The 56,837-nt window shown below is 32.9% G+C and overlaps 1 protein-coding gene across 1 annotated transcript; it reads right to left on the reverse strand.

Annotated features, from left to right (window-relative positions):
- Nucleotides 1-4,381: 4,381 nt before the first annotated feature.
- Nucleotides 4,382-48,859, reverse strand: LOC139530001 (multidrug resistance-associated protein 1-like). The gene is made up of 30 exons (XM_071326016.1): nucleotides 48,779-48,859; nucleotides 40,699-40,875; nucleotides 38,946-39,065; nucleotides 38,123-38,251; nucleotides 36,622-36,729; nucleotides 36,183-36,244; nucleotides 33,867-33,995; nucleotides 33,299-33,523; nucleotides 32,297-32,495; nucleotides 31,766-32,086; nucleotides 30,685-30,822; nucleotides 30,158-30,304; nucleotides 29,283-29,367; nucleotides 28,897-28,963; nucleotides 28,013-28,139; nucleotides 27,363-27,539; nucleotides 24,114-24,281; nucleotides 22,029-22,212; nucleotides 21,361-21,427; nucleotides 20,056-20,212; nucleotides 17,079-17,316; nucleotides 15,607-15,917; nucleotides 14,834-15,033; nucleotides 14,172-14,298; nucleotides 13,499-13,600; nucleotides 11,256-11,399; nucleotides 8,313-8,471; nucleotides 7,074-7,240; nucleotides 5,749-5,943; nucleotides 4,382-4,917 (listed from the first exon to the last, which is right to left on the reverse strand). Exons 1-30 carry the CDS (start codon nucleotides 48,809-48,811, stop codon nucleotides 4,806-4,808), a joined length of 4,575 nt encoding a protein of 1,524 aa, XP_071182117.1. The 5' UTR covers nucleotides 48,812-48,859; the 3' UTR covers nucleotides 4,382-4,805.
- Nucleotides 48,860-56,837: the final 7,978 nt, after the last annotated feature.

Genomic DNA, 56,837 nt, shown 5'->3' on the forward strand with positions numbered 1-56,837 from the left:
TGTAGAAAATGGTGGATTATACCTGGTTTTATAGCTAGCTAGACCTCTCAATGTATGACAGTCGCATAAAATTTCACTATATTGACAACAATGTGTGAACAAAACAAATAGACATAATTGGTAAAAATGTCAAAAATAGGGATACAGCAGTCAACATTGTATTATAATCTTAATCACTATAAAAGCAAACAAACGGGTCAACAAAGAAAACCAAAAAGGCATATAGACAAGGCACATAAGCAAAAACGAAAGACAAGAATACAAAAATTTACCATAGAACAATAACGCAATGATGGGAAAAGCTAGGTCAATTTGGATAATTACCAAAAAGAAACTAAATCGCAAAAGTGATGATTTACAAAGACAAAATTAAGAACACTGTAATACGTAATTAAGATGACAAACAACGTCAGTACCTAGAATATTTACTTCAAGACCATCATGTATTATTTGTGAAGTTGATCCGGAACATTTATCAACAAGATGGTCTAGGTATTTCCGATGAACATTTGACATAACCCTGGTTCATCAACTATCTGCTCAGGCACCGGAGCCGTTTTACAAAGTCGGAGTAGCAGCTGGAAGCTCTTGAATACCGAATGTTTTTCTCATATGCAGGTGAAGTTGGTATATTGCTACTCAGGTGGTGGTGGGGGGGGGGGGGGGGGTTGAATTGATAATTCCAAAATTAAAATCGTCTTGTTTGTCATGGACTCTGTTAGTGAGATGACCGCGTATGTCAAATTCGATGTATAAGTCTAAAGATGATGCGTAGGGAGCCGTGTCTGCATAAAGGAGTTTTAAATGGTTAAATTACACTCAAGAAGCCATGTCCCATGATTTAGTTTTCTTGTCTCTCTATAGTTTACGTATAGAATCAAGAGAGACTGCTAATATATTGTGTAATAAAATATTTTACACGTTTTATTACGGATATTAAGAATAAATATCTACATACACATGTATATTTACTTGAATTTTTCTGTGTCTTAGACTGGTATCTAAAAGTCATCAGACATGAAAAAAAGTTAAAACGACATGTCATGCTGAGTGTTTGTTTTCTTCATATTTTTTTTCACATTTTCATTTGGCAGTTCCTATGTTATATGTCGCAATAAGATGTAACACTAAAAACATCTTTTTCTCAATAAACTCTTGTAAAACTCAGGATACTTTGTTTGAGCATCACACATGCTATCTAAAAACCACCATCTATTCTTTTCATGATATAGAAAAGTTTCTTTACCTTATTTAGTGGTTTTTTTTTGTTATAATTATTGGTCAACAAAAGTTGTCTGATAACGTGTTCGCAATAAACATTTCTAAAATATAGCTTACATTATTCACATGGCTACCAATTATCAGAATAGTATAACATAAAAGTCATTGACTATTTCTATAATGAAGACATAATTTTGTAATAGCGTATTCAATTCCATCCTCTATATTTAAATAGATATAAGAAGATGTGGTATGAATGCCAATGAAACACCTCTCCATCCAAGTCACAATTTGTAAAAGTAAACCATTATAGGTCAGAGTACGGCAATACATTTCAAAAACAAATTACCTACTGAGGTAGATGTTAACCTTGTTTCCTTTCTTTTGTTGATAAAGGATTGTATTACCCAGGTATAAAGAAGACAACTGTAGGATACCGCTGTTCAAAAGTCATAAATCGATTGAGAGATAACCGGGTAACAAATTAAATCGTGGGGAAAAACATCGACTATAAGAAGAAAACAACGAAACAACAGAAACACTCAAGTGCAACAAATACAAACGCGAACATGCATAGAAACGGAATATTTGATAACCACTGCCATAAAGGTCAGACTGTTCTGAAACTCAGCATTTGACATGACCTTCCAAATGTTTTGCTCCGAGCACCAATGATGAACAGTATCTATACAAAACGCATTCCTGACTTTTTATATTATAAGTCAGTTGTCTTTGAGGACCAAGTCTACATTTACTACTTGTATTGCTGGTGGAAGTCACTGAAAGTATCATCAATCCGATAAAAACAATCTTTAGCTGATGCTTAATATGATATATTTCTGTTCATGAAAAAGTCATTCGATCAGAGAGGTTTTTGTAAACGCATAACTTGATAGCCTAAACCAGATATGACAAAAGCCTTTTTTTTTTAATTTTGAGTGATAATTTGGAAATTAATAATAGAGTAAATAATACGTCCATTTCTTGGATAGAAATACACTTCCTAGTACTCACAAAGCGTTTTGTATTCGTACTAACAGATAAAGCAGACAGTACTGTGGTAGTATAAAAGTAAATACTACACGGAAGTTCTTGTGATTTCAATTATACATTCATCTACATTCATAGCTTTAATGTGCACTCAACAGAGTGTCAAATAGAGAGCAAGCACGTTATCATAACATCTCAGCTTGAGGCATCCTCTGAACTACAGTTAAAGTATTGGCTACGTAAACTGTCAAATATAGTTCATCTTGACTTTTAGTAAGGGTTCTGTAACTAATCTATGTATCCTTTTAACTAGTTCCATTACTTATAATTAATAATTATTATTAACTTTGATAATAATGTTATATGATACTATTATTTTTTAGTGTAAAAAAGTCTTTGGACGATTAAGATGAAAAACGTGCTTTTATATGGTTCTTATAATTCAGTTGATAGTTATGACTTTTCGACTCTACATTAAACTTCTACACAATCTTATTAAACGATCTTTCGATTTTTCTGAGTGCGATTTTATTTGCTGCAACTCCTGAAAGGCTTCATCTGTACTCAAAAATCTAAAAATGGTAGATATCCTTGCTGGAACTGTGGTAAGATGGTAAAAGCTGTAAATGTTCTACTTGACAACCACTGTGTACGTTTCTGTAATTTCTACAATAAGGTTTATCAACAGGTTGCTGATATTGATAAAGGAATCAATTTCCATCATTTAATGACAGACTTGTTCCTGTATTGATATAATTCACAGTTTATGGTCTAACTAAATAAATATTCTTCTAAATTGCATTTACTTGATAAATTCAATAAATAAATGCAACAATAGTATACCGCTTTCTATTAAGCGAAAACAAATCCGGGTCACAAACCAAAACCTAGGAAAACACATCTACTTTAAGAGGAAAACAACGGAACAACAGAAACACTGAACTGCTACAAAAACAAACTCAAACATACATAGAAACGGACTATTTGGCATATTCCTCACTTGGTACAGGACATTTTAAGAAAAGAATGGTGGGTTAAACCTGGCTATATGGCTAGGCAAACCTCACGTTTATATATATATGGCAACGTTAAAAGTCCGCTAAAATGGCAACAGTACGTGACAGGAATACAATACAAATAAACACAAGAACACTCAGGACAGAGAAATACATAAATGAATAATAAAGTAGTACATTGCAACATGTAAACAACAGAATGACAACGGATACCTGTAAACCACAATAGAATTATGAACTGTGTGTCACCCGAATATATCAACGTCAAAAAAAGTGACGTGTGTGTGATGATGTAATTATACATATTTTCTAACCATGTCGGTTTTTCTTCTTAATCAAATCTATATAAAAACAAATAAATCCTGTACATATAGATGCTTTAAACAAAAATTCATATCAATGAACTAGTTGATTAATCATCTTAACTTTTTCATACATATAGAAAATAAAATTTGAATTCAAACCACAAACGATAAGACATAACACTAAATCAAGCCAGACTTACAAAAGAAACGTCATAACTAAATACATACATATTGGATATTACACGTCTAATTGCAATTCGAATTCACACGTGGCAAAATAGTCGTAATCGGGAAAAGGTCACGTTAAGTACTTAGCAGACCAGACGACGTAGATTGTAAACCACAATTAAAGACGTGGTAAAAATGTCGTTAGTTAGTTTAGACGCAGAAACATCGTATAGATCAATACATTCTTGATGGTGCCCATACAATTTACCCATTATAAATATTTCCTCCTCATTACTCTATTGAAGCAATTTCTGCGAAAGGTCCACACTCTCGTATATGAAGTCCGTATAGTGTGAACATGCACAAGCATAACGTATCAACTGAAAATACCAAACGATGGAGCAGAGGGTATGTTACTGCTGATAATTGGAAATTGATAATTGGGAAATTGAAATCGTCACGTTTGTCATAGATTTTAGTGAAGTCTTCAATATTGAGGAAAAGATCAAGGTATGAAGCAGTCCTTCTAGTATCAGTAGTATCCTTAATTTTAAGTTACCCTTACCTACATGGATAATATTTATTAGCTAGAAAACAGCCAATTCTCTAGTTATAATGCGAACACTTGCCCTGAGGGAATGACTTTAAATGAAGCAATCAAACAATAACAACAATGATTAATATTTCTAGATTTGGATATTTCAGATTCACAAGGGAAACTCTATACAAAAATGTACGACAGAAACAAACGATATCTTTTCCATGTTTTTATTTTTATGTTTTGGACAGTGTTGTTCCTTGTGTCCTAATTGTATGTAGATTTTCTAAATTTAAACGTATGTGAAGTGACGTTATAGATTTCGATTTACATAATCTATGTACAACTGATAAGTTATTAAGTCCTTCATTGTTTCCACATATTAAGAATGTTTACCAAATTGTTTGTTTAGGTACAAAAATTTCGTTTGGAAGTTTGGCTATACATTTTTAATCTTTTATAGAACTCGCATTACAAGCGGGATATTGCATCCTAATTTATATGAAGATTTTGATTATATAGCACAGCAATTTAAACATAATCAAGTGATTGGTGCTCATATGATAATTAGATGATTCCGGAGTCCTTTGCAAGTTGATAAAACAATCCACCAGGATGTCGTAACAAATTTTCTGGGGTATCAAACTGAATTATCTTTCCGTTGTCGAGTACCATAATTCTGTAAAACACAAAATTTGAATAATAAAAACACATTCGTTTGATACATTCATTTTATTTGAAAATATCGCGTTGATAGATAAAAACCCTTTATGAAGCATTATAAGCGACCACGAATTTCAAGAGACGTCTTCATTATAAGGGTACTTGTTGTTCTCATGTTTTCTGTGTAGTATTTTATGGGTTGTTATTATCTCGGCGCAACTATTCTTTCGGCCACGATGATTTATGTTCTTCGATGTATCAATTGACTCCATGGACCATATAACGTACATTTCATAATATAAACAAATAACTTTCAATCAGATGAACTTTCTTAAATAATTCATGTTAAGGACGCTAAAGACGATTAAGATTAAGAGATACGACAGCCTTAGCTATGAATAGGCGAATTGTGTTCTGTATTTGACATTTCATTGTATTTGATATTTCATTGTAATTAACATAACATTGTATTTGACATTTCAATGTGATCAAACAATTTGACAACTTATGATTCAAAGAATCTGAAGTGCAGCTGGTATGTTCATTTTATCCGGAAAGATAAGCTGCCGACGAACGTAGAACGTAAACATCACGCATTCATGATTTCCGCATCAAATGCATGTCTGTATTGCTCACAGGTCATGTATTGAACATATTGGATCGCCCTGATGTCATTAACACCAATAAAATGTGTTAGTTTATATCAAATAATTTTTCATCAAACTAATCTAAATTTAACAGTTTTATAAGCTTCAAGGTATTGGAAGGTGACGATTAAGTATTGCACTGTAACTGAATAAGGATTTGCAATTAAACTTATGAACCCGTGTTCATATGCCATAATAACCTGTTATAGTCCATAACTGTATTAAGGCGATGGGCAATAGTAAGAACAGTACATTCTGAAAATTCCTCTCTTATTGTTTGTTGTATTAATGCATCCTTTTCCATATCAACCGCAGCAGTAGCTTCATCTAATATCAGTATCTTTGATTTCCGGAGAATACTTCTAGCAAGAGATATAAGCTGACGTTGTCCAATGCTAAAATTATAGAATATGAGAACAAAATATTGTGTCCATACCAATGTAAACAAAACACCTTGCATTTGTTGTCTTCCTCTTTTTCTATATTTCAAAACATGACAGATATCAAGTAACTCTTTATTTGAAAATAAATTATTCTAAATGCCTCTAAGAATATAAAACTTCGATGTGAAAAAGGGGCATATAATCCATTTGAATGAAATTGTGGTTTTGAAAAATCCTTTGAAAATAGTGCGACGGAAGACACCAATGGGATTATCAAACTCATTAATAGGAAACGAACTGACAATGTGATGGCAACAAAAAAGAAAAACACCCAAAAGATAAACAACAGACTTCAAAACAAAACATACGTTATGGGTTTTTCTCATTGTTGAAAGCCAAACGGTTGCCTATAATTGCTTACATCCACTTTAATGGAACTTTGGTGGATAGTTTCATTTGCAATCACACCACATCTCTTTATTATCATATAGAAAACTAAAAGGTGAGATATACGACAAAACCCCGGGGCGACCACGGGTGCTCCGGCTATGTAGTCACATCCTGCTGCTCATGTGGCACTCGTCGTGCTACTCATTGTACAAAGTACAAACCCGGTGATAAGTCAAATGCGGTAGGTCACATTCGAGGAAAAGAGGGTCTGCTCCAATATTTTCTTTTCTCCTTCTCGAAGGTCAACTTGTGAAGCAGCTTGTTTTTATAAAAGTAGTAGATGTTCTCTTATAGTTGATAGTACTATAGTAACATAAGATGTTATGCATATACCTATTTTCTCATGTTATTTTGCTTTCTGTCTTCTAGTATATTTGTATGAAATTTTCTCATTCACGATCTTCTTTTTTCTTCAGTTTTTGCATTTATTTGTATTGTATTCCTGTCATGTAATGTTGTCATTTTAGCGATATTTTAAACATAGCCATACAAGCGGGGGTATTCCTAGCAATCCCAGGGCTTGTAACAGCTTGTAAATTCGTCATAGATACAAGGAATAAAATAATCAGCAATTTGTATTCGTTGGGAAATAGTCGCTCATCTTTTGTTTAAAGAGTGTTCTCAGAACAATCCGTTAGGTCTTCCGAACACTCATGTTGAAACAAAATAGGAAGCGCTGTGTTAAAAAGTACCTGAGATTTTGGCCTCCCTCTCCACAATCATAATCGAGTTTAGAAGGTAAATGTTGTATAAAATCCTTTATATGTGCATGTTCTAATGCTCGCCATATTTGATCATCTGTGTGGTGTTCCATTGGATCTATGTTCATGCGGAGACTTCCAGAAAATAGCACTGGATCCTAAATGTATTTAAAACGTTTTCACATTAATATCTTTATTTTAGTGTTTTATCAGTTTAATCGTACAAATTTATGATTCCTGAATGTATAAGATATTCGAATCTGATGACCTAAGTGCAAATAAATAACATAGTCAATAATGGTCTTTCACTCTGAACTAGATATCATTGTCTTCGAAATCAGAGGCCAAAAAAAATACATATATTAGCCATATGTCCCATTTTGATACTGTTTTTATTTCCGTTAACGTAATTGTAAAAACGTGTTATATATCCATAAAAAATTGATGCCAAAATATGTTTCTGTGAAACCTGTGCCTTTCCAAAGAAATGGATAACAAGATTCACTTAAAATCAATTAGGCTCATCTCCATTTTAAAACAGTTTAGTTCGTGATCCAAATTTTCATTAAATCAAGGAAAAAACAAGTTTTTTCCATCCATATAACTTATTAATTCTTATCTAGATATCACTCTTTTTTTTATTTTCTATGAGTAACCAAATAGAAATGTCAAGACAACCTGGAATGTGCCCTTCAACGATAAATTAAGTATAGTTATTCCCCATGTGTCGCCCAGTTATAACTTTATGGGAAAACGGTAGTATTTTTTCTTCATAGGCGACAATACTAACATTCATAAATATAACACTTATGGACAAAACAGTTATCTGTGATATTAGTCTTTATCTGTTTTGCAAATGAAGTAAAAAAGAGACAAGACCATCTGCAAACGGAGCTTGTTTGTTGTACCCATGCCCACCGTTATTTAACCTTAAATTTATGAACATTTGAAAGTTTATCGAATAAATCTAAAGAAAGTATGTTAATGTGTTTCTAATTTTTTGTTGTAAGTATAAAAACACTGGCGTTATTCAAAAATAAATACAAAATATATATCATACCCTTAAATCCAATCCTTCCGCTCCTAAGTTGAATTCCTTCACCTGTTTTGGGTATAAAAAAAAGGCTAACCTAAAGCCGGGAAAATGTAATACTATGTAGGTGGGGCATAAAAACACTGTTAAGTATTTTGAAATTGGTGTCGATAGGAAATACATAAAAGTATACAAACTTGAGGTAGAACGGTGACTTTAGATCTACAGTCATGTAGGCCCATCATGGATATATCTTCCCCGTCAACAATTATTCTTCCGGTTGTAGGTTCTATTAACCTAAAAATAGCTTGTGATAAAGATGTCTTTCCCGCACCAGTTCTTCCAACAATTCCAACCTTCAAACAAGCAAGATATGTAAGTTTACGGATGAACTCAACTCACGTTGTGTACAAAAAAAAGGTAACATTCGGTTATCGCTGTTTACCTCTCTTAAATCGATTGGGAGGAGACTAATCAAGGTACCAAACAAAAAACCCAGGGAATCGAAAACTCAAAAAAGACCGAATGCGTCGACATAATAAGTGTCTACTGTTTAGTATTCTTCAACCGTCAAGATAATTCACACTCAGTCAAAATGTCGCAATGTTCTCTAATACAAACACCGCGAAAAACATGTAGCTTCTGAGTTACCGCACATATCGCATAGGTAAACGTATAAATTGAGATATGAAAATTCATATGATGGTGCAGATGTTTTGATTCTGAGAATTGGGAAATTAACTATTGAAAAGATGGTCAAATCACAATGTCGAGAAAAATATCAGGATATGAAGCAAACTATCCTAATTGCTAATATCCTTATCCTCGAGTTCGTTCACTTGGAAATATAATTGGTTGATTTTCTTTTGCTTGCCTTACCTCTTGTTGCAAATATTTCAGCAAAGTATTTTCTAGGCGAGTCAAATTAATAATTTAAACAAAATATAGAGTTGGGGCTGACTGGGATGAAGACAGGGAATTTGACTGCCACTTAAGGTAGTACAATACAAAGATTTTTTTACTTCCAATCACTAACCTTTGAAATGCTGTAACTTTCTTATGAATGCATAGAAAATAATAAAAGAGGTATATATAGATAGATAAAACATTAATCTTTTAAATGAATGCATATTTTTATTATGCAATCATTATGTAATCAATTATTATGTACTTAGTGGCAAAATCTGGGTAAGTTCACTTGAATGAATTTAGCTCTATCATCTCTTTAACTATACAGAAAGTTTTAACGAAATCTTAATCAACACATCATGGGCTTCAAAAGAGTGTCTCAGATTGTCTCTATGGTATTCCATTCTCTCAAAAATCTCTAATTAGTGTAAACATCCTAACCACATAAAAGAAGATAATGCTTAATTAGGTGTTAAATTTGTTCTATACATTCTATCTGAAATCTGAGACACTCTTTTGTAGATAATGGCCATAGGAACAACATATAATAAAATCAACCCTCTAGGGATACCTATGCAGAAGTTAATTTCATTTGAAAGTGGAAATTTGGTGAAAAATATTTTAGACACAGCTAACATTATAATTGGCTACATAATTGTTGCATAATACTAACATTGCATTTATTTAAAAGAGTAATCTGTTAGCTATCCAAACTACCACTTTTATAAATTTTCAAGCATTATGAAGAAAGTTACAGAATTTTAAAATTTGGGAGTTCGAGTTATAAAATCTTTGTATTGTGCTACCTTGAAATAACATTAACGGTACCATTTTTCTGCACCAGATGCGCATTTCAACAATAAATGTCTCGTCAGTAGTACTCGAGGTCAAAACATTTGAAAATCGAAAGCGTATCAAAAATACGAAAATCTAATTAACCATTGAAAATGATAGTATGTTGAATAAGGTCAGAACTATTCTTTGCAACAAACCACGGACTATAGATTTGTTTCTAAGACTTATCGTCGTACATAGAGCTTAACAATTATTTCTACAAAGAAAACATAGGAATTGGCGTTCCCATTATGACAGGACGTAACTCCGCATTTATAAATCCAGCACAACCAATCGGACGCTCAAAAGCAAGGTAAGAGTTTAATTTATAGCTCGCGAGAAATTCTAGATATGACCATATTTCTCTACCCCCAGTAAACCCTTAATATCTGGAATGTATGAGATACACAAACACACATGGAAACGTGAGTTATTAAGTTACATGACATCATCACTATATCTGAAAAGATTTGTCTTTGAGAAATTATGTGTGATTTCTGCTGCATATAAGTTCGGCTAGTCGAATTTTACAACTAGTAGCTACTGGAATAACTCATATCTGTTGAAAAAGCAATCCATCATCTGTAGATGTCGATCACTGCCCACACCAGCCATAGATGGTTATGCTCAATAACATTGACGATGTCATTTTTTCTGCACCAGATGCACATTTCAACAATAAATTTCTTGGTTTTTTTTGTGTATTAAGTGAAATCTTAGACACGTGTATTTTCTTTCTATACGTAGTTAATAAACATTAGTTTGGCCCTCACACTCATTCTATATAATAACGTTATAAACAGAACAACTGAAATTGGCAAATACAAGTTCATGATTCTGACAGTATCTCTTGAGAGATAGTACAATTTTTTGCCATTTTTTATACTCAAGACCGTGACTAGAAATCTATCTCAATGTATACGATAGACGAGTGTATTTTTACAATACACAGACTTTATTAACAGGAGTTGCCCCTTACACTCCTACAAAATTGTAATGAAAAGAACAACTGTAATCGGCAAACACACGTCTACGAATTTAATGACTATGTCATTGATATTTCTGTCTGAGTGTCTTAAGAGAGATACGTATTCTCGATTTTAGACATACGAAATCTTGTTTAGACGGGTAGTTTACCGATTTTATTCTGTCTTGGTAATTATTTCTAATAAATGTACGCGTTTTGAACATCAGTAAACCATAGTTGCCTGCTATTCGTTCATGCTTGTCAAGTTCTATTACTTCTGTGCTCTGTTTTGAAAGATGGCGACTAAATTTACATTGAACATTTATCAAACTCATTGACCAAGAAGCACCTATTTAAAACATTACTCAAGATCAATTCCATCATTTTCGAAACTAACATTCATTTATTTTTTTTCAATTATCAATTATACCTTTTCTCCTGGTTCTATTTTAAAGGTGATATTTTTCAAAACCAGACTTAGTCCATCTCTGTACCTTGTGGAGTATTGTTGAAACTCTATAACGCCTTGTTGGTTTGTATTTACAGGAAGTTTATAATCATTATAAAGTTCGGCCTGTTAGAAAGAAAAAAACACTTGTTAAGATTCGTGATGAAAAAGAAGGTCAACCTAATTGCTGTCTTTACAGAAACTTTGTTTTGTTCATTTTTTTTTATTATTATTATTATTAAGTACAATAGAGTGAACCGTCAATGAATAAAAACAAGAAGGTGTCCAAAGTACACGAATGCCCCACTCGCACTATCATTTTCCATGTTCAATGGACCGTGAAATTGGATAAAAAATATAATTAGGCATTAAAATTAGAAAGATAGTATCATAGGGAACATGTGTACTAAGTTTCAAGTTGATTGGACTTCAACTTCATCAAAAACTACCTTGACCAAAAACTTTAACCTGAAGCGGGACAGACGGACGAACGAACAGACGGACGAACGAACGGACAGACGGACGAACGGACGCACAGACCAGAAAACATAATGCCCCTCTACTATCGTAGATTTGGCCTAAAAATGGCCAGTACTTATTTCCTTTTAACATTCCAATTACACGCTATTTGACTACATATATCAATTTCAATTTAAAATCAACAAATGATAGAAAAACATAACATTGAAAAATTAACTCAGACGATTGTAATAACTTTCAAAAAAGACATTACAGTAAGTAAATTTTGTAAAGGAAAAGGCTATTTTAATCGATGTTACGTTGCAATACAGTGAGAATATATCAAATTTTATAGTTTTAAAGTAGTCAATTAAAAACTTTAATGTCTGGATTTTGATATTGAAATAATCTTCTCAGATATCTTTTACTATCTGTTGTGCTGTCCTAGGTTGTTTTACGTGTTCTTTTTTATTCTGTGGTTAGTCAGCACTTAGGTCTTGACATGAATATCAATTATATGGTCATCTTTATAAATTTACTGTTTAAAAAGGTATGAATTATTCTAAATACAAAGGATTTTCTTATCCCACGCATAGATAACCTTAGCCGTATTTAGCACAACTTTTTGGAATTTTGGGTCATCAATGCTCTTCAACTTTGTACTTGTTTTGCTTTCTAACTATTTTGATCTGAGCGTCACTGATGAGTATTAAATTATTATCCTAATACCTTTGATAACTATTACCATGTTGAAATGTACTATTGTATTGTTTCTTTGTGTATTTCTCTATCCTGAATGTTCTTGCATTTATTTGTACTGTAGTCCAGTCATGTAAAGTTGTCATTTTAGTGTTATATTTAACATTGCCATAAAAGCGTGAGGTTTGGCTAGCCACAAAACCCATAATTTTTTCTAAAAATATCCTGTACCAAATCAGGAAAATGGCAGTTGTTATCTTATCGTTCGTTTCTGTGTGTGTTGCATTGTCGTTTGTTTTTTTTTGTTGCAATTCAGTGTTTCTGTTGTTTCGTTGTTTTCCTCTTATAACTGATGTGTTTCCCTCTGTTTTAGTTTGTAACCAGGATTTGTTTTCTCTCAATCGATTTATGACTTTGAAACAGCGTATACTACTAATGCCTTTATTTACTAAATAAACGCACATTATTTACTTGGCAAAAAAACGATGAAAGTATATCTGATTATTCTGACTGGTGAAACATAATGCGAAATAAAAGTGGAGGACATTTGTAGCAAAATAACGCGATAAACTGCCATTGCCCGGCATTCGAAGATTGCTGTTTGAGTGTAATATTGCACTAGTTTGGTTGCAATAAAGGTGTTTGCAAAAATTAATTTATTTGTAGAATTTGTTGAAACACATAATAATAAAATTTTATACCGATTGTGACATTTTGACAGAGTGCTGATTCACATGGCGGAAGTTGCATGCATAATAGGAGACGCTTATTGTGTCGAATCACTCGGTATCGCTTCTATGAAGTTCAGTTGATTCCCTCTGTTTTTGTCAGTAGCATCGTTGTCTTAATCAAATTATTGGAATTAAACATCGGTACATGACTGTTTTGATTTATTTGATTGTCTCATTTACAACAATATCCATGTTCTTTCTTCTCCAATTTTACAAAATTCTTTTTCATTTATTTATCAGAGAGCCGTTTATTTCCGACAAAAGGAGAATAATCCGTAACATTCAATATGATTTATAAATTAAAGAAAAATGTTAATTGTATCTAAATTACGATACCTCTGCAGGAATATCAGTGTATTCCTTTACTCTTTCAACCGATACAATATTTGTTTCGAGATCACTTGTCATTCTAACAAACCAGTTCAAGTTGTCAGTCATCTATATACAAGTAAAACAATTCCCTCCTTAAAATTATACATATGCATCATGCAAGTACCACATTTACAATGGCGAGATCAGAAAATAATCAGTATTTAACATTATTAAAATATTATTATTTTGTTCTAAAAAAAAAAAACTCCTATGTTCCCAAAGTCAAGATTAAGGACATTTACGCTCATAAAATAATAAATAATGGTGACAAAAAAACAGCAAACAGTAGAAAATTATATCAGATATCTTTTGTAAAACTTAATATTTTAATCTAGATGTTAAGGATGAAAAGCTACTGTAGGAATATCACGTGTGATAGCAGCTTTTTACAATTGCTTTGCCATGTATTTTTTTGCACCAGACTGTTAGTTTTCTTCAAATAAATAGGCTTTTCAAGATGCTTACTATCGAAAAATATTCTCACAAGTTATCTTTTCTACAAATGGACGATTTTCATTTTAATATTTCGTCTTTCCCTTAAGAGCAATGTACCGTGATCTCCTTCTTATTGAGTTTTCATCATAAAATTTTTTCCATATGTTAGATTTGCAGAGACGTTAATCCTATATATATCTACCTGTAAAGCGTAGGAAATCGACAATCCGACGATTGCTCCTTCTATGCTTCCTCTTGACAGTACAGCCAACAATGCAGCAGAACATATAATTATATTTCCAAAGAATTCAAGTCGGATTCCAAGCCACCTACATGATAAAAGTGTAAATGTCATTTCTAGGGAACACATGCTTTAACAATAGACAGATACAATATTTACTGATTTAAATGGTCCCGAGTCTTAAAAGGTTTGACATAAATAATACACCAAACATAAACTTAGATCTATCTTGAAAACAAAACTATGAAAATAAGATATATATATGCCAACAACTGATAACTTTGGATAGGGAAATTGATTATTTGGAGGTGTAAGAATGTTTTGTTAAGATCGAAAACCGCCTTTCAATCTCAATTGGTGGACTCACAAAGAGTACATAAAACAATGTACAATAACCTAGAGTACACGCAAATAACCCTAATAACAAATAACGGTAAAACAGTAGACATAAACATTAATATGCGCAAACTTTTTTATCAACCTTTCTTCTCTTGTATTAATTTCTGTTGACATGCCGTTCCACACATTGATGTCCCACCTTGCTCAAACATTTAAACAAACAAATGGACACCTTTAATCTCTTCTATTATTACTTTGCAATCAAAATAAAAATAATTATTTACCTATTAGCACTTATAATTGCATATTGAAATCTTTGATTTAGATTTATTCTGTCATTTGATGTTTTGATGAATGATTTTTCAGCACAATAAGCACGTATTACAGTGGCACCTGAAATAGTTTCGCTGAAATGGCTGTAAATTGGGGAACGCGTCTTCGACTGAAGTCTTTTTAACTGACGTGAAGTGGCTACATAAAATCTCTGAAATAAATTACTTGCAATGCATAATTTTATTAGTTAATTATAAAAATGTAATAAGAATAGAGATTTTATGAACTCTTTTGTAACCAGAGCCACGATTTTCATAATTAATCCATAAAACTAATATATACAATATCATATGAACTTTTCGTATTCAACATATTTGATTATTACCATCATCCCTATTACTTTCAATATGGACTATTGGAGAATACCTCTTAATCATTTCCTTTGTTTGTTTGTTTTAAAACCACAAAATCGTTAAAAAAAAAGTGGGCAAAGACACCAGAAGGACATTCAAACTCATAAATCGAAAATAAACTGACAACGCTATGGCTAAAAAAGAAAAAGACAAACAGGCAAATAATAATACACACGACACAACATAGAAAACTAAAGACTAAGAAACACGAACCCCATCAAAAACTGGAGGTGATCTCAGGTGCTCCGGAAGGGTAAGCAGATCCAGCTCCACGTGTGTCGCCCATCGTGTTGCTCGTGTTAAGCTAGATTATTATATCAATTAAATCAGAAAAACAATCGGTCGAAAAAGATATCATGTTTAAAACGTACCTGCAAAAAGAAGTATGCAACTCCAAACGGGACAATCACAGCGCAAAATAAAGGTGTGCTGTATGAAATGACGACAAGTGTTGAAATCACTCGAAAAACACATTCCAACCACTTCTGAACAGTAGTTGGTAAATCGTTATCTATTGTATCTGTATCGGCAGAAAATCTATTCACAATTCTACCAATAGGAGTGGTGTCAAAAAATGACATTGGTGACCTGATAACACTGTGAAGAAGCCTTTCGTGTAGTAACTTTGTAGCTGTGATTGATCGCACCATAAATATACCAATAAAAACGAGAACAAATACAGCTGAAAATACAAATGCAATAGTAATAATAACATTTACGGTACCAATTGTACTCCTATTGATGTGTATACTACACTTAAGGGAACCACCATTGAACTTCAATTGGATGCGTTATGGTTTTTTTCCAAAAAGATTTTTGATCCCCAATTTGACAAAAAATACTGTTGTCTAACAGATCCTGAATTCAGATTTTCCCGTATATAAATGTTTCTGATTAAGACAAAAAAATTATAACGGCCTTGAAATTGATTGCTCCCTAACGTATCTATAGTGCTGCTAGAATCAAATCAAACCCTTAGACAAATGTTGACTAGCAGAAGATCTAACGACAAAGGATTACAACTATATCTATTTGTCTTATGCTTTTTATTTCTCCCTTTGAATCTTTATGCTTTGTGTGCGCCAATTTGCAAATTCGTTTTGTATATATCTAACTTCAAATTCGATTGCCATTCAACTCATTCCTTTTCACTGTTTGAATTTCACACAATTCCGAATATTTTAATCCTCGTGTTCAAATTTTTTTAATAAATGTAATTGAAGTTCCTTCATATTTTATAAACCAATAAGGTATGAAAAAACATGGAAAAAAACTGAACTTTACATTTTCAAAGATTATACCAAATAATGCTTATGTGGCGAGGTCAATTTCATCAAAAATTTAATGATCAATACTTAATCAGTTTAATGATCTTTGATTTTGATTAATTGACAGTTTACACTGTACATTGGTTGCACAGTAGAGTTGCAATAACATTGCATTGGTCAGTCATAATACATAGCTAGATGAGAATGAAGTAACTCGTTGTCTTATTGAATATGGGGTTAAATTGGAAATTATAATTGTGAACCTATATATTTATACTATACATGTCCTGTTATAAGAATATCTATACGAGTAAAAGATGTAAACATTAAAAAGACTTATTTTGAGCTTACAGAGACGTTACAAAATAGATGGTCTCCTATGCTAACGGGCTGCATAGATTACGATCCCGGATACACAGATCCAAAATAATGACTAGGTCCAAAATACACAGAAGAAAGCCCCATTACACTTATTTATTTCAACTGCTTCATTATTCCCAACTATACAAATATATAGAATGTATTTCAATTCAGGAAGAAGAAAACACTTATAATAAAATAAGATACAAACAAACCTTGAGCAATTCCAAATCCTCCATAGACAAGGAGGTAATAATTGTTCTTCGCCATATATGTATGGCTATCAGGTTTTCCAATTGTTCTGTTTGTAAGCACCGAATCGGAGGTCCATTGACTTAACCATATATTCGCTAATACTGATGATATTTGATATAGTGCATACACCAATAGAATAATCCCCACTATAACTAGTCCGATGGCTTTTGCATAGGTTATAAAAATGCTTAAACGTACCTAAAAAAGAGAAAATAAACTCATCATAAATACCAGGATTGAAATTGTATATTTGCACCAGACGAAGAGCCTTGCAGACCAAAAATTCCTTTTGCCAAAGATTACACTTTTTTTTTCAAATGTTTGATGCGTTTGTACAAACAAAGAATTTAACACTCTCCATATAAGACTGGTGCGTTTAAATATTTTTAATTGATGTCGAAAAAAGCGTTACACGTTTATTAAGCCTCGGTCACACCTAACCGGATAGCTCGAACGGACGCCTAACGGATAACTTTTTTTCAATCCAATCATGTCCGTTACATGTAGACCTCCGTTCTTATCCGTTAGACGTCCGTCCATATCCGTTGCATGTCCGTTAAGCGTACGTTTTATCCGTCGACGTCCGTTCTGTCCGGTGGAAAATTTTGAGCATGTTCAAAACTTTGAACGGACGTCCAACGGATAAAATGTCCGTTGAACGTCCGTTGGGCGTCCGTTTTGTACGGTACTCGTCCGTTTCGTTTCCGTTTTGTATCCGTTACGTGTCCGTTATACATCCGTTGGAGGTCTGGAAGATAAATTCACCAACGGACTTCTACCGGACGTTTAACGGATAAAACGGATGTTGAACGGATGAAAAACGGACTTCTACCGGACGTATAACGGATAAAACGGATGATGAACGGATCTGAAACGGATAAAAGCCAATTGAAAATTTCGCGTCAGAAATGCCAATTATTGGTATTTCAGATTTCTTAAGGTTCATGAATTCTTATTATTCATAATCGATCTTAGAGTAAAGGCACGTCTTCACAATCAAGCAGTTCTTATTCAGGCCAGACACTGCCCTTTGGCGGAATTTTGAAGAACAAACCAAAACCAGTTACACAGAAACATTTTGAATACTTATGCGATTTACATGTATTATTATTGTCGCCTTTGATTTTTCCGTATATCTTGTTCATCCGTTTTATCCGGTACGCTTCCGTTAGTTGTCGGTTTTATCCGGTACTCGTCCGTAAGATGTACGTTCAACATCCGTTCTGTCCGGTACGTGTACTTTTCTCGTACGTTGCATATCCGGTGTGTGTCCGTTATGCATCCCTTACACGCTCCGTTTTATTCGGTCAGTACCAACGGATACCAGTTTTGTCAACGGACAACTTTTATTTTCATCCGTTAGGCATCAATTCGTGCTATCCGGTAAGGTGTGACCGCGGCTTAAATAAAACATGGTTCGGATAAATAAACGAATAAGTATAAAAACACCAAACTACCTTAAATAAAAATTATGGCTTAAGTTTAATTGAAATATAATAACCAAATGCGACGGAATGTTCTATAACAAGCACTTTGAAATACCAAAAATGAGAAACGTACAAAAGACCCCATTATCCTTCAACAACTGGGAAAATGGATTGAAAACAAACTGACAACGCCATGGCTAAAAATATAAAGACAAACAGACAAACCATTATTAAGAAGACACAACATAGAAAACTAAAGACTAAGCAACATGAACCCCATCAAAAACTTGGGGTGATCTCAGGTGCTCCGGAAGGGTAAGCAGATCCTGCTCCCCATGTGGCACCCGTCCTGTTGCTTATGTTATTACAAATCCGGTAGATAGTCTAATTCGGTAGGTCACATTTTGAAATTACGACATAAGGAGCATATTCGATATTATCTGTGAAATGGTTATTCCATAACGTTCAACCAACTATTGATGGCGTCCTTAACATTTAGGAAGGGATGATTTCAACTTTACCATTAGAAACTCTTGGTTTAATAGCTTTCCTGTGAGCAGCAATCCTCTATCATGGAAGTCATGAAAGGCAATACTAGTACAGGCCCGGGAATGTATCAATTGGAATATATATACTCCGTATGCAGGCGCTGCTGGAATGTTGCTACATAAAAATGGAAAGTTCACAATTGGGAAGCTGAAATCATTTCTTTGTCGTAAAGTTTTATTTTCAACCTACCCTTATTACCAATTTCTAGATGTAAGTCGAGATATGAGGCAGACTTAATTGTTTCTTTAGTATCCTTTATCTCTAGCTCAATCCGATAGATTCGTTCAACATAGTCACCAAATTTTGTATTATTTAGTATATATAGCGGAATGTAAAGTTAAAGGATATTGCTAACATATAATTTTTCTTCTTAGAAGTTCCTGTATGAAGTCAGCCTCATAATAATAAAGAAACAATTCGAAAAGAAGAGGGGCACAATTGGTTCTCATTGGAATTACGACAGTCTGTTGAAAAACACGTGCTCCAAACGTAACAAATATGTTGTCAATCAAGAAATCAAAGATCTTGATAATGTCAGTTTCAGAAAAATTTTTGTTTGAATCAAAGAGATTCTTTATAAAGTAGGATGTATCCGTCCCCAAGACAAGGTACTTGTATCTACGTTCTTCATTCTTTTTAATGAAACAAAATAATACCAACTCTTTCAATTTGTCTTTTAGTTTGGAACAGGGAATACTTGTGTAAACTGTAGAAAAGTCAAATGTTTTAATATTATTTGTTTTAAGTTGAGAGAGTCCTAGATTGTATGTAGTACTCGAAAAGATCTTTGGAATTTTTACACATGTTTCAGATAGCCTGGCCTGTCACAAGCAAATAATATGATACGATTGATGCGGCTTTTTCAACGAGTCCCCTTTCAAAGCAATATTCAAAATGTTAATTGAATTGTCTTCCTTTGATAACGAATACAAAAAAAGATGGATATAGACAAGATATTTACATGTCCTTCCTCTGTTGTTTCATCCGTTGTGAGTTTACTTTTCTGTACAGGAACTTCTACAAAGCTTTCCTGACTTAGTTTGCTTCCGTTTCTCAGGCGTTTGGACTCGCATATCTTCATAAGAAGTTTTACATCATCTGTTTGAGTTTCTAATAATCTATAACAAAACATTATACATAGACAAAAGTAAGGCTTTAAACAAAGGACAATTTGGAATATTTGAAAATGTCAGATATTCTACGGATATAATTTAGAGATGATAATCTTGTATAAAACATCTTTTCGCACAAATAACTGTTTCCTTTATTTTGAAATTGTATTTTGGGTGTAAAATTTGCAATTTGGGTTTTCGGTGCAATTTGGGTACTGTAAAATTAACTTGTTTAAATTTATAAATTTATAAACAGATATTTAAAGAAAGGATTGTTATAAATCAGCACAGTACCAACGCACTGACTACTGCACTGATGATATCTTCAAAGACTAGCAGTCCACAATCAGCGGTATTGAAAAAGTGCTCTTACTAGAAAATAACATCTTATAAAGGTGCGTTAAAATTTCTAAGACAAAGAAAATTGACAACGTGATGCTAAAGAGGAAACAACGACGAAAAGCCAAACACAAGTCAACAAAAAAAGTTTTAAAAAATCATAACACAAAAAATAGAGAGTGAACAATACGAGTCAAACAACGAAAATCGGGTGTGATCTCAAGCGCTACGGAAGCTTAAGGGTAACTATATCAAGATTGACATGTGGCGTTCGTCATTTTGCTAATGTTAAGAATAAATTCGATGATAACTCTTTTTTCCTGATGTCACAATCCACGAAAAGAGAACAGGAGTGTGGTTTCTCAAATTATATACAATGTATGCAGACATGGTAACAAGAGTATTCAATAACGCTCAACTAACACATGAAAGTGTTGGTAAATCTTTGAAAGACATTAAGAATCCCTCTCTGGGTCCTTTCTTTGATAGCTCCCTTGTGGCAACAGCAATCCGCAATCAAGAAAATCATGCTAGAAAAAGTAAGCTTCAATAGCGCATAAAATTGAGTTTTCCTTTTGTAGTCGCTGTAAAGATTCGAAGCTGTTAACCCCATGAGGGATCTGTAAGGTACAACATATATAGCATACCAATATCTGTACTTAAATACTATTTTGTAGAGAAATGAATTTTAAGATAATATTTAAAACAAATATTTTGGTATTTTTTTTACATTATCATTTCGTTATTTACGTTTTCATAAAGCAAAAATAAATATTGACAAAAAAGGATATCTTTATCGTATATTGTAAACATACCTATCATAGTTATCACCAGATCCGACAGAAATAAATCTTTGTGATATATCAGTTTTTATTTTCTCCTCTGAAACATATCTAATAGTATAATAAAACTTGAATGTAATTGTTTCCTCCCCTTGTACTCTTAGCTTGTTGTGTAATTCCTATTAATGGATCTTAGTCCTGTTTAAACTTTATTATTTGATATTGTTACTTACAATATATTTTCAGTGTATTATAAACAAAACTATTTAGTGTTTATTAATTTTTACTCGAAGTGTTCATGTTTTTAAGTAATCTATTTATATAAGTCTCATTTTTCGTTCCAAAAACATACTTAACTAATCTGCACTAATAGCAGGGGTCTAAAAAGTAAAATCACAAAAATACTAAACTCCGAAGGAAATTTAAAAAATCGTTTATTGCATATCATATTTTTTTATCGTTTAATGCTTTTTACATATAAATTATGTCGTTAGATATTTCGTTTGAATTGTTTAAAATTTATCGTTGCGGGGCCTTTTGCAGTTTTCTATGCGATATACATGTAGGCTTTATCATTGTTGAAGGCCATACACTGCCCTATAGTTGTTAAATTAAATGTCATTTGGTCTCTTGTGGAGAGTTCGTCTCCTTTGCAATCATAACCCATCTTCTTATTCTTATATTAATTAAAAAGAACAAACCTTCCGGGTCGTCCTCGTCTTCTGCTGTTTCTATGATATACATTTTCAAAAACTGTGCAAAAGCCCCGTCATGTGACAGGAGTTCTTCGTAAGTTCCTATTTCTGATATAGATCCATCAACCATTACAATAATCTTGTCTACAAATGGCAGCCATCTTAAGCCATGGGTTACCAAAACCCGCGTCTGAAAACATTAAAGTCATATGAAACGAGTGACCGGTAAAAAATAATGTTATTCCAATTCTTGAACCAATGCATACAAACATCATAACTTAGTCTTCTGTGCATGATTTTATCCTTTTTTCGCATAAATTTCGTAGAATGGTCAATTTTTTTTCGATCGGTATGTGTTGTGAAAATATGGCAGGTAATTAAAGTCCGTGTTTTGAAGCCGAAGATTAACGATTTTCACCTGTTTGTCAACAATCAACAATAAAAGCATGGATATTGAGCACGTGTTTAACATGTACAATCAGATAATAGTTTATTTTAAGGACAAAAAGTCATCCATGCGTATTGAGATCACCGGATTTTTACGAGATGGGTCACACTGAGGTCACTTTGCATACGGAAAATATGTCGGGGAATTGCTTCCTGGAATGTTGATACATAAAAATGGAAAGTTCACAATTGTACCTTACTAAACTAAAAGACAAATAGAAAGAGTTAGTATTATTTTGTTTCATTAAATAGAATGGACAACGTAGATACAAGTATCTTGTCTTGGGGACGGATACATCCTACTTTGTAAAGTTCCTGGAAGGAAGCAATTAAAATAAAGTAAACTTCTTCTAAATATGAACAAATTAAAGAATTTTCTTCAGAAAAAAAGTATATGTACATAAGTTTTATAATGAAAACTATCCATTGAGTTATAAAAAAAAATATGCATTATTTTTTTAATTTGAGGTTTCTTATGACTTTAAATACTGATAAATGTGTGCACTCTGATCAGAATGAACGGGGTTTGTTTTATTTGTGTCTAAACCCTTCAAGAACAAACTCTAAGGAAAGGAAAATTTTAATGAATCTCACTGCTGCCTTCGTCTGAAAGTAACTTGCGATATTTGCCATGTATCAACCCCTTTGTAGACCCACACTGGTGTTTCTATTATATTGGTTTTTAAAGCATGTGATCTAATTGCATTGATTCTGTGATTTCGTGTAGTATTGGCTGTATAAAATTAAGTAGTATGATATAGATGTTGGAAGTTTGAACACCTTCTCAAAACAAATGTTTTAACGTTTTAATATTATTTCTGATCCATTCCTATGCGGTGTGTATCGCGAAGATTCGCATCATTCTTTTTTGAATGTATATTATATTCAGAAGAAGAGAGCTTTAAGAAAATCTTAGCTGGTTCCTAAATAACTGTCAATTAAATGTAGAACTTTTAACATCGGGTAGTAATCTACTTACTCAAGAGCAAATTTTTTCACAAATTTGTTTACATGCATTACGTGTAAACAACACTTCAAAGATGCCAGCTGCCTCATAGATTTTTTTTTATTGCATATGGCTCTATATGTATGTAAGTGCTGTTGGACGAAGTATGAATTATATAATAATTTATAATCTGTTTAAATATCCACTGTTTGTCCATGTATGTAAGTGCGAATAGACGAAGTATGGATTGTATATTATTATATTTTAATTTTTTTCCGCTAAATTCGTTTTATGTATTAGATGTAAAACACATTAACCATGGCAGCATGCTTATAGTATGTTATTGCATATGTATTTAAATTATATTTCATATGATCGAATGCATTGCTTTGGCAAAAAACGTGTTACAAATCCAATATCAAATAAAGTACTTTAAAACGAAAAGATTTTTATCACAATATTAGTTATACACAGCTTGAATCTGCTTCTGTTATATACAATGTCGGTAATTCACTCCGGGCTCCTCTGTTCTTTTAAACTGACCACCACGAAATAGCCAAAAGTATTGAAGGTTTACACACACACAAAAACTTCAATGTACATATACGGTCAGCCTTATAGCTAGTTAATGAGACGTGCATGTTTGATAAGCTAGGCTACTTATGAATTCCTTATAGTTACAACCTAGACTACATTACCTTATCCGATAATAGTCCGGTGTTACCAATAACTTTCTCAAAGATATGTTTACCAACATTAGAATCTACTGAACTAAGGGGGTCATCGAGGAGATAGATGTCCGTGTCATGGTATACAGCTCGGGCTAAACTAATTCTCTGTTTCTGGCCTCCACTTAAATTAATACCCTTGTGTAAAAGAAAAATAGAGATTAAAGTTTTCTTGAACCACTTATAAACAAAGTTACATTTGGAAACGAAGATGAGGTTTCACGTATATAATAAAGTAAACAATTAAATCCTAGTGCAAAACAAACTCCAAATTGAACTAATTATAGTTATTTTTATTTGTCATTTGTGAGGTTGTGTTGTCGTCTCATCAACGTTTGTTCAAAGATAAAGATAAAAAAAAAAAAAAAAAAAATAATAATTGTATGAACTCAGCTTAGTAAGCATATTTTTTAATGCATTTAATGAGATAACAAAACATTTTGTAATGAAAAATCCAACTTAATTTCTTGTTAAACTGACGTTAAAGATTATTCACTTTTTTGTATAAATATTTAAAGTGGCCTATTGTTGTTGAATCATGTAGTAACGACCGCTAATTAAGGTCTTTCCTCTACGCATGTTTTTTTTTTTTTTTTCATCCAGCATTTGTTTGACATGGCCTCCCCTCGTTTCTATTGAAATTATCCTGACCAAATATAGACCATCGGTAGACCTGACATGCCCCCCCCCCCCCTCGTTGATTTTGAAGATATCATGACCTTAGGACAATAGTTAGATCTCATCATGATGTGTTACCATATTAGGCTGCTCAGGATTTCATCATTCCCTATGAGAGTTATGTCCCCTTGAAGCAATTTCTTTCTTTTGCCTTTTTCTCAAAAAGTATTCAAGATAGAATCGATTTGAAAACGGTAACATGTACAAGACCAGATGGCAATGTTAATAAACATATACCATCATTTTGTTGTTAACCCTTATAAGGAGTTATTTCCCTTGACAAAATATACACAATTTTTGAAAAATTGCATCTCGAGAACCAGAAGTCGTAAAGACGTGGGACCTACACCAATAATCTTAAGTTTATGTGACCTTCAATTTGCCCTCAAGGTCAAAGGTCACCGAGTGCAAAAAAAAATTACGCTGCAATTTCAATCTTGCATATTAAGAAAACGATAAGAGTTTGCTGCATACTTACAGCGTATAAAATGTTCCTCTCTACATTTTATACACTGAGCTCAAAAGTGTCCGACTGTCTGTTCAAAAGTTACGACGGGATGATTCTTAAAAGTATAACATTGTGTGTATATCTTTTTAATGGTAACAGATATCAACCTACTATAAACTGCAAAAATGATCAGTAGTTTAAGACCTTCAATTTTAGGTCAATGTCAGGTCATGATGAAATTTAACCTTGACCTTCAGAGTGTAATATGACCTTGACCTTGAAACAGTTAAAAGGTCAAGTGGTCCTGAGTTAAATGGTGGTAGTCTCATGTCTCTACGACTTCCGGTTCTCAAGTTTTGTATTGCATCATATATGCGATGATTCATTGTGACCTTGATGAACCTTGGATCGTCTAATTTTTTCTTTACAATGTTTTCCTTCAACTGCAGATCATTTATCACTTAGCAGATTTGAGATATCTGCTAGAGTTTCAGAGATAATTCAGTTTGAAGTTTTGCCAGCGGAGGCATGTATTTCTGAATCAACAACAGCTCACCACCTAAAATTTTAGGAAACTAAAGAGTTTAACATGGTTATATGTTTGACCAAATACCATTAACATTCAATGAAAAAAATACCCAAAAAATTAATTTGAAATTTTCATGTTTTGCATTGACTTTGTAAAGTCTATTTATATAATTGATATTATATCATTTTTGGCACTTTGCAATATGTGGTCATTATGTATATCAAATTGAACGTCTAAATGAGCTCTACTCAAAAATCAAAATTTCAAACTCCTTTTTCATCCCAGTGGGAAGGGTGGGTCTTTTAGTGCAAAAAAAATCAAACTTCTCAGATGGCTAGGTTGTTGCATATCAAATGAAAGTCCGTAAAGCGTACATTTCAAATATCAAAATGACGTCCTCAAAAAATGGGTTGGGTGGGGTCATTGAGTGCAAAACATAAATTTTCTTTTAAGATAAGGTTGTTGCATATCAAATGAAAGGTCTTCACGTGTACATTTCAAATATCCAATTCCTGTAATCCAAAAATAAGTTGGATGGGGTTATTAAGTGCAAAAATCAAACTTTCTACAACATGGCGTTGTCACATATCAAATGAAAAATCATCAAGTCTACATTACATATATCATACTTCCGATCTCGAAAATTTAGGCGGTGGGGTCATTAAGTGTGAAAAGCGAAAAGGTTCAGAAGGTATGCTTGTCGTATATCAAATGAAAGGTCGTAACAAGTACATTACGAAAACATCACTTTTACAGGAAAGACCTTTCAATTGTTTTACAAACAATTGAGATACTAGTTGGTGTAATTGTTTTTAAAATATTATAAAACACATGCCGATATAATAAACAATTTGGTATAAATGAGCTCTGTTTAGATTTTTATCAAATCTAAAATACTAGAACGAAATAGATTGTTCTTGACAGACAACATATAAGGTTAGATATGATCGCCCTCATAATCAATTAAAAGTGTTAGACAACTTTATTAACTTTGTTTAATTGATAATATAACATGATAAAGGTACTTATTAATGCAGCTGTTACCGAATTTATAGATTAGTGTAATATACTGAAAAAGACAAAATCGTTTTCATCAATAATATGAGTTTAATATAGTTTGTTATCATATCATTTTTTTTTAAAAGTCGTATCGAATAGTTTATGTGAGGGTATGGATGAAGTTTACAGAATTATAGAAAAATAGTGCAGAAAAAAGGCAAAACTGTAAGGAATAGAGAAAAAAATAGAAATAAAAAAGAATGCTGAAATATAAAAAATAGAGGATGATGACTTACAAAATATAATGAATAGTTTGAAAAATAAAATATAAGTGAATACAGAAATGAAGGACATCACCGCTCCCCTTTCTCTCTAAAAACACCATCCAGACTCTGGTACATCCACCGCTCCCCTTCCTCTCTAAAAACACCATCCAGACTCTGATACATCCACCGCTCCCCTTCCTCTCTAAAAACACCATCCAGACTCTGATACATCTGATTACGTGGATTAACAATACACTTCAATTAATAGAAAGACTGAATATTTGTAGACCAGAAATTACCTTTTCTCCTAACTCAGTACGATCAGACGCTGGTAATATATCTAAATCTGTTCGCAGGGCGCACGCATCGATAACGTCTTTATACTTCTTCTGATCCATTTCACAACCAAATAAAATATTGTCTTCCACACTTGCATTCTGTATCCATGCTTGCTGGGGCACATAACTGATTTTACCCTGTCGTATTTGAAAGTCAAATTTTATTTAGATCCTAGGAAAATGTAAAATAAGGCAAAAGAGAAATGTCCTCAGGTCTTTAGTATTTGTTTTCCTTTTTAACTAAATTTTGAATTTATAAATTACTCTTTTAGGCACAGTTGACCACGTATGGATTTCCCTGTTCTCGTTCTCACTGTTTTTATACCATGAATTGCAATGTTTCACCTTAATTTCATTACTGAAGATTATAGTAAACGTGTTTTCTTCTTTTCATATTGTCATTTTTCTTTTCCTTAATTTGTTTGGTTCTTCTTAATAACTGTACATGTTTCATTGGTCCTACATGCTCATATTAACAGTAACATTTCAGATAATTTAATTACTCTACATTTCAAAACGTTTACTACAGATCTGCAGATGTCAATAATACCTGTGTTTATGTCATAAATGGTCAATTGAGAACGGAAGAGCGTAGGTTATGATATATTCACCTTTACTCTCACACTGCCCTTGACTTTAGTCATATCTCCCAATATTGAAGACAGCAAGCTTGATTTTCCACACCCTACATGACCAACTACAGCTACTAACTTTTTCTCGGGTATAGTAATGTTGATGCTGAAAAAAACATGTTAATACAAATAACTTAAATTACACTGATGCCAATATCTGCATGAAAATGGGTAAAACAACAGAAAAGTAGCTCTTCAACAAATTAAGGTGGTAAAGTCAATAACCGGTTAGGCAATGCTATAAAAAAAAATCTGGCTAAGTGCAGCACCACACTGATTCCCACAACAAATACCCCGTAGATAAAACCTTCCAAAATGCTAGACTTCCAATACATCAATGTCATAGAGTTAAACCAAGTCGAAGTTGTGAAACAATTTCCTGAAATCTACCGATTTTCCACACATACTTTTTAAGATGATGCAAAATTGTCAATGAGACAACTAGCTATAGGTCACGAGGAAATTTTTGTTTTACATAACAACACCTTCTGATCCTATCTTTGTTATATTGAACAGGAAATAAGTATGACTGTTCTTATTCTTATTTTTTTCAATTATTATAATATACCAAATCGTTTTCTAACAAACATATCACCCATAGTCTCCTTCCTACGGACGTACCTGGAGAATTCCATTCGAAAGCAATGGCGTTATTATTTTTCCCAAACCTTTCCACTTTGATAGGTAAAACATGCAGATATATATGATAATGCACGACTTCAACTTTTTGAAGATTTGATATCACTAGAGTTTTTAATTGAAGTTCATGTTCAAGAAAGCTTTATTTTGTAGATGTTAATTTCTTGGAATACATAACACATAATAGCATAGACAAATATACGAATATACGACTGCAAACATACTTTCTGAAGCATTTCCCGCCATCTGGATCCCAAGAAAAGGTTCCATCTTCGATTACAATTGCATCATCTAAATAAAAATAAATTGTACAAATAAAATAGATCGTTACTTTTGAATTATCCATTGTTAAAAAAATGCAAATTCGTTGGATAAAAATTAAAAGAAGGCTTACTATAATTGTATTATATACTGATTAAAACAACTTTAAATTAAAGAAAAAACAATTTGAGTCATAAAATTGAGAATGGAAATGATTTGTTTATAGTTATTTTTAGTAGCTTCCATAACAGAAATTGGTCGAGAGATTCTTTGATTTTTTATGAAATGATGAAAGAGAGTTAAATGCATATAAAAATTCATTCCATAGAGAAAATAATCATATTTTTACCTTTTGGAGTATTGTGCACAACATTAGTTGGATTGAGGTCTTTGCTGTTCAGATATCTATTCAATCGATGGAAAGAAACACTCGCCTGAAATAGAAATGACTGATTCAAACATTTGAGATGAAACATAATTTTTTTGCTCTGAAAGGGTATTATTGGATTTACGAAAATATTCGGAGATAGTATCATTCATGTTGTTAAGTAGGATTAACAATATCTTGTACGTAATTAAGATATCCATTTTGTATTTAATTTGTAAATTCAATATTAAACTCATTAACAACTCAACTTTAACCAGCTGGTTAAGGGATTAGACTATCTGATACATGGAATTTGCTTTTTTGGAATTACATCAGTCGATTTTTTAGACTGGGGCAAGATTAAACTAAACATCATGTATGGATGTTGTTAATGAATGTTGGTCTCATTTTTGCTAATGTGCTTTGTATTTACATACCTTATTGTACTTCTTTGTTAATTCTTATCTGTTTTTCTAGTGATTAAGATTATAAAACAATGTTGACTGCTGTACCCAAATTATTTACCTATTATGTCTGTTTGTTTTGTTCACACATCGTTGTCAATATTATAGAATGGTTGACTGTCATACAAGTGAGAGGTTTAGCTAGCTATAAAACAAGGTCCAATTCACCATTGTCTACCTAAGAAAATGACTGTACTAAGTCAGGTATATGACAGTTTATATCCATTCGTTTGATGTGTTTGAGCTTTAGATTTTGCCATTTGATTAGGGACTTTCTGTTTTGAATTTTCCACGGAGTTCAGTATTTTTTTGTAATTTTACTTCAACTCCAAACCTCATATGAACTATATCAACTAGAGAGAAGCACAAAATTTAGTGAACTAAAACTCTTACCTTAATAGTTTTATTAACTGCCATCGGAGCAAAACTGATAGCAACTCTCAGTATGTTGAATAAAGAAATGGCAACGAAGGCTTTCTTGGCATCTAGGTAATGATCAGATGACATAAATATGTAGGTAGCAAATGTTGCCAGTGATACCTGTACAAAATATCGACTATTTAACCAGAAAATCAGAATGAGCAAAATAAATATAAATAAAAGAGAATAATGGACTTAAACAATAAAGAATAGAGAGAATAATGAGGTGCTTAACTATAATGAATAGAAAAAAAGAGCAAAACATATAAAGCATACAGAGCTTTAAGTATAAAAAAATGAAGGATCCCAACCACCCTCCATCTAGATAATACGATGTAAAATATATGTTAGAAAAAAAGTTTACTTAATGTTAAAAAAGTCGAATTACTTATCATTTTCAATTTGAGAACCATATATAACAAAAAATAACCATTTTCTTATTTATTTTTTGTTATGATAACTAAACAGTGTACATATTTTTAAAAAAATATGTTACTTACAAAATATGGTGCTACAGCTCTTGAAAAAATAATAACTATTCTATAAATAGCAGCTTTAAAAAGTATCTTTAGTTCCATGTTCCTAATTATTAACACTTTATCTTTGAAGGCCATTTCCCAGGCATACATCTTTAAAATCTGAAATTTAAATTTGTTTGATGAAAATTATCAAAGCGATTCTTGAACATTGTGGCATGCGCACAGGAATCTGCGTATACTATTACAAATGCACATGTAACATAGTACATGTAGATATGTGGCGCTTACTGAAAGCGACATGTTGTGTTCATATGTAATATGCGTACTGAACTGGCATAATGTGCTTGTTTCTGAATTCGGTATCTTACGTTTTACATGTCGTGCTCATTTGAATCGACATAATATATTTATATGTTATTCTCATTGAATTCGGAATATGCGTTTAAAGTATATCACGCTCACTGAAATATATTTGATGCGACGTTTATGCGCAATGAAGTCGACATATTACGTTGAGCTATAAACACTAGATTGCTGCCGCTGCTGGTTGATGTATCGTCTGCTTAGTAGCCAATGTTCTGGCTGAAATTGATATCATTTAAACGGAACTTTCTGTTTGTTAGTTGTAAATTTGTAATCGATAATGAAGTAACTGACCTGATTGTTGCAACTTATTACGCCACATAGCAAAGGGTTAACTTGTTAAAAGCTTTTTCTACGGTTCATTATTTTAAATTTTGGTCTCGAGTGTTAATGTTTACAGGCATTCTCCGTCTAAAATTTGACAGCTCATCCATACGCATGCTATTGCAGAGTGCAACAATCGTAATTTGATGAAGATTGAACATTAATTTCAAAGTTACTAAATAAAGCCTTTTGTTGTCGACACATTTTTTAGTTATTTTGTTTGCCAAATCTTGATTGATTTTATGACAAACACATCTTGTTCTAAATACATTTGTAGTACCAAATATTTTGCAAAACAAAAACAACTACATAAACATTTTGTCAGACAGAAATATTAGCAAGTAAAATTACCTCGATTTCATCATGAATACCCCCTTATTGAAATGACTTAACAAAGAAATACATATATATATACCTTTATTCCATTTAAAACCTCACTAAGTAATTTTATCCTTTCATCTTTTTGTCTCATCTGTTGTGCCTGGAGCTTATGAATTTTAGATATGACGAAACCATTTAATGGAATCAGTATTAGTAAAACACCAATCCCTGACCACATGGAATGACCCATAGTGTCATACAAGAAATAAAGACTAAAACAACTTTGTAATGGAGATGACCATAACACCCAAAAATAACTTATAAAGTCCTGTATATTTTGTGCATCAATAGACATTAGGTTGACTATCTCTCCGACAGTAGAGTTCTGTCTTGCCTCGCTCGTCATTCTTAGTGCCTGAATAAGATGAAATATAATTCAGTGCTTGTTTAAATCGAGAAAGAAAAAAATCTGTCTCATGAATAAATGAATATATTGAACATTTTATAAATATGATATCGTTAAACAAAAAGCAATAGACTAATATGAAAATAAGTAGATGCGGTGTAATTGACAATAAGACCACTATAACTTGGATGAAGAACATATTCACTATCAAGTACTTACTTTTTGATACACAGCTGACATCAAAGCTGATCTGACCCTCATTCCCAATGTCATACTCCAGAAAGACTGCTGATGAAACATTAATGACTGGATCAGAATTGTAACAAAGAATGCCGCCACTAAAGAGTAGCCCTTCCATTCCTGAGTAAAGTTTGATATTTCTGGATCCTTAGATGCTGCAGTATAGTCAATTAACATTCTAAAACAGATAATAGTTGTTAAAAAAACAATTGTTTTACTCGTCCTTGTTTTATGATTCACAATTTTTTGAAAAATTTAAACTTTATGAAAAATCTGTTATTTTTAAAAAGTTAACTCGTCGTATTCCTATATTTTAAGGCATGTGAATGAAATAAGACCATTGTTAATGAAATAAGACCATTGTTAATGAAAAGAGGAATATGCTTATCGTGGAGATCCTGCTGTAATTTCTATATTCATTATAATTGAAACATAATATAATATACGCTCAAAACCTTTTACTTATAGTGTTTACTAGTTGATGAATTATAATGGGTATTTTGTCTGAAAGACTGAGTACTGTACTATTTTTTAATAAACATTTATTCTGTTCTAATTTCGTTTCAATAGAATAAATAGTGATTACACGGCCAGTAATATTACTTCTACATTAGAATAAATAGTGATTACACGGCCAGTAATATTACTTCTACAATAGAATAAATAGTGATTACACGGCCAGTAATATTACTTCTACAATAGAATAAATAGTGATTACACGGCCAGTAATATTACTTCTACAATAGAATAAATAGTGATTACACGGCCAGTAATATTACTTCTACAATAGAATAAATAGTGATTACACGGCCAGTAATATTACTTCTACAATAGAATAAATAGTGATTACACGGCCAGTAATATTACTTCTACATTCTATACTATTTCTTTTTTATTTAATGTGAAGCAAAATCAGAAATGGCGTTTTATAATTGAACATGAACAATACATGTATTTCAAACACTAAGAATTATTACTTACTTTAAAAGAAATGGTGAGATAAACAACGTTACATCATATACAATCTTCCAAATATTGGCTATAAATAATTGTACAGCAAACGTCCTACAGAGAACCTTAATCAGGGATGGTTTGGTCTGGTGCTGCTGAGATTTTATGTTTTTATGAGACTTAACTAATAAGTATGAGGTCTCACTTTCTGCTTCTTGCAAATGGTACTGGTGATTAGCTGTTTCATATTCATGGCTGAAATATAATATAAATAATTTCATAATTTTGTTTAGAACTCATGTCCAACATTTAAGTCTTTTATCGTATATCCATTATTAAACTCGTTTATCACAGACAAATTTATTCAAAATAAGGTTTTTCAAAAGTTTTTTTATTGAAAAGATTGACTAGCCCCCAATCTCCCCATTCCCACCCCACCCCCACCCTTACCTTATACTTTAAAAAAATCTCCGCACTTGTGCACTATCTTTGTATACTTCCACTGACTCAGCGATCAAGCATAAAAAAAACGAGCAATCGCAATCAATGATGATAGTGGCCTTGACATGGTTATATTTTCTAATTAGAATCGACTTACCTTGCTGAAGCACATTCTGTGACCCAATTGTTATAAAATCTACTGTAGGCTTCCTGACTTGTATCTCTTTGCTTTAAATCGAAAACAGAATCTTCTGTTAAAGGTTTCTTGTACCCTTGCATCATCAATCTAAAGAAAAGAAATATTTGAAATTCTTTTCCCATGTTACATACAACATTTATTTTCATGAACCAAATAAATTCTGTATGTATTGTCTGCCTTTCGGGTGATTTGTTTGTAGAGTCAGGGCCGTAACTACATTGAGGCAAATGAGGCAAATGCCTCGTGTTAGAAATTAAAAAAAAAAATGAAACAAAAGATTGTCTTAATATCAAATTGTTTTCACGGAAAGTGTCTACGTAACAAGAAGCAAGTTCTCTTCACTCTCTGGTGTCGGCCCTGCATGTTTTTCGTGATCCATGTTTCTTTTTTACTTTTAGTTTTCAGAGTTGATGGTCTATTGTTTGAACTTCTGTGTCCCGCCGGGTTTGTCTTTTGCTCATTTATTGTCCTACTTTATGACAATAGTCTGAGTGTTGATTTTCATTTGTAAACGTGTGGTTTTGCAATGTTGCATGCCCACCGATTTCCAGATATTGTGCTAGAAAATATTTTAAGAATATACAAGACACAGAAAAAAATGGTCGTTTCTGCATAAAAAATTGAATTTGATATCAAAGAATTCACAACTGGCTTCTTTTGGTTGATAAAACTAGATAGCTGACATGGTTTAAATTAAAGTAAGGTCACCAATTTTCCGTTATCAAATAATTTGAAAAAAAAACAATAATGTATTGCCATTTCCATTGATGGGTTAAACTTGCATTAAGTCATGTTCAGACCCTTTTACAGAAAATAAAGGAATATGGAGTAAATGTGCACGAAACCTAATCGCACACAAAGTCAATGCATAAAAAAATACTAATGATCAATCATTTGGTCAGAGTTGCTGGAGGGTCTTCAACAATAAAAGAATCATTAATACCGTAAACCAGGGTCAAGATGGTCCCTAGTGTCGACTTAAGCAGTACTAGTATTTAAAGCATAATACTGCTCTGTCACTATATTTCAATCTAGTCATAAACATATCACCAAAGTGTAAGCAAAATGCAAGACTAAACCAGACAGACAGATCCGGTATTAATGATTATGAGAATTACGAATTTTGCCTTGTCCTGCATATCGGTCTTTTAATGTTGTCCATAAAACCTTAACATCTTAAATTACAATGAATCTATGTTTTTGTTTTCAGACCAGAATATTGTCGAAAAAAGCAAAAATTAATTACGTTTCAATGTCAGAAAGATTCCGGGAAACCCTCAGAATGCACGATTTTGCGTTATTTTTCCCAGAGCTTCTGGGGACCTTGAGCGGCCCCCAGTCACATCGCCAACATTTTGTCGCCTCGCTCCGCTCGGCGATATATTTTGCCTCAATGTTTGAAGAGGTTAGTTACGGCCCTGAGAGTTGAACAGTGATGGACATGAGCTATAGAAATACATAAAACTATCAAACGCAAAAATCAAGGAAAATTTCAATATGTAAAAAACACTACAGTAAAAAGGGTATAGCAAAACAAAACAAGTGAAACTGTGAGCTTCTGCTCACTGATGATACCCCCGTCCAAATGTGTTCGGTAAACAGGAAGTTGTCGAGTGATGAATCTGAAAACGCATCACACGGTATAGCTGACTTATATCAAGTCTGAACCCAAATATCAGAAATCCTGGTAGTGCAGTTCCTGAGAAAAATGTGACGAAAAATTTTCAACTTGGCTATCAGGTGTGAAAATGATACAAGTGTTCGGTAAACATAAAGTTGTCAAGTGATGTATCTGAAAACGCATCACACAGTATAGCTGACTTATATCAAGCCTGAAACCAAATTTCAGAAATCCTGGTAGTGTAGTTCCTGAGAAAAATGTGACGAAAAATATTCATGGGACGGACGGACTGACTGACAGACTGACGGACTGACGGACTGACGGAAGGACAGACAGAGGTAAAATAGTATACCCCCCTTTTTTTCAAAGCGGGGGTATAAAAAGAACTCATAGGCAAATTCAAAAACGGGGGGAGTCCATAAAATATGACAGATTCAAACGTTACCAATCAACGCATTTATTGTATTATATATGAAACAAATAACTAAATAAAAAGAGAACTATAAGATTGAAAAAGGTTGCATTGTAATCAGATAAGTTTTTAATGGTACATTCTAACTTGTATTAGCATACTGTGTATACCTAGTCAACCAGCTAAATGTTAATGTTTTAATGGTATATTCTAACATGTTGTATTAGCATACTGTGTATACCTAGTCATCCAGCTAAATGTTATTCTGGACAGAAACGAAGACTCTTGTTCTGGGTTCATGTCCTACAAAAAATATGTTACGAAGTTCAAATGTAGTATTTTATTTCAAATAGTCTGTAGAAATTATTTCATAGTTAAATAGACTTTCGACCTAATATGTTTTCAGTCTTATTTGTATGTTTTTTTGTTCTTTTTGTTGAATTCGTATGTTTTTTAATCTTTTTATGTATAGGGGTTGACCTGTGATAAAATTATCGTTAATTTTTCTATTAGCGTTTGAGGTATATTTTTTGGCGATTCTTATTGTTTTCTTTTTGGAGGAGGGGTGAATCTCATTTCCTTCTTCATATCTATGTATTTTAGCTCTATGTGATTTCCAGCAAATATAAGGGTAAAGGTTTGGAAATATAAACACAATGACAATAATGTATCTGTCTTACCTTTTGCTGCAGATGGTTTTCTGCTATGCTATTCAAAATCCATTGAATAACGGTAAAAGTAAAGGATGAATAGAAAATAACAAATTCGAATAGTTTTGTTTCATATTCCTGAAAGAATTAAATAAAAACATTTATGACTTATATATATTTGTTGTTTTTATATGAATAGAAAAAAACTAATATTTTTACCTCAAATGAAAATGAACATATAGAGATGCATATTTTGAAATAATTTTTGAAATATACACCAATGAGACGGCAACCAATCGACACAAAAACATCATTCTTCTAGATGATATCATACGATTTTCGCCGATAGACACGATAGTCTTCCACGGATAAGGTATGATAAGGACCGAAACTTTTCTGTCCCTACTTTTTCCAGAATTTTGAAACTTTAAAGTTGAAACCCATTCCGCCTGTGGAATGAACTGCAGTATCAGCTCGTCCACGAAGACCCTTATTTTTAAGTGGTATGTGCTCAAATCTGTGCAAACTTAGATCTTGAAAAGGCTAAGATTCGAATCGTCCATGATCTAGAAATTTGTATATTGTATAGCCCAATTAGCCTAGCCGTAGCGAAAATCCTCACATATGATAGTTGGGAAAAAACATTGATCGCACGGGTTGGCTCATACTGAGTCCTGTTCGAAACTGCGAATTCTGTTCAAGGCTACTTTCCTATATGTTAAAAAACTAAACGAGAAAGACCTTTTTCACATTGAAGAACAGTAACATGTATCCCGTAACACAGTTGCGCTAAGCATGTAGAATCATTAATTTCAGTTATCAGCATCAGTGGCGGATGCAGGAATTTTCGAAAGGGGGGGTGCTAGCCCAGGGCAAAGGGGGGGTGCAGGGGGGGTGCAAACATATGTCCCGATTCAAATGCATTGATCGGCCAAAATAAAGGGGGGGGGTGCGGAACCCCCCCCCCCCCCCCCCCCCCCTCTGGATCCGCCACTGAGCATCATAGCATATTCACAAGTAATTCTCTGTGTAGAATTAGTCAGAAGTCGTTTCGAATTGGACAAATTGAAGATATATTAAATAAATAAATTACCACGTCTTCCACGTAGAGATGCTGGTAACAACTATGGTATCATTCTTCGATGAAATTAAGATACACTTGTTTGTTTAGTTGTGAAATTTTGTAGTCTTTCTTGGACATTTAGATCATGAAAATCTAAACTTTAAATATAAAAAAGAAGATGTGGTATGATTGCCAATGAGACAACTGTCCACAAGCGACCAAAAGGACACAGACATTAACAACTATAGGCCACCATACGGCCTTCAACAATGAGCAAAGCCCATACCGCATAGTCAGCTATAAAAGGCCCCGATAAGACAATGTAAAACAATTTAAACGAGAAAACTAACGGCCTTATTTATATAAAAAAAAATGAACGAAAAACAAATATGTAACACATAAACAAACGACAACCACTGAAATACAGGCTCTGAATTTAAGTTTACTTCCCAGTATATTTGATATTACCTTTTTGATAATCTTTGAGTAAAATGGAATAATGCTGGATAGTAAACTAAGAGTCCAGTAAATAAATAGTATCCCGGATGTAACTAAACCTTTGTGTCTTTCCATCGCTATATAGATCATTATCAAAATCTGCAAATACAAAAAAAAAACTTTTCAACATTTGTTTGTTACTACTTCGTGTCAGTATTCTTCCCTTAAATAATACCACAAGCAAGTTATTGTGTCAGGTAAAAGTTTTTGACCCGTCCGTAGGTTCGTCCTCCGTCCGTCTGCCAGTCTGTCAGCCTGCTTTTGTCATCGCAACTCATCTGAAACCACACGACAGAATTTCATGAATCATATTAGATGATAAGGAAATACTATTTTAATGTGCATATCGACAGGAAATTATGATTAAATTCTGTTTTCTAGGAGTTATATCCCTTTGAACGTATTGGACTGAATATACTACAGGCCGTCAGTATTTTCTTGTCATCGCACACTGAAACCACACAACAGAATTTCATGAAACTTTGTAGATAATAAGGACATACTATTTAAATGTGCATGCATATCCACAAGAAAATTTTTAACAATTGACTTTTTGGAGGAGTAACAAGTCTGTAACACTTAAGGTATCTCGTAAGATTGTATTTGCTCAGTGTCTATATGGAGGCATTGTGAGCGTGATAACAAAGGTTCTTTAAATTTACATAAAGTTATTTATACTCTACTGTACTTTTAAGAGTATTGTAGACATCTATTCTTCGCAAAAAGATCCTAATTAAAGTCAACAGTAAGAAGCTGTTAAATCTGAAAACCTTACAATAAAGTATCAACTTACCAGAGTAATTCCTTCGATGATTGGTGCAAATACTGAAGCTTTCATCCAATCATTTGTTAGTTTACTCACAGCGAAGACAACATCCATTGATTGTAATGCTAATAACAAAACTGTAAGAACCTGGAAAGGAAAGTTTGCTTGTCAGATAAAAACTGGTATAAACATGTGTCTTTATGAAGATGTTTGCTAAATGTTTGCTAGGTTAAATTGTTCTGAAATGGAAACAAAAATATGCTTTTTGAAAGCATACATTTTCATTTTTCAGTATTAAAAACTCGACGAAGAGCAATACTTGTAGAGCAACTTCAGTTAGTTGTAAACTCACACGCTTTCAAAAATTAAAATATAAACCATTAATAAAAATAAGTATGATGAGAAATACTTTACTAAGTTTTTAATATATAGTTGATTAGCTATTAAAACATGTATGGTGGGCAATTATTGGCCTTTGAATGATATGGAAACAAGATATACTGTCCACTGCTTCCTTGTCCGATTATACAATAAAATATGTATGAGCCAAAGACTGTGGGTGATGTTTTGATTGCTTGCAGGTTTAACTTGTATTGTGAAAATCGTAGCATTGGATCCAGAATCCAGAGTAAAGTTCTCCTGTAGATATAGGAAACGATATTGAAAAGGATTACAATAATTAACATAAAAGGGAATGTTTTATGTCAGTAAAAAAAAATATATTTGGGTTTTTTTTCAGAATCTTTAAGTGTCTAAATGTGCTTTTGTAATCTTGTCTATAATAATTAAATTTCAGCTTTCAACAACTGGTTTTTATAAGGAATGAAAATGGTTCATTGACAATTGAAGAACTTTAAACATGCATAAACAACTGGAAGAGATAGACCAAATTACACTTTTTCTCTGATTTAACCATTAACTTAAAAGTGCAACATATGGAAATGGGATAATCTGAAATCAGTACTTTCGCTGGGTAAATGTTTGGTAAATTAAAGTAGTAATTTACACTTGTTTTTATGATGTGAACTGGTAAATTAAAGTAGTAATTTACACTTGTTTTTATGATGTGAACCCTTGTACAATAAATGCCGCAAATAAGGTTTTTGACCCAGAATTTGTGATTCGCTAAACAATGAAATTTGGTATTGTAAGCGGGATATAGTGTCTTTCTTTTTATACTATAATATTGGCGCATATAATCTAGAAGTTTACATTACAATGATAAAATTGAGAATTGAAATGGGGAATGTGCAAAAGACAAAAATCCGACCACATAGCAGAAAAACGACTAAAGCCACATAACAATTATGTTAATAAGATTCAAACGGATGTGATCAAATCCTCCGTGTAAACTATATCCAAACTCCTAATCTTAAGCTGATATGGAATTGGTTTTTCCGTGTTCAATTAACATTAAAGCACGGTCAAGAAAGACCAATTGTGCATGCAATTTTAACAGGGTTTATCATAATAAATATTTGTTCCAAGTTTCAAGTTGGTATGACCACAACTTTATTTCAAAGTACATTATTCAAAACATTTAACTTGATTGAACAGACGAATGGACGGGCGAAAAGACCAGAAACCAGTATGCCCCCTTTATATCGTATGCCAAGTAAAAACATGAAAGAGACGCCTTATGCCGAACTGTTTTATCATTTTTACTTTATTCAATTCCTGTGTGTTGGTTAATATTCTGAGCGCCAGTGTTTTCTGCTTTTGGTCGGGTTGTTGTCTCTTTGACACATTCCCCATTTCCATTATTAATCATTTATCTTACCAGTTTTGTATATGTCTTCCATGTCCACTGACATCTGGTAGAGGAAAGTTGTGCTAAATAGATAACGTAAAAAGGTGCGGTGGTCCATAACCACCCTGATGTAATCCACACCAGAATGGTGTCCTGAAAACATTCCGTGAATTCTGGCCAATCCCCATCCCATGTCAAATTTGAATCCTACAAATAACATTATCTTACACTTTTATAATTAATTGCAATTGTATTCAAGGTTCTGAAAACATTTTTTTTTCAAGACTTTTTGATTGAGAATGTATCTATATATAAAAAAAAGTCTTGATTCCTTATTTTTTGAGAAAAAGGTTGTTTCAGATGGGAAGAGAAAAAAAACGTTAGTTTCCTTTGGAATTAGGAAAATAAATAAATATAACATTGTAACGAGTGTTAAAGTATTTGAGAAAAACCAACACTTAAAGTTAACGACTTCAATTACACTAGGTGATGACTATAGAAACTCTTTATTTTACATTTAATTGATAACATAAATTTTGTATTAAAAAAATAAGAAATCTTAGAGTCAATTGGGTGTTTTGGTCGCCATTTGTGTGTTCTTTTAAACGTTTTTTGAAGTGCAAATGTGTTTACCAAAAGCGTAAGTATATGATAAAAAAAAATATAAAACTGTCTTAAAAATTAAATTACAATTGTAATTTTGAACCCAGGAAATTACGAGCTTAGTCAAGTATTGTCTTTGTTTTGCTTAGATAGTTCTGTAACGTTGTCATATATTGTATTTTATTGGAATATGACAATAACTTTTCCACACCATCCGGTAGTTGTCTCTCAATTAAAATGATGCATTCCTAATGAAAACTATAAAATGAAAATATAAAAAGTTTAATTATTTTTTTGGTATAGAATATTGTAATAAGTTTAAGTCCGAAATCCTTAAAAAGCGAATCCTCGATGATTTATTTACCTTTCATTTAATGTTGCACAAGCACGACAATCCTATATATATCAAATTAAGATGATTGTTGGGCCTCTCGACTTTTGTTTCTGACTAGAACAAACTGTCTTCGATTGAAAGCGGTGTAATTCCACATGAGATAAAAACATAGTGATACATGTAAAACATGTTGTATTGAAGAATCTGTCTGGATGTACTGTTGAAATGCCAGGCACATATGATATTTCAGAACGTTCCTTTTCTGATTCGCACGATTTCTTAATTCTCAATGCAGGAAAACCGGCGTGTTTTTATCAGAGATGCCTCGCTTTAATGAACTTCAATAAATCATCGGACGGCGACATATAATAGCACTTTTGTCGGGAAAGAGGGTGATGAAATGGACAAAACTACGGAAGAGTATTAGCGCCACATATTAATTTTTTTCACTTTACCTTTATGAAATAACGCAAACATTTTGATTTCAATTATTCATCAAGTTTTCGTATAAGATAAGATAAGATAAGAATTTTATTAATCTAATCAAGAACCCATAAAGGGCATCATTTTACAACAATATTATGACAATATGATTGGAAAAAGTAAAACAGAAAACCAGAGACATATATACACATGTGTATGTATGTCTCTGAGAAAACTAATACCATACTATAACGTTATGTATATATATGTCCTTCTGTCATTAGATTCCGGTTGTGAATCTAAGATCATGCATTTTAGAAATCCAGCTGTTTTACAAACTAAATGTACTTTTTCTATTGGTGGTAATGGTTTGGAATGTGTAAAAAGTTACCAACATTTAGGCTTATTACTGACTGAATTTTTAGATTATCAGTTAATGGCTAAGGCAGTAGCGAAGTCAGCCAGTAGAGCATTAGGATTATTAATTGTAAAGAGTAAAACGCATGGTGGTTTCCAGCACAAAAATTTTTCAAAGCTGTATGATACAATGGTATGGTCAGTTATATGGTGCAGGTATTTGGGGAACCAGAGACTTTTTCTGCATAAATGCAGTCCAAAACAGGGCCATGAGATTTTTCATGGGGGTTGGCAAATACACTCCAAATGATGCCATAGCAGGTGATATGGGCTGGAAACCTCCATGCGTTAAACAATGGTCAAGTGTCTTGAGACATTGGGCTAGGTGTTCCATAATGGACCCACACAGGATAAATGCAATGCAAATGTTTTAATGTTTTTAATCTATGTATGTGAATCTCATTTTATGTTTGTATGTGGTGAGACTATAATAAAATATTGAATCTGAATCTGAATCTGTGAATTAGTTTAGAGAAGAAAATAAATGCAAGGCCTAATCATTACTAATAAATATGCATAGTAATAAGGGATTACTTGAAGTGCAATTGTTTTCGTATCAGAAAATTAATTAATGTAACAAGAAAATAGATATGGTATAGACATATTTTAATTGAAAGGCCTAAATTTTGAAAATATTGATTAAGGAGATAAGTGCAAAAATAATGTCATACAATTGTGAAACTGTCAAATAGACAAATTGATCTTAGCAGCGTTGATTTTTTTTTATTTACTTCTATGTTACGTACAAATGGTGATAAATTATATTATTGTATAGCAATATAATATTTCCCACAGAACGTAACCAAAAGTGAGCGTGCAATAAATTCTAATATTGCACTAGTGCAATAAATCTTCAAAATTCATGACGTCATCAACGTTTAAATCTTAGTTTAAACCAATTTTTACTTTCAAATACTATATTGCTGTACAATAAAAGGGTTATAATACGTAAACATTTGTTACATCTTATTTCTTGAATAAGTTTCAAAGGAAGCAGCTGTTCAAGAAATAAGATGTAACAAATGTTTACGTTATAACTCAAAAGGTTTACAAGGGAGGATTTCTTTTTGTCGAGTATCAAGTATCAAGTTATAAAAAGTGAGTATCGAGTATCAAAAAGCGAGTAGCGAGTTATAAAAGTGAGTAGCGAGTAACAAAAAGCGAGTAGCGAGTTATAAAAAGCGAGTAGCGAGTTATAAAAAGTGAGTAGCGAGTAACAAAAAGCAAGTAGCGAGTTATAAAAAGTGAGTAGCGAGTAACAAAAAGCGAGTAGCGAGTTATAAAAAGCGAGTAGCGAGTTATAAAAAGTGAGTAGCGAGTTATAAAAAGTGAGTAGCGAGTAACAAAAAGCGAGTAGCGAGTTATAAAAAGTGAGTATCGAGTTATAAAAAATGAGTAGCGAGTAACAAAAAGCAAAAATGTTAACATGCAAAACACTTATCATGTTGTTTCAAAATGATATATTCTCAGTGGATTGAGTCAAAGCACATATATATTTGAGGGGAAATTGTCTTGAAATAGGGCACTTCCATGAAGCCTCTTCATAGAATAGAAGTAGGTAGCGCAAACCAGTGCTTTGAGTATTTTTTTTTTCTATCTTTTTTGTCTTATTTCCTGTATTGTGCTATTGAAGAAAACTTAATCCTAAGTAACTCTAAAAATAACTTTTAGAAACAATAACAATACATATATTTACTAAGAGAAATCTGTTATATGTCCTTCTCTTGAATACTGCTTAAAGTTAAGTTTTATGTAAGGCCTTATTGAAATGTCAAATGCGTCGCTAAACTTTTTTATGGAGATAGTTCATGCTTTCAGCTTGAACAATTAAGTCACTCATTTATTGTCACATTCTCATTCATAAATGTGGGAGAGTACATGTAGCCTCCAAATTTTGATTTATTAACCTAAATGTACAAAGGAGTAGGTCCAGTAAGACCCCTTTTCGGTCCCAAAATATAGCAGTTTTACAGAATTGTTAAAATGTAAACTTTTAGTTATTTATTGGATAGTAGAATGGTTCTGCTACATAAATATGGGCTGTTTTTGACAATACAATGCACATATATTGGGTACTAGCACCAATAAGTCATGCTAAATTACTGAAATCTTCACAATTCCAGCATTTTAGTTAAATTTTAGACAGTTTCCGTGTAAAACGAAAGTGGCCGCATTCGTGTTCATCCAAAATATTGAAATGGAAGTTGTATTTGATGATAATACATAACATATATAAAGGTTGAGGATGAACACGGTTGCGGCCACTTTCGTTTTTGACAAAAACCATCTGAAAAGTGACGTTTTTTCGCATATTTGGTTGATTTTTCATATTTGAGCTTGAATCGAATCGTTTTTTTTTTACTAAATAAGTTAAAATCTTTCACATAAATCAATTGAATCATATGAAATAGACACTCAAGTGTTTAAAAAGTGGTCAAAATCTTTCGTCAAATGAAACTGACATTTGAGGCCAAAATCGGTCCTTACCGGACCTACTCCTTTTGCGGAGTAAGAGGTATAAATGGACCCTAAGCGATCTTGTAATGAAAACAAAAAGTTACATTAGTGGTGTTCATCAGAGGTATAAATGGACCCTAAGCGATCTTGTAATGAAAACAAAAAGTTACATTAGTGGTGTTCATCATCTCAAAATCATTTTGTATTCAATATTCAACTGTTTGTATGTAGATTCTCTCTCTCTCTATAAGATGAATATTTAATAATTTCTTGGAGAATTTCTTTCTCTAAACATTATTCTTTCATCATGATGCAGCATGCTTTGCATTTTTACAAATTTTTGCATAAATCTTTGTAGATTCTGCTTTTATTTATACTCAATTTCTCTCAAACTATTAGGCTGATTAAAACAAAACTTGGCAGTATTGCTTGTTAATTTAGTGAATAAATTGAGTGAAATACATGTATAACGAAAAACGAAACCCGTTATTGGGTTGCTGCCCCTGAATTAGTAATTTTAAGGAAATTTTGCAGATTTTGGTTATTATCTTGAATATTATTATAGATAAAAAATGGTCAGTGGATCCCTCAAGGAGTTAATCCCCAATTTTTGTAAATTTTTAGAAAATATTTTCCACTGTAATTATTTGGCCAAGTTCATTATAGAGATAATTGTAGAAACAAGAATGTTCAGTAATTAAAGATCTAAAAACACATCACCAAAACACAATTTTGTCATGAATTTATCTGTGTCCATTGTTTGATATGCACATAGACCAAGGTGAGCGACACAGGCTCTTTAGAGCCTCTAGTTTCTTTATCTGCATAGTATCGCCTATTCTAGACGATCCGGTACATAGTAAATTTGCTGGTTGGTCCTTTTTATAGATGTTTTCGTGTATTTCAGCGATTATTCTTTTATACTGGATATGATACTGAATAAAATTAATTTGTTAGTTGTTAGTAATAGAGTTAATAAACAAACTTGGCCTTTTGAATATCTAAGTACAAGTAGTTCACTGACTTTTAACATATATATAATATATGTGCAAAATAACCTTCTCCTAGATCAACAACAAATAACATAGTTCTATCTACTTATAAATACATTTTGTAGAACAATAAACAAAATTGAATCCTTATGAAAATAAGGAGATGTGTTATGATTGCCAATCATAAACAACTACTAAGATCCAAATGAAGTGGATGTAAGCAATTATACAAAATCGTAGTCCTTCAACAATTTGAAAAAACCCAAACCCTCTGAATGGTCAGCTATAAAAAGTATGATACTATAAATGCTTTTTTATAACAATACCATAACGCTTTTAGTTTGGAGATGAATTAAAATTGAAAATGGGAATGGGGAATGTGTCAAAGAGACAACAACCCGACCAAAGAACAGACAACAGCAGAAGGTCACAAACAGGACTTCAATGCAGAGAGAAATTCACACACCCGGAGGCGTCCTTCAGCTGGCCTCTAAACAAATATATATATATATACTAGTTCAGTGATAATGAACACTATACTCAACTCCAAATTGTACACAAGAAACTAAAATCAAAAATAATACAAGTCTAATTAGTATTCTTCTTGACATGCTAGTGTTTTGTAATTGAAACAACATAACTCTGGGGAGGACAGACTTTAATTTTAATTTGTATATTTGTGTTTAAATGAAAGATTTTTCATAATTACACTTTGTATTTTTATGAATAAATTTACAAATTAGCTAATTATGGGAATATTCATCAAAGCGTTTAGTAATAATTCAGGAAACATACTATATCTGTATTAGTTTTGTTAAAAAATGCATATTAATATTGGATCTGCAACACTTTCCGGTCATCTTTACTTAGATCATGAACAATTCAGATCAGATTAAACAACACCCAGATTTAAATACGAAATCATCAATGTTAACAAATATGAACAAGAAGTAATTGTAACAGGATGCTGTTACGAAGTCTCCCAAACAAAGCTCCCATATTCTTTTGATTTGTTTAATTGTCCCATACAACAATATACATGGTTTAGGGGTGGGAATCTTGACCCTTTACAAGTTTTCAAACAAGGGGGTGGGTGACCCCAGGGAAGTCCCTTCAATTTCATTTGATTTGTTGTATTGTCCCCTACAAGAATAAATTAACAAGAGACAACAAAAATCATAGGCTCCTTGCTTGGAACAGGTAAGTTAGGTAACCGTATATATATTTAGGGAGGTTAAACGTATGTGCAGGATCCGTTTCCTTCCTCTGACCTAGTACAGTGGCGTTACAGCACAACATAAGAACAACCAAGTAAAACTCGGGCGAGAACAGCTTTTAAGTTTTAACTCATCGGGTCGATACTAATCAAACTATAAACAAATAATCAGGTTAGATGACAGAATAAAAACATTTATCCTGATTTAGAGCGATTTATAAATATAAAGTAAAACGACTATCCTTTGCAATGAATTCATATATAATAGCAATATATCAAATTGTATTGAAATATTTCAAAAGTTAATTGAAAGCCTTAGGCACTAACCATTTGATTTACTTAATTGATAAGATATTTAAAGCATTGAACCAGTGTTTTTTAAAATTATTTGAATCATCTTTAAAACTTTTGAAATAGTTCCATAATGATGACATCGTATTTCATGAATAGTCTATCATCAACATTATTTTCAAAAAACGCTCAAACTTTTGTCTTTTGAGGAAATAATTTCTTTTACAAAACAAGTTTTCATCATATTATATAACCACAATATATCAAATTGTATTGAAATATTTCAAAAGTTAATTGAAAGCCTTAGGCACTAACCATTTGATTTTCTGGGGGGGGGGGGGGGGGGGGGGGGGGCTACGTTTTTTTCCAGGTTTTGGTGTAGAAATAAAATTTGTTTTGGACCCTGAGAAAAAAAAATGTTTGTTTCACCCTCAGCTGCCACTATATGTAATGCTAAAATTGAAAGGGAAAAAAATGTTTTCGGGTCATCGCTAAAAAAACAAAGACCCCCCCCCAGAAAATCAAATCAAATGGTTGCTGCCTTAAGAATTACTAAGTAATGAAAAGGGAAACAAGTTGATCATTTGTTTAAATAATAATCTTTACAAACATATAAATGATAGCTTTTGTTACTCGATACTCACTTTTTATAACTCGATACTCACTTTTTATAACTCGATACTTGCTTTTTGTTACTCGCTACTCACTATTTATAACTCGATACTCACTTTTTGTTACTCGCTACTCATTTTTTATAACTCGCTACTTGCTTTTTGTTACTCGCTACTCATTTTTTATAACTCGCTACTCACTTTTTGTTACTCGCTACTCACTTTTTGTTACTCGCTACTCACTTTTTATAACTCGCTACTCACTTTTTATTACTCGCTACTCACTTTTTGTTACTCGCTACTCACTTTTTATAACTCGCTACTCACTTTTTATAACTTGATACTCGCTTTTTGCAAATTGATACTTGCTACTCGACTAAAAGTAAATCTCTTTACAAGGTTTGCGTTATAAACAATGTAATATTATTATGCAATAGACAGACATAACAAAATTCATTATTATAGATAAATGTACAGGGTTTGAAAATTGGTTGTATTGACATTTTAAATAAGACAAATCTGAGTACATTCACGTGTATTTCATGCACAAAATTGACATATTTGATCAGTTTAAATAATTTTGAGGATTGCTTTCAAGGTGTACCTGCAAACTTCTGAATATGAACTTTAGGTGTATTATGTAACATTAGGTGTGCAACTATAATATGTTTGTGATGTTATTGATGGTTATATAATATGTAACTTGAACCAAGATCATTCAAAATCATATAGAAGTAAATGGATTGTTTAAAATTATATTGATTACCCAAAACGGTGTCCCGTTGCAGAATCTATCCATTGAACACAAATCTTTACACGTTTTAAATTATGTGTTTATTATCAACCGATTACTAGAAATTTAAATAGATATTTCGATAGATATTTCAATAGATAAAGATGTGATATGATGACCGAGTGATAACTGGTCTGTAAATGATTATAAAAGTCATTTCTTATGTAAATATACACTGATCTAAATGTTAGATTGGGTCACCTTGTAACACATCTGACATTTTGGTGTACGTTAATTTCAGGTGTGAAACAGATCGGGACGTTTGAGTGTACGTTGACTTCAGGTGTGAAACAGATCGGGACGTTTGAGTGTACGTTGACTTCAGGTGTGAAACAGATCGGGACGTTTGAGTATACGTTGACTTCAGGTGTGAAACAGATTGGACATTTTGTGTGTATGTTGACTTCATGTGTGTAAGAGATTGGGCATTTTGGTGTATGTTGACTTCATGTGTGTAAGAGATTTGGCATTTTGGTGTATGTTGACTTCATGTGTGTTAGAGATTGGGCATTTTGGTGTATGTTGACTTCATGTGTGTAAGAGATTGGACATTTTGGTGTATGTTGTCTTCATGTGTGTAAGAGATTGGGCATTTTGGTGTATGTTGACATCATGTGTGTAAGAGATTGGGCATTTTGGTGTATGTTGTCTTCATGTGTGTAAGAGATTGGACATTTTGGTGTATGTTGTCTTCATGTGTGTAAGAGATTGGGCATTTTGGTGTATGTTGTCTTCATGTGTGTAAGAGATTGGACATTTTGGTGTATGTTGACATCATGTGTGTAAGAGATTGGGCATTTTGGTGTATGTTGTCTTCATGTGTGTAAGAGATTGGACATTTTGGTGTATGTTGACTTCATGTGTGTAAGAGATTGGACATTTTGGTGTATGTTGTCTTCATGTGTGTAAGAGATTGGACATTTTGGTGTATGTTGTCTTCATGTGTGTAAGAGATTGGGCATTTTGGTGTATGTTGTCTTCATGTGTGTAAGAGATTGGACATTTTGGTGTATGTTGACATCATGTGTGTAAGAGATTGGGCATTTTGGTGTATGTTGTCTTCATGTGTGTAAGAGATTGGGCATTTTGGTGTATGTTGACTTCATGTGTGTAAGAGATTGGACATTTTGGTGTATGTTGACATCATGTGTGTAAGAGATTGGGCATTTTGGTGTATGTTGACTTCATGTGTGTAAGAGATTGGACATTTTGGTGTATGTTGACATCATGTGTGTAAGAGATTGGGCATTTTGGTGTATGTTGACTTCATGTGTGTAAGAGATTGGGCATTTTGGTGTATGTTGACATCATGTGTGTAAGAGATTGGGCATTTTGGTGTATGTTGACTTCATGTGTGTAAGAGATTGGGCATTTTGGTGTATGTTGACATCATGTGTGTAAGAGATTGGACATTTTGGTGTATGTTGTCTTCATGTGTGTAAGAGATTGGACATTTTGGTGTATGTTGTCTTCATGTGTGTAAGAGATTGGGCATTTTGGTGTATGTTGACATCATGTGTGTAAGAGATTGGACATTTTGGTGTATGTTGACATCATGTGTGTAAGAGATTGGACATTTTGGTGTATGTTGTCTTCATGTGTGTAAGAGATTGGGCATTTTGGTGTATGTTGACTTCATGTGTGTAAGAGATTGGGCATTTTGGTGTATGTTGACTTCATGTGTGTAAGAGATTGGACATTTTGGTGTATGTTGACATCATGTGTGTAAGAGATTGGACATTTTGGTGTATGTTGTCTTCATGTGTGTAAGAGATTGGACATTTTGGTGTATGTTGACTTCATGTGTGTAAGAGATTGGACATTTTGGTGTATGTTGACATCATGTGTGTAAGAGATTGGACATTTTGGTGTATGTTGTCTTCATGTGTGTAAGAGATTGGACATTTTGGTGTATGTTGTCTTCATGTGTGTAAGATATTGGGCATTTTGGTGTATGTTGTCTTCAGGCATGCAACAGATCGGGATTTTTTTTTTTAATAACCTGTTTACGTTATAACATAAATCAGCCTGTTGAATTGTTGCATTCTGCCATTTCGGTCTTTTGATAATTTACCATATGGTACGGGTGTTCGTTGAAAGCCGTACGGTCACATATAGTTGCGAACACCTATACGTCATAAGGTCTCTGGTAGATAGTTGTCTCATTGGCAATTGTACCACAATTGCTCATCTTAATGAAAATGGTATGTTCTGATCTACGGGCTACTAACAGCGTCATTTCAGGGGAGCCGCTTTTAACGCAGAAAATGCGGTATGTTTAACTTTAAACTTAAAAGTTTTCTATCGCTGAGGTGCACTGTCAGGATACACTGAATTATCCTTGATAAAACCAACTATTTACAACAATGTTCTTTAATAATAGTATTACTTTGAATTGTATTGGTCGATCTGGGTTTATGCCTCTCTAATGCCTTTATGGCCACTATTATACTCTTGTACATGAGGCTGTACGGTGACATATAGTTGTTAACTCCTTCGTCATTTGGTCAGTGGTAGAAATTAGTTTCATTGGCAATCATACCAAATCTTTTTTATTTCCATATTGTAGACACATATTTGCTCCTTGTATGTACAATGTACTAGTATTTCGGAATGGCATTTCACAAGCAAGATTCAAAATCCAAACATGCACGAACATTAATAAATTATAATTGATCGGACTTTCTGCTACATATGTAGACAGGCTTACAATTTACTCCGTCTACTCTGTGGATACTATACACGAGAGTGTGGATTCGGGTCTATCAGTTCTTTATTCTTTAATTCATTTTTGGTAATTTTTCTCTATTCTTTCTATATTTTACCCATAATTCTTTTTTCTATATTTTCTTGTCCTATTTTTCTCAGTTCTATATTTTCTTGTCCTATTTTTCTCAGTTCTATATTTTCTTGTCCTATTTTTCTTTGTTCTTTATTTCATTGTCCTCAGTATTTTTCTCTGTTCTTTATTTCATTGTCCTATTTTGCCCATTATTTTGCACTTAATGCCCATTATTCTCCTTTCTGTAAACCCATCAAGATTCTCATACAAATAATTATAGTGACTAATAGTGAATCAATGCAGGAAGGGTTTTTGTGACCAACGTAATCAAATGGAGGTAGTAGTACCAGTTCCCTCTGAATAATCTCATGATCACAACAGGACAATTTTCAGGTTCTTTACTCAAAATTTAGTGCTTCACAGCTCCATGCATGTGTGTATTAATAGGTTCTACCAATATTATGGATTATTTCTGACCATGCAATACAACATAATAATGTAAACTTGCAATGTTAACTGTATTAAATTGAACAGTTACATGTTGCGCTCAATAACATTTTCATCATATGAACAGTCGGAAAGCTGACCCTGGTTTGACCCATGGTCGTTTCTAATGGCTGGCTTTCCGACTGGAAAGTTTGTGAAATTGTTGAACAGATATTTTTTGAGAACACGAAAGAGGCTCTTTGTTAATAGTTTCTCGTTACTCGTTTTTTTTATATATATATATAGATAAGACCGTTGTTTTTTTCTGTTTGAATTTTTCTGTATAAATAATTTTGCATGGCGTTCTTTGTATCTTGTTGATGAGCCAAGTCTCTGTGTTGAAGGCCATACTTTGACCTACAATTGTTTACTTTTTACATATTTTGACTTGGATAGACAGCTGTCTTATTGACACTAATATAACCGGAAGAAAAGTGACATTGGGAACTTTTACTATAATTTTCAAAGTGCTTTAATATAGGAACTCTCGTTTGAATTGAATATGTATATGAACTCTCGTTTTGAATAGTTATATGAACTCTCGTTTTGAATATTTATATGAACTTTCGTTTTAAATTGATTATTTCTCGTTTTAGTTTTAAGTTGACATGGTTGAATATTTCTTGTTTTAAATGTTTCTTTATTCTTAAATATAATGTTTCTTATTCCAAATATCATCGGCCAAAGAGATTATAGATTTACTATTTTACAACTTAATCCGATGGCTGTCAAAAGTGCTAAACTTACACTCAACTTCAAAAGAAGCAATTATCGCTATTTTGCTAAGTTAAGCCGGAGGACAATAATCCGTTTATTATTACATAAGATTAGACAATGATAGATAAATTTCAAGACAAGACAAAGACAAAAACAATAATGTAACCCGTGTCGAAGTTCACGGAGTGATACCGGGAATTCACGGGGTTATAATTGGGAAGGATCCCACGATTACCGTAACAAGACAAAGACAAGACAAATACTTTATTAAAGTCTCACCACTTGTTACATATAAAATATACAGCTTTTTAAAATACAAATTAACAACAAGAGCCACTCTATAAAGAGTTATGAGAGACTATAAAACAATTTTTTTCATGAGAACCTTTTATAATGTTTTAATACCCTTATCTTGGACTTAATTATATGTTTTGTAAACTGTTGCTGGCAGGGGCGTAGCTAGGTATTCAGTCAACTGTAGGAACCAATTGGCAGGGGGTCTGAGGACCGCTTAAGGCCCCCAGCAGGTCCAGGGCAGAGCCCTGGTAGGGGGTTTAGGGGGTTCAGGGGGCGAAGCCCCCCGACGGAAAACGGTTTTCAGCCTTTTAGCTGCAAAATTTTATGTACAAACATATTAAATTTACTGGTTATTTAATCATGATAATTATTATATACATGATGAAAAGTTCGAAGAATTATGAATAATGTACCATAACATCTGACTGGTGAATTAAATAACGCAGTACAATCCGTAATATAAAAAAAATATTTACAAAATGCATTGCCCAGCGTAAATCAGCGTATCCCTTTAATTAAGCAGTACACCCTGTTTGGTATTATCATATCTATTTCGTTCTGATTGATATATACGTTTAACTTAAATTATTAATAGTACATATTGACGATCCTTCATTAAAAAAAATAGGAACGTTAACACTAATAGAACTATCCTTTTGGCTAGACATCAACCATCAATCTTTTGAATCTTAAACCTTCACCCTAGCCACACAAACATATACAGACATAGTCAATGCCTAACAAAATTCAAGAAATTCGTATTCTTTATATCCTCTACTGTAAAATCCCTACCTGCTTAGGAATTTTGAATAATTGTGGCCATTACACGCAGATTTGAGTACTCAAAATTACAGGAATCCAGTTGATTGATTTATTTCTTTACATCCAGTGTCAAATATTTATAAAAGTTCATGACCGTTGAAATTTTTATTTACAATAAATAACACTTGGAGCTAGGTCCTGTAATAGGTGTGGTCCAGGACGAAGGTCTGGAAATTTAAAAATGCCATGCATTGGAAAATGAGGGATTATTGGATAGGAGCAGAAATTTTGCCTTTCAGTAGAACAACTACGAATTCCTCAAAGAGTTGCATTCTCTCTACAACTAGGCATCGGATTAAATGTCCCTATTCTGACCAAACGTGACTGCGTATGTATACATCCTGCACAGCCAAACAGACGACCGACATTGGCAAGTCGGGTGAAGACAAAGTGGAAAGCTAGTTGAAAACTAACAACAACTAATTAAAATTCAATCCTATCCAATATTCCATTCACTAGTCTATGGACGAGAGACCAGTGTACACATGACATTCGATAATTAAAGAGTTTTGACAACTTCACCGGCTTTCATCTACAGATGACGTTGTTTATTTATTTTTTTTAAATAACAAAAAATATTTGTGAAAAAAATATGTGTAGGCACGTGCCTAAAGTGCCTAACGGCAGCTACGCCCCTGGCTGGGGCAGTCTTCCCCTAGCTTTCGAACTGTAAACTTGTGTTAATAAATTTGTATATATTTTATACGGTCTTGCGTTTAAAGCAGCCACAGTGTCGATTATAGACCTAAAAACTTTAATGTAACCCGTGTCGAAGTTCACGGAGTGATACCGGGAATTCACGGGGTTATAATTGGGAAGGATCCCACGATTACCGTAACCTTTGCAGCCAAGCGAGTGTTTTACTTATGAACTAGTCACAGTATATATACGAAAATTAAAAATGGAATTATCGAAATTGGAACATTTTAAAGCATTCGAAACCGAAAATGCAGACTGTGTTTTTTAGCTGAAACAACGGCAATGATGGAGCGGTTTACATATCGTGGACTTAGACCAGAGTATGTTGCTCCATGTGCTTTGCTAGTAGACATGACCATTCAGATAGGATCAGAGCCAGAACCCGTCAAAATCAACAGTGCTATGAAGAAAAACATAAACCACAAACCCAACCCAGTAGTGATGGTAAGTGTAGTACATGCTGTCATAATTACGAACATTTTGGGAATGCACATTTTACATTACCCCTGTTATTTAAATATACTTAATCCAGAACCGCCCCTAAATATAATACATTAGCATAGAAAATTCCTTTTTTATCAAAGTAGTGCTAAGTTCCACCCGTTCCATAATTTTTTTTTAAATCAGGCAGTCTAGACAATCAACTGATTGAAAAAAGTCTTTTTTTTGTTTGTCATTTTCACATTTAGAATCATATTTATTAAGAACTAACTTCGTTATTCTAAGATGAATAACCACTTTTTTCTGAGATATTTGCCATTGGCAGTAAGAAAACCTCCATAAATCAAGCTAAAGTCTGTGTATCCTTGTTGTATCATAGAACCTAGTGTTAAACACAAGAGAAGGTTGTAACTTTGAACAAAGATCACCGACTATAGTATACCAAATAACCACAATTATTGTTTAGTTGTCGTTATTATTTTGTATTATTTCACGCACAATGCTAGATAAGTTGTTGAATTTACACGTATGGGTATGAATACATAGATTATCGGTGGTGTAACAAAATCATTTTATAATACAATTTTGGTGAGAAACAAGAATGCAAGATGGACTCGTCATCTGTCTTGCAAATTGTGGTCTTGTTTCCGTTGGGTGTACAGGAGTGACGACCTGTATACTGCATGTCAGAAAAATGCTTTGTTATGTTTGATCAAAACCTGCTTACAAGGTAGATATATCCACTGATAATATGTAAATCGGTTCAAATTCTTGATAGTGTTTTCGAAACCCTTCCATAAATAAATGTATAGTTTCGATTAAAGGCCTACAGACTCTAATGTAACCCGTGCGGAAGTTCACGGACTTATGCCGCAATTTCACGGGGTTATAATAATACCACATCTTAAAATTCATCTTTCATTGTATTCAATATTCAAATTCCATGTGAATGAAACATACATGTATACAGGAGGAATTGATCCTATCTTGTTGAATGTATGCGAGCCTAAAAAATTCACGCCATATTGATTGACATTGACATTAGATAAGACTGTATTCATAACCACACCGACTAGGTCGGCACGAGATCTTTAGTTTGGTCCTCGGTCGAGTCAAATCAGATACTAAAATATGCATTTCCTTCTTCTCCGTTGAGCAATGCGAACATAATTCTTTACCTGTGTGAGCCCTTTAAATTGTTACCTTGTAAGCTTGCTAAAATTTCACATTCTATCAAAATATGATTTCGCCCTGAATACACATTTATTTTTCGCCCTATTAATATAAATGAAGAACGAGAACCTGTTATGAATATAGTCCTTTGTAAAAGGATATCAATTAAACAGTAAAATCATAAAATATAATTCATAATCATATACTTTAAGGTACGAACATTGATTTTGTTTTTTGAAAATTCAAACAACTGAATATATAACTGTTCTTGTTCAATTGTGAGTACGCATGCTCCTAAATCCTGTCGATACTGTTTCCTTTTATTTGGCCTTGTACAAGGTCATTCGTTTTTTCGGACTATTGATGGGGCATTCACATTAAATCCGTTGGATGCGAACTGATGGACACTTTTAGTACGACAGAACATGATTTATTTATTTATTGTAATTGACTTTGAACCAGCGTTCCGCAACTCCGAGTACCCTTGTATTTGTGTATTTGTGCATTGTGTTTATTGTTTTTATTTCAAAAATAAAATTAAGGAAAGGAGATGTGGAATGATGGCTCATGAGAAAAAACCTACACCGTATGCAAATAACGAAGAAGTTAACAACT

This window comes from Mytilus edulis, chromosome 7 (genome assembly GCF_963676685.1).
Source record: "Mytilus edulis chromosome 7, xbMytEdul2.2, whole genome shotgun sequence".
Classification (NCBI taxonomy): domain Eukaryota; kingdom Metazoa; phylum Mollusca; class Bivalvia; order Mytilida; family Mytilidae; genus Mytilus; species Mytilus edulis.

Coding starts and splice junctions, on each gene's coding strand:
- LOC139530001 (XM_071326016.1), bottom strand. CDS start 48,811: ATGGATAGATTCTGCAACGGGACACCGTTTTGG. Junction 32,496..33,298: donor ATCTCACCATTTCTTTTAAA/GTAAGTAATAAT, acceptor TATCTGTTTTAG/AATGTTAATTGACTATACTG. Junction 15,918..17,078: donor AGGATTTGGAATTGCTCAAG/GTTTGTTTGTAT, acceptor TTGTATTTTCAG/CTGTATTTGTTCTCGTTTTT.